Source organism: Schistocerca piceifrons, chromosome 3 (genome assembly GCF_021461385.2).
Source record: "Schistocerca piceifrons isolate TAMUIC-IGC-003096 chromosome 3, iqSchPice1.1, whole genome shotgun sequence".
Lineage (NCBI taxonomy): Eukaryota > Metazoa > Arthropoda > Insecta > Orthoptera > Acrididae > Schistocerca > Schistocerca piceifrons.
In genome coordinates, this window is record NC_060140.1 from 367607672 (window position 1) to 367679760 (window position 72089).

Sequence of the window (72089 nt, forward strand, 5' to 3'; positions counted from 1 at the left end):
GGCACATTTTGCTAGTGACGTCTAACCCGCCAATATGGTCGAAGGTGGATAGGTCGAGCATGGCCTGTAATTGACCTTATAATGAATCATCCTCCTCTAAAATTACCTTTTTTTTTAAGAGTGAACCGCTACTATGTATAATAATATGTCAAAAATCTGCCTCCGTTCAACTAGAGTAATCTAACCTTCTTCATAAGCATAAAATAAACTAATACATGCCGGAATAAGGTAAGATCAAACATAAAAAACTAATGTACCGAGGTACCACGTCAAGATACGTTACTTAGCTGAGGAACAGCCCCGGTCCCACTTCGTGGATAGCGGTCGGTTAGCCGCGGACGCTACGTTCCAACGTGCCACCAACGTGCCACCAACGTGCCACCGACATGCCACCAACGTGCCACCTACAGCCAACTGAGCGAGTTTAAAAGGGGTCAAATTGTGGCCTTCCGATGGGCGGAATGGTCCATTCGGAGAATTGCCACACAAGTTGGATTTGCAGAATCAGTTGTGGAATGATGCAATATCAGTGATCATGCGAACGTTCTCAAACCTGTCGATGAGGTTCTGGACGTCTACGCGACACAGACTCCCGCCAGGATCGTCGTATTGTAAGGGCCAGACGTGTCAACACGAACTGTTGTGAACCCGTTATTAGCAGTGGGACTCTCTCCCGTTTTCCACTCATGCCACAGCATCGACGTGCACGGCTGGACCGGTGCTGTCAGAGAATCATTGGAAGATGGAAATTCGCGCCGTGGTCTTCAGCGATGAAAGCAGATTCTGCCTGCATGCAAGTGATAGTCGTTTGCGCGTACGACGTAGACCTGGTGGACGCTGTCTAGTAGAATTCATACGTCCAAGACGCACTGACTCTGCCTCATGCCTTATGGTCTGGGGTGCGATTAGCTACAGCTCTTGTTCACCTTTGGTGTTTCTGGAGGGGGCGCTAACCGGCACTCGGTTCATGCATAATGTCGTTATATACGTTCTTTTGCCTTTATTGCAACAGGAAGGTGATGTATTGCTCCAACAGGATAACGCTCGTCCACACACTGCCTGTGAAACTCAGCGTGCTCTGCAAAAGGTGGAGCAACTCCCTTGGCCAGCACAATCTCCGTACTTGTTTCCAATCGAGCACGTGTGGTATAAAATGGGACGAGAAGTGGCTCGTGCGACTCGTCTACGAATAACGCTTACAGAACTACGTGAAATGGTCGAGCTGGCGTGGAATAACATATCCCAGAACAGTATTCGGCGACTGCACGATCGACTGGACGCCAGAGTCAGAGCCTGCATTGCCGTCAGTGGAGGATACAACACTTACTAATAAGGGTGCCTCACCATGGGTCAATACCTTGTACCTCAGAGCAGCTTGTGCCATTGATCTGTAAATGTACTCAACATGCCCTCTTGCAGCAATATATCTGGAGTGATTTGGAAACCTCTAAAAGGATGTACTAATATTTTCCGGCAGTGTATACATAAGCAAACATATTTCTTCATCTACACTCATGCTTATAAATTAAGTATAATGCTGATACATGGTGAAACAACGCTCTGGTGGATGGTTTGCCGGTTTAAATCACCTCGGGGTATGACCATGCGGTGCATTTGACCTGCGGTCGTCCCACGGAGGCCCTGGCAGCAGTCAACATACGCAGAGGTGTGTTGGTGCATGTCAGAGTACGGTGCACCGAGTAAGTGTGCAGACGTTTTCAGACGTTCTAATGGTGACTGTGTGTTGAAAATGGCTCAAGGAACACATATAGATGACGTTATGAGGGGTAGAATACTAGGGCGACTGGAGGCTGGTCAAACACAGCAGGTCGTAGCACGGACCCTCCGTGTGCTACAAAGTGTGGTCTCAAGACTATGGCAACGATTCCAGCAGACAGGAAACGTGTCCAAGCGCTACAGGACGGGGCGTCCACAGTGTACAAAACCACAAGAATACCGATATCTCACCATCAGTGCCCACAGACGGCCACGGAGTACTGCAGGTAGCCCTGCTCGGGACCTTACCGCAGCCACTGGAACAGTTGTCTCCAGACACACAGTCTTCAGACGACTGTACAGAAATGGTTTGCCCGGAGACCTGCAAGTTGCATTCCACTGACCCCTGGTCACAGGAGAGCCCGTAAAGCCTGGTGTCAAGAACACAGTACATGGTCACTGGAACAGTGGTCCCAGGTTATGTTCACGGACGAGTCCAGGTATAGTCTGAACAGTGATTCTCACCTGATTTTCATCCGGCGTGAACCAGGAACCAGATACCAACCCCATAATGTCCTTGAAAGGGACCTGTATGAAGGTCGTGGTTTGATGGTGTGGGGTGGGATTATGATTGGTGCACGTACACCCCTGCATGTCTTTGACAGAGGAATTGTAACAGGTCAGGTGTATCGGGACGCCATTTTGCACCAGTATGTCCGCCTTTTCAGGGGTGCAGTGGGTCCCACCTTCCTCCTGATGGATGACGCGCGGCCCCACCGAGCTGCCATCGTGGAGAAGTACCTTGAAACAGAAGACATCAGGCGAATGGAGTGGCCTGCCTGTTCTCCAGATCTAAACCCCATCGAACACGTCTGGGATGCTCTCGGTCGACGTATCGCTGCACGTCTTCAAACCCTTAGGACACTTCAGCAGCTCCGACAGGCACAGGTGCAAGAATGGGAGGCTGTACCCCAGCAGCTGCTCGACCACCTGATCCAGAGTATGCCAACCCGTTGTGCGGCCTGTGTACTTGTGCATGGTGATCATATCCCATATTGATGTTGGGGTACATGTGCAGGAAACAGTGGCGTCTTGTAGCACATGTGTTTCGGGACGGTTTTCTCAACTTATCACCAAAGCCCGCGGACTTGCAGATCTGTGTCGTGTGTGTTCCCTATGTGCTTATGCTATTAGCGCCAGTTTTGTGTAGTGCCACGTTGTGTGGTACCACATTCTGCAATTATCCTTAATTTATGAACATGAGTGTATGAAGTATGGGGTTTCAAATGAGGCTAGAAGTGTGCCTCCAAGATGTTTGAGTATTGTGTAACTATTCTTTTTATTTGGTAGAAAATCGCCAGTTCATCTAAGCAACCAAGAGGAGAGAAAGCAGTGTTGAATGTGTTAAAGGAAATGAAATAAAAAAATTCAGGTTTGCTCAAGATGTTGTAATTCTGTCAGAAACCCCAAAGAACTTGGAAAAGCAATCTAACGCAGATAGTGTCGTGGGAAAAGGTTACAAAATGAATATCAACAAAAATACAACTGTAATGGAAGTTAGTTGAATTAAATTACATGATGCTGAGGAAATTAAATTAGAAAGACGCAAAGTAGTAGACGAATTCTGCTTTTTTGGATAGAAAAACAACGTGACTATTGCTTTTGAAAAACAAAAATATTTTAACGCTGAATACGAGTTTAAGTGTTTCTGAATATATTTTTTGGGAGTGTAGCATTGCATGGAAATGAAATTTAAGGTCAAAAAGTTGAAACAAGAGAGGAATAGAAGTTTTTAATCTGGAATGCCGTACATTACATGGATAGATCGGATAATCAATGAAGAGGTGCAGAATCGAACTGCTGAGAAACGAAAGTTAAGCCACAACTTGACTAAAAGAGGAGATAATTTACGGAACACGGACATCGTGACTCGTTGCTGCATATACGTATGTTCTTCGTTCACAAGCCTGTATAGTTTTTACTGTACTTTCAGCTGAATACCGGTTATTCTGGAAGGGCCTTACAAAATCTTACCTTAAAACATTACACAAAACCATTAACTTGTGGTAAAAATGACACTTGATATTACGAACTACAGAAATCACAAGAATTTTACATGCGCAGTAAGACAACGCATCATAATCTCCACGCATGTTTCAAGCAATTAACTTCATGATGAACAAGAGTATCAGTAGAAAAGTTGTAGTTCACTGAAGAAGGTGAGAAAGAAAAATTAATAGCATCCTGTAGGCATTCAAAGACAACGAAGGTGAAAAGCTTATAACACTGGCACTTCTACGACTGGTAGACAAGAAGAAGATTTTGAAGTAACTCATGGCTGTTTTTAACACATTCAGTAGTTCAAATGAATCTGAAACATTTAACACAAGTCATCGTATACACCCACCAAGAATAAAAGAGGGTCTGCGGCGTCAATCTCAGCACCAATGCCTTTTGTCTCTAGTGTTTACATCCTGCCTGTTTATAGTGAAAAAGCTTCCTTGCCAATGACTCAACAGACAGCTCAGTTGCCTTTACTAGCAGGAAAGCTGCTTCTTGCGTTGCAAGAAAGTCATCGTAATTCATTTTGATGAAGTGTTTAATTCCCCCGACCAGCAAAGGAGCCAAGTTTCCCTGCTTTGTCTGTGTAGTCATTATTTGCATTACTGGATGATTGCGCATGAGTGGATGAGTTGAAACATCAGCTTTCTCGAAATTCTCTTGTACGGGAGTCACGTTTCCCTTTCCATTCTTTTTCTCGCCAACATGCTCAGTGTTAGCGTCAGTCGGTGTATCATTAGGTTCTAAGTATATCACTTTTATTACGTAAGTACTATTGACACACAAAGGTACTTGGATAGTTTCCATGTCTCACACAGTAATTCTCTTTTGGCCAAATTGAGCAACTAATTGTGCAACTAAAAACGTGTGAAGCCTCTTCCACTCAGCCTATTTAGTGAACTCGTGACTTATTAAGTTCCTTTTACACGATCGACTTTCCTGTCTCAGTTGACTACTCGGGAGAAATGAGTCTGCTGCAGTGCCCCTAGCGTTTTCTTCCCGTGCCGAGTCTCGTCTGTTTCTAGTAGTCATTTTCGGCTATACGTACGTCACTGCCGAAATTGCGTGTCTTTTAAGAACTGTCTATTATGCAGTTTTGCACCTTAACGGTGAAATTGAGGTTATGAGGGACAATGATTTTTTCCAAAGAAAAAAAATATAGTTGCAAAGTATTGGAAGAAGCACTGATAAGTACTTGTCAGAGGTAGTGTGGTAAATTCTCTACACTTCTGAGAACTGAAAGAATAGAAAAAATGTCATACAAACATTTAGGAACATATCGGTATACATTTATTTGCTCGAGAAAATATATACTTGCGAACACATTAAACAATACCTAGAACGCAGTAAAAAGCGTCTTTTTGATTTATTCTTTGGATCTTGTTTTCTTGCTAAGTACCAAATAAAGTCGAAAAGTATTTTATTCGTGAAAGCCGGCCGGGGTGGCCGTGCGGTTCTAGGCGCTACAGTCTGGAACCGCATGACCGCTACGGCCGCAGGTTCGAATCCTGCCTCGGGCATGGATGTGTGTGATGTCCTTAGGTTAGTTAGGTTTCAGTAGTTCTAAGTTCTAGCGGACTGATGACCTCAGAAGTTAAGTCCCATAGCGCCCAGAGCCATTTGAACCATTTTTTTATTCGTGAAATAACTCTGACCTTTTCATGGTTGTAATAATTTTCATTAAAACACTTTATTTATTTACGTCCTTATTTCTGCATTGTGTAGGCTTTTCCTTCGTAATACGTAAATACGTAATACGTAAATACGTAATACGTAAATATCCTTTTGGCTAAATAGGTCAGGTGTCCACTCCACACAGGAATCGTCTACACGGGTAGCAAGGGTTGTGTGGCGTGTACTGGACGGTTTTTTAGGTTAGACAGTCTTGGGAAAGATCAAAAAGGGCTCCAGTCTCAGAGGGTACAGGGCAAAGAAACGACGAGAATCGACCAAGCAACAGTCGGTATTGTAGTTGTAAATTGTCGTAGCTGTGTTGGAAAAGTACCCGAGCTTCAAGCGCTGATAGAAAGCACTAAAGCCGAAATGGTGACAGGGTCAGAAAGCTGGCTAAAGCCGGAGATAAATTCTGCTGAAATTTTTACAGAGGCGCAAACCGTGTTCAGAAAGGATAGATTAAGTAAAGCAGGTGGTGCTGTGTTTGTGTCTGTTTGTAGTAGTTTATCTTGTAGTGAAGTTGAAATAGATAGTTCCTGCAAATTACTATGGGTAGAGGTTATACTCAACAGCCATACCAAAATAATAATTGGCTCCTTCTACCGACCCCCCGACTCAGATGATATAATAGCTGAACGCTTCAAAGAAAACTTGAATCTCATTACAAATAAGTACCCCACTCATACAGTTATAATTGGTGGAGACTTCAATCTACCATCGATTTGTTGGCGAAAATACATGTCTAAAGCCGGTAGTAGACAGAAAACATCTTCCGAAATTGTACTAAATGCTTTCTCTGAGAATTACTTTGAACAATTAGTTCAGGAGCTCACACGAATTGTAAATGGTTGCGAAAATACACTTGACCTCTTAGCCACAAATAATCCTGATCTAATAGAGAGCGTCATGACGGATACAGGGATTAGTAAACACAAGGTCATTGTAGCAAGGCTCAAAACCATATCAACCAAAACCACTAAAAATAAAAGCAAAATATATATATATATTTAAAACAGCAGATAAAAATTCGCTTGATGCCTTCCTTCGAGAGAGTCTCCACTCCTTCCAAGCTAATTATGTAAGATATGACTCAAATTCAGTGATACAATATCGACAGCAATAGACAGATTCATACCGCATAACCTAATAAGAGACGGGACTGATACACCATGGTACACAAAACACGTCAGACACTGTTGCAGAAGCAACGAAAAAAGCATGCCAAATTCAGAAGAACGCAAAATCCCCAAGACTGGCTGAGTAACGTAGAAGCTCGAAATTTAGTGCAGATGCCAATACGAGATGCTTTCAATAGTTTCCACAATGAAATATTGTCTCAAAATGTGGTAGAAAACCCGAAGAGATTCTGGTCGTATGTAAAGTACACCAGTGGCAAAAGACAGTCAATACCGTTACTGCGCGATATCGATGGAAATGTTACTGATGATGGTGCCACTAAAGCGGAGTTACTAAATACAGTTTTCAGTAATTCCTTCACGAAAGAAGACGAAGTAAATACTCCAGACTTCGAAACCAGAACAGCTGTTAGCATGAGTGACATAAAAGTAGATATCTTAGGTGTTGCGAAACAAATCAGATCACTTAAGAAAGGAAAGTCTTCCGGTCCAGATGATATACCAATCAGGTTGCTTTCAGAGTATGCAGACACAATAGCGGCTTTCTTAGCAATCATATACAACCGCTCACTTGACGAAAGGTCTGTTCCCAAAGACTGGAAAGTAGCACAGGTCACACCAATATTCAAGAAAGGAAATAGGAGTAACCCATTGAATTACAGACCCATATCACTGACCTCAATTTGCAGTAGGATTTTGGAGCACATACTCTACTCGAACATTATGAATCTCCTTGAATAAAATGACTTATTGATACATAACCGACATTGATTCAGAAAATACCGTAATGAGTGCTGTCGACAAGGGATCTCAGAGCGATTCCAAATTCCTAGATTTCCAGAAGGCTTTTGATACCGTTCCTCACAAACGACTATTAATCAAATTGCGTGCATATGGAGTATCGTCTCAGTTGTGTGACTGGATTAGTGATTTCCTCTCAGAGAGGTCACAGTTCGTAGTGATAAACGGTAAATCATCGAGTAGAACAGAAGTGATATCTGGCATTCCGCAAGGTAGTGTCATAGGCCCTCTGCTGTTCCTGAGTTACATAAACGATCTAGGTGATAATCTGACCAGCCCCATTAGATTGTTTGCAGATGACGCCGTAATTTACCGTCTATTAAAATCATCAGACAATCAATTCCAATCTCAAAATGATCTAGAGAGAATTTCTGTATGGTGCGAAAAGTGGAAATTAGCACTAAACAAAGAAAAGTGCGAGGTCATCCACATAGGTACTAAAAGAAATCCGTTAAATTTTGGGTATACGATAAATCGCACAAATCTAAGGGCTGTCAGTTCAACTAAATACCTAGGAATTATAATTACGAGCAACTTAAATTGGAAACACCACATAGACAATATTTTTTTGGGGAAGGCGACACAAAGACTGCGCTTTGTTGGCAGAACACATAGAAGATGCGACAAACCCACTAAAGAGACAGCCTACATCACACTTGTACGTCCTCTGTTGGAATATTGTTGCGCGGTATGGGATTCTTACCAGGTGGGATTGACGGAGGACATCGAAAAAGTGCAAAGAAGGGCAGCTTGTTTCGTGTTATCGCGCAATAGGCGTGAGAGTGTCACTGACATGATACGCGAGTTGGGGTGTCACTGAAACAAAGGCGGTTTACTTTGCGGCGAGATCTATTTACGAAACTTCGCTCACCAACTTTCTCTTCCGAATGCGAAAATATTTTGTTGACACCCACCTACATAGGGAGAAATGATCATCATAATAAAATAAGAGAAATCGCAGCTCGAACGGAAAGATTTAGGTGTTCCTTTTTCTCATGCGCTATTCGAGAGTGGAATGGTAGAGAAGTAGTATGAAAATGGTTCGATGAACCCTCTGCCGGCACTTAAGTGTGAATTGCAGAGTAACCATGTGAATGTAAATGTAGATATATTTTGTCTATCTTGTAAGACAACACTCCTAGAAAAAAATGAGGGCCTTGTGTCACTTTTTAAAGCAAACGACACACTAAAGATGAAGGAGACACGAGAGCACGTCTCTATACAGGGTGTTACAAAATGGTACGGCCAAACTTTCAGGAAACATTCCTCACACACAAAGGAAGAAAAGATGTTATGTGGACATGTGTCCGGAAACGCTTACTTTCCGTGTTAGAGCTCATTTTATTACTTCTCTTCAAATCACATTAATCATGGAATGGAAACACACAGCAACAGAACGTACCAGCGTGACTTCAAACACTTTGTTACAGGAAATGTTCAAAATGTCCTCCGTTAGCGAGGATACATGCATCCACCCTCCGTCGCATGGAATCCCTGATGCGCTGATGCAGCCCTGGAGAATGGCGTATTGTATCACAGCCGTCCACAGTACGAGCACGAAAAGTCTCTACATTTGGTACCGGGGTTGCGTAGACAAGAGCTTTCAAAAGCCCCCATAAATCAAAGTCAAGAGGGTTGAGGTCAGGAGAGCGCGGAGGCCATGGAATTGGTCCGCCTCTACCAATCCATCGGTCACCGGATCTGTTGTTGAGAAGCGTACGAACACTTCGACTGAAATGTGCGGGAGCTCCATCGTGCAAGAACCACATGTTGTGTCGTACTTGTAAAGGCACATGTTCTAGCAGCACAGGTAGAGTATTCCGTATGAAATCATGATAACAAGCTCCATTGAGCGTAGGTGGAAGAACATACTGACGAAACTAAAATGAGCTCTAACATGGAAATTAAGCGTTTCCGGACACATGTCCACATAACATCTTTTCTTTATTTGTGTGTGAGGAATGTTTCCTGAAAGTTTGGCCGTACCTTTTTGTAACACCCTGTATAGGAGTGAGCTCAGCCAGAATAGATTAACTTTTGATTTTAGCAGACGCCGACAAAGAAACTTGTTTCTGCGCATGCGCAATGTGCAGCAATGTGCACTTGTAGAACTCCACAATCGGCTCAATCTGTAGATCACTAACGTCACTGACACACTCACGTCGTGGTTGGTTGTTTATTTCCACTCAATTTGAGTAGTCAATTTTGACCAGAAAATCGCTCGTGTGAAACGGGCTTTACTGCCCTCAGCTCCGCCGAAAGACGCTTGTCCACCCGCTGCGTATAACGTAAATGGTGGGCGGAGCCTGGGCAGGAGGACGAGGGGCTACCGTGTCAGAAGGCTAATCGGTTCCCACGCTGCGCAGCCCGCGGGGCGCCTTACGGCAGCGGCGGCTCTTGCCAGGGTGGCGGAGCGCCTTTGGCGGACGCTTTCTCCTCATCACTCACGGCGTGGGCGGCCAGTCAGCCGGCAGGTGGGCGTGGTGGGCGTGGCCGCTCCGAGGTGACGGATAGCGCACCGCCCCGCTACCAACAGACGGCAGCCGACAGAGCTCCGCGGCACAGAGGGCGCCCGCTTGTCTACAACTGACGGCGGTCCTTGTGTGTCATCCAGAGAGCAACTGTGTCACTTAATTCACTACTTCCTAGCAAATACACTCACTGACAAAAAAAAAAAAAAAAAAAAGTATCAGCCAGGAGGGTAGGAAGAAACGAAAACGAAACGAGTATTCAGGGATTCCGGGGGTATTTCGGCAGTTGGAAAGCGAGTGAAATTTCCAAAGAACTTGGTAGTACGAGTGCACCTATCAGTATGATATTTACAGCCCATAATCTGGATACGTGCACCGATTCAACATCTACATCTACATTTATACTCCGCAAGTCACCCAACGGTGTGTGGCGGAGGGCACTTAACGTGCCACTGTCATTACCTCTGTTTCCTGTTCAGTCGCGTATGGTTCGCGGGAAGAACGACTGCCGGAAAGCCTCCGTGCGCGCTCGAATCTCTCTAATTTTACATACGTCATCTCCTCGGGAGGTATAAGTAGGGGCAAGCAATATATTCGATACCTCATCCAGAAACGCAACCGCTCGAAACCTGGACAGCAAGCTGCACCGCGATGCAGAGCGCCTCTCTTGCAGAGTCTACCACTTGAGCTTGCTAAACATCTCCGTAACGCTATCGCGCTTACCAAATAGCCCTGTGACGAAACGCGCCGCTCTTCTTTGGATCTTCTCTATCTCCTCTATCAACCCGACCTGGTACGGATCCCACACTGAGGAGCAATACTCAAGTATAGGTCGAACGAATGTTTTGTAAGCCACCTCCTCTGTTGATGGACTACATTTTCTAAGGAGTCTCCTAATGAATCTCAACCTGGCACCCGCCTTACCGACAATTAATTTTATATGTTCATTCCACTTCAAATCGTTCCGTACGCATACTCCCAGATACGGAAGTAACTGCTACCAGTGTTTGTTCCGCTATCATATAATCATACAATAAAGGATCCTTCTTTCTATGTATTCGCAATACATTACATTTGTCTATGTTAAGGGTCAGTTGCCACTCCCTGCACCAAGTGCCTATCCGCTGCAGATCTTCCTGCATTTCGCTGCAATTTTCTAATGCGCAACGTCTCTGTATATTACAGCATCATCCGCGAAAAGCCGCAAGGAACTTCCGACACTATCTACTAGGCCATTTATATATATTGTGAAAAGCAATGGTCCCATAACACTCCCCTGTGGCACGCCAGAGGTTACTTTAACGTCTGTAGACGTCTCTCCATTGAGAACAACATGCTGTGTTCTGTTTACTAAAAATTCTTCAATTCAGCCACACAGCTGGTCTGATATTCCGTAGGCTCTTACTTTGTTTATCAGGCGACAGTTCGGAACTGTATCGAACGCCTTCCGGAAATCAAGGAAAATGGCATCTACCTGGGAGCCTGTATCTAATATTTTCTGGGTCTCATGAACAAACAAAGCGAGTTGGGTCTCACACGATCGCTGTTTCCGGAATCCATGTTGATTCCTACAAGAGTAGATTCTGGGTTTCCAGAAATGACATGATACGTGAGCAAAAAACATGTTCTAAAATGTAACCAATTAATTCTATTGGGAAGGGTGTCATAAAGCCGCTGTGTTCTCTCCTTAGGCAAGCTGGTCCACTTCTGTTGCACCTACTCCCTGACAAACAGGATACTGACACTGGTTCGGAGTTGACGTCCTAAATGATCAAGTACAACTCTATCGGGAACGGATCTGGGAACCTTCCCGGCCACGGGAGTACCTCAATATCACGCAGACAAGTCTATAAAATGACCTTTGCGATGTGTGGATGAGTAGTCTCCCGTTGAAAAATGGCACTACGATGCTTTAGCATGAGGCGCAACACGTGACGACGCAGCATGTCCGTGACGTACAGTTCTGCCGTCAGAGTTGCCCCAGTGAGTGTCAGCCGTGACCTGAGGTCATACCTAACGGCTCTCCACACCAAGGCGCCAGGAATAACACCGCTGCGTCTCTCCAAAGCGTTCGAAAAACGGGGCCTGTTGCCAAGTTGCCGCCATACTGGCCAACGATGGTCATCCGGCGAGTTGCAGAATCACGATTCATCGCTGAGCACAATGCAACGGCATTCACCAGTAGTCCATGCTTTCCGGTCACGGTACCACAACAAACGCAACCGTCTGTACCGTGGTGTTAACGAAAACCTACGCATGAGACGGCAGCTCCTTAGTTCGACCAATTCCGTAGAATTACACAGAATGCTGCACGCAGCTCATTACTTGTTCTCGGATGGCAGGGCACATTTGTAGCTGCTGTGCTGTGGTTGGTGCACGATGCAGTGATCCTTCTTTTCGTTGTTTAGACGTAGTCGATTGAAGCCTCGATAACGAATATCACGGTCACATCGGGCCACCGTCACAAACGAATTCCCCACCAACCTGGATACTGCACTATTCGACCAGCGTGCCACATGGAGGCCCACAATAAGGTTCCAATCAAACTCTATTATGTGCTGGTAACACGGTCTCCGTGTCCTCTACAGTGATCACTCAACTTCTGACGCTATTCACGGCCCTTATACGTCTAGTAACAACAATAAACAGAGATCTAATCTTTTACGTACCCGACGATGGTGTGTACGAAGCGCGTTGACGTCCGACCATATCTTCTTGTAAGGTGTCAGGCAAATCCAACACCTTCCAGCCGGCCGCTGGTGGCCGAGCGTTTCTGGCGCTTCAGTCTGGAACCGCGCGACCGCTGCGGTCGCAGGTTCGAATCCTACCTCGGGCATGGATGTGTGTGTTGTCCTTAGGTTAGTTAGGTTTAAGTAGTTCTAAGTTCTAGGGGACTTATGACCTCAGCAGTTGAGTCCCATAGTGCTCAGACCCATTTGAACCATTTGAACCAACACCTTCCATGAAAACCCTGACATGATAAGCAGATCCAGTAGTATGTCACATAGCTCCGAATAAATCGTGACATTAAATTAACCAAAGTAATACGAGTAACGAGTGAGAAAATGGAATACCACAGTCTAACACAAGAATGCCTAAATGCATGTCATACCTTCCCACCGTGAGACAGACGCAGTTCCGAGGGGAGAAACGAGAACAGAAGCCGAGAGCAGAACCGTGTTAAGCTAGAAGGCCCTACGATAAGGGACGGACACCCACGTCGCCAGCTAACCGCTAGGACCACCCCCCAGCCCATGTTAAAAGCTAGAGCCCTCCAGAAGAACAGTATAGATCTTACGATAACACTAAAAGGGCCACCCCAGCCGCAAGTTTTAGCGTGAGACTTTTTCGCGTCTCTGTTACATTGCAAACTTTAAAAACATTGCCCCACCACGAAAAGTATAACGTTTCTCATTGGATACACAGAATTTTTGTAGGCGGAGCTTAGGGTTAACATTGAGACCCTGATTGGTCAGATGAAAACACAGCCAGATAGTTTTTTTAAACCAACTTCGGTAAATTGTAGTAAGGAGAAGTTAGGAGAGAGTTGCTTCCGAGACGGCGAGGTGAGCAGAGCTGTGCTGCCCGCCGCCCCATGACGAACACCGACAAGGTAATGAACGCACGCGATGCCGCATAACAGCACATAAAGCTTCACTCAGAACTGCAGAAGTCTCATCTGTTACACCCCCTTTTTGCGTAATACTAGTGTTGATCGTCAATTATAGCTCATGGTGTTCACATTTGCCACTTGAAGTAAAAATCTGAAACGCGATGACTTTCCTGTTATATAGTTATTGAGAAGCCACATCAGCCACTGTAATTTACGACAAGTTAGATAAGTAATTAAAGATAATTGAGGGTCACTGTAGACCATTTTGATAGTTTTCTCTTTTGTGAAACTTAATTTAAACCTAGATTATAGATGTGATATGGCATAGGTCATACTTCGATTCATTGTAGAACTTGGAAACCCATTCAGGGAATATTCGTTCACATTTTTGTTGAACGCAGTTGGTTTTTATCATCCTGTATTAAAACATTTCCTTTTATCAATAGTGCAATTTATAAATAATGTTTGTGAGTAGAATAAAATTTCCAGTGGTAAACTTAACTGCTTTTTCGACGTTATTTTACCAGCTAACTAAAAATAGGAAAGCCTTGAACCCCTTCCACTAAATTTAGTTAGTATTAAGACGCTTTTGCAGGGAGTGCAGTGGAGCTGACGCTGAAATCATTAAGTATTTGGTTATATCATCGCTAGTCTCACTGAACTCTACATGTCATGTGTGGTCTGGCGTCTCCTTACCAGCAACAGGTCCCAGGTTCAAACTAGTCAATTCCCTAAAAAACACGCTGAGAGCGTCGTTGCGCGAAAGTGGTAGGGAGACGCGAAATAGAACAAACAGACACCACGCAGAATGTTAGATTCTGAGTCTTCACTTTTTTTGTCAGGTAATGTAAAGCTCATCATGATGTTCATAACGGAGCGCCCGAAGAGTGGTGTAAGGCCATTCTGTTTACTAAATCGTAGTGATCTAGTGGATAACGCGATTAATTCAGTGAAACATTCCGCAGACGATGCTATTCTCGACGAAGCAGTTGTAATACCACAAGAAATGCAGGAAGATCTTCGGAAGATCGGTGGTTCATACAGGGACGGGCAGACTTCTAAGTTAAGCAAACGAAACGTATTCCGCATGAATAGGTGGAATGAATCATGACTTTTCAATTACGCTATTATCGAAAACTCACTTTAAACAGTAGCTACAGTAATATACTTGGCAGAAACCATTCGGAGAAACCTTAAGCCGAACGACCACGTAAAAGTAACTCCAGGGAAAACACATCCCAGGCTGAGGTTATTTGGAAGAAAATTAAGGAAATGTAATTCATCCACGAAAGAAGTGGCTTAAGCAACACTTGTAAGACCGATTCTTGAGTACTGCTCTTCAGTCTGGGACTGTTACCACATTGAAATTAATAGAATAAAGAGTGTGATACAACGGAGATTGGCAAGTTTCTTCACGGGATCGTATAGTGAGCCTGTGAGAGATTTAGAGGTACTCAACAAACTCCCGTGACAACGGTGCAATAGAGGCTTTTTGTTAAAATGATGAATCGGCAAACATACTTCCTCCTCCAGCATACGTCACACAAAAAGCCCACAACGAAAAAATCAGACAAATGAGAGTTAACGCGCACTATTCACGAATGGCACAGAGAAGGTGAGGAAAAGATTGTGGTACAAAAGTACCTTCACCGCACACCATAAGGTGTTTGTGGAGGTAGGGTGCAGGTGGAACGAAATACGCTATCTGATCCAAAATATTCGGACAGCCGTATGTAATGCGGAACTGACTACTAGAGGCCACGAAAGGAGTACCCGCCAGTATATCAGGAAGCAGGGACAGGACAGGGACCTTCAGGCCCTGCGGAGGGACTTTCTTTTTTTTTAAAAAAAAAAACGCATGAAATCAGCAGAAGGATTTAGTCGTGATTTCCAAAGCGCCACTAGCAGTTCACCTACCATAATGACTGTGGATGAGGAGCTAAAAACACGTGGTACAGTGGTCGAGCAGCTCGTTGTAAGCGACACATATCTGTAGATAATACTAATCAACGCTTTAGGTAGTGTAAATAGTGATGCCACTGGAAAATGGATGACTGGAAACGTGTGATTTGGAGTGCTCAATCACGCTATACGCTGTATAAATCCGAAGTAAGGATTTTGGTTTGGCGAATGCCAGCAGAAATTTACCTACCATCACGAGTACTACCAACAATGAAGCACGGAGGAGGTTGAGTTACGGTTGTTGTTGTTGTGGTCTTCAGTCCAGAGACTGGTTTGATGCAGCTCTCCATGCTACTCTATCCTGTGCAAGATTCTTCATCTCCCAGTACGTACTGCAGCCTACATCCTTCTGAATCTGCTTAGTGTATTCATCTCTTGGTCTCCCTCTACGATTTTTACCCTCCACGTTGCCCTCAAATACTAAATTGGTAATCCCTCGATGCCTCAGAACATGTCCTACCAACCGATCCCTTCTTCTAGTCAAGTTTTGCCACAAATTTCTCTTCTCCCTAATTCTATTCAATACCTCCTCATTAGTTACGTGATCTACCCATCTAATCTTGAGCATTCTTCTGTAACACCACATTTTGAAAGCTTCTATTCTCTTCCTGTCTAAGCTATTTATCGTCCACGTTTTACTTCCATTTATGGCTACACTGCATACAAATACTTTCAGAAACGACTTCCTGACAGTTAAATCTATACCGGATGTTAACAAATTTCTCTTCTTCAAAAACGCTTTCTTTGCGATTGCCAGTCTACATTTTATATCCTCTCTACTTCGACGATCATAAGTTATTTTGCTCCCCAAATAGCAAAACTCCTTTACTACTTTAAGTGTCTCATTTCCTAATCTATTTCCCTCAGCATCACCCGACTTAATTCGACTACATTCCATTACCCTCGTTTTGGTTTTGTTGATGTTCATCGGTATGAGGATGTTTCTCGCGGTTAGGATATGGTTCCCTTATTACACTTAAGAAAATGCTAAATGCGGAACGATATGGGATCATTTTACAACATTGCGTATGGTGTGCAGTAGAGGAGTGATTCGGAGACGGTGATTGTCTGTATCAGAGTGAGGACGCAACCTGTCATAAAGTAGCATCTGTGAGGCAATGGGTAGTGGGCAATAATAACACTTCAGAAATGAATCGCTGGCCGGAGTGGCTGTGCGGCTCTAGGCGCTACAGTCTGGAATCGAGCGACCGCTACGGTCGCAGGGTCGAATCCTGCCTCGGGCATGGATGTGTCTAATGTCCTTAGGTTAGTTAGGTTTAATTAGTTCTAAGTTCTAGGCGACTGATGACCTCGGAAGTTAAGTCGCATAGTGCTCAGAGCCATTTGAACCATTTGAACCAGAAATGAATCTACCCAGAGCCGCGACCTGAAGCCAATAGAACACGTTTCGGATTTGTTAGAACGTTGACTTCGCTCCATACCTCATGACCCAACATCACTATCTTCTCTCGTTTCGGTTTATGAGGAAGAATGAGTTGGCATTTCTCCACGAACATTCAGACACCTCACTGAATGTCTCCGTAGCAGACCTCAATCCGTCATAAATGAGTACGAGGGACATACCGCATATTGATATCCACCAATAAGTGTCCGCATGTTTCGATCAGATAGTGTAAATAAGACGCAGAAAAACTGTTGAAAGAAATGGACCTCATGCCCCACACAGAACGCGACTCAAGGACAAACAAAACAAAGAAGGTGATGAAAATTAGAAGAAAGGAGAGTAACGATTTGCTTAACATCAAATCTGAGAACGAATGAAACCCAGCGAGGTAGTGCAGTCGTTGGCGCTATCGACTCGCATTCTGAAGGACGGTGGTTAAAACCTGGCGTCCGACCATCCAGATTTAGGTTTTCTGTGATTTCGATAAATCGCTTCAGGCAAATGTCAACATGATTCCTTTAAAAATGGTACAGCTGATTTCCTTTCCCATCAGTGAATCAATCCGCGTTTGTGCTCGGTCTTTAATGACTTCGAAGCCGACGGAACTTAATCGCTGATCTTCGTTCCTCTTTGGAAGAAGTGAAAGTATTGTTCAGTCTAAGAAGTAATAAAATGGTTCAAATGGTTCTGAGCACTATGGGACTTAACATCTGATGTCATCAGTCCCCTAGAACTTAGAACTACTTAAACCTAACTAACCTAAGAACATCACACAGATCCATGCCCGAGGCAGGACTCGAACCTGCGACCGCAGCGGTCGCGCGGTTCCAGACTGAAGCGCCTAGAACCGCTCGGCCACTCCAGCCGGCTAGGATGTAATAATACACAGGATGGCTGAAGCAAGAAAGGTCTCATCAAGCAGATTGGAACAGCCGAGGAAAGCTTTCTTCTGTAATACAAATTGTTATCGCACACGGTTGTGGGTTGTGGAAATCAGGAACAAGTTTTTGGAGGTGTATGTCTGGAGCAAAAGCGTTCTATGGAAGTGAGAAGTGGATCGCTAGGAAAATGGAGAAGAAGAAATTGGAAGGATCTGAAAAATGGTCCTGTCGAAGAGTGTTAAGAAAATAACTGTACTGATGAAGTAACAAGTAAAAAAGTACGAGAAAGAGAAAAGAAGTCTTTGAAACACCGCTACCAGGAGAAGGGAGAAAGTACTGAAACATGCCCTTCGGTATTTGAGAATAGTTCACCTGGTCCTCTGGGGGTCGTAGAGGGTAAATTCAGGCGATGGCACTGGCCACGACTAATTCACGAAAGTCTTTATGGAGGCTCTTGGGTGTTGTAGGTACATAGAGACGAAATGATTAGTACAACATAAGAGAAGATACAAGGCAATGCCAAACTATTCGAAAAAGTGAATACTTAAAAGAACTGCTGATTTTATTCTCAAGTAGCCCTAGCTGTGGTGGTGCCATAATGGTGGCACAGCCTTAATCGAATACAGGTATTGTAAATTTATCCAACAAAGTTTCGCGGGAACTACGTGGTATTTTCTCCTTTTAAGTTGCCTACGTATTTCTGTTAGACTTTCGTATTGACTGTTCCTACCTATTACGATCCTAGCACGGGTTCTCTCATTTCGTTCGATATGCTTTGTTGACTCCAAACACTGGAACAATGTTAAACGTATAACTGGTCGCGCTACAGTCTTGCATGCGAATACCTTTAGAGATACACCACTCTTTCGTAGAAGCCTTCCATTCCCCTTCCCTATGCTACATTTCACATTGCTTTATCCCCAAATACTTGTACCATGTGACGTACTGTAGATGTTCGCCACTAGCCTTGTAATTGGATACTGCTGGTAATGCAGGAGGACGACGTAGGCTACCTTCAATCAGATAGATTCCGAACAATTAGCAATAAAATGACGTTTATTGAAATTGAAGAAATACTCAAATGATGCTTCTTTTTGTGAAACGGCCAACACAATTGGACTTTTTAAGTTACTACAAGTTCTTTGAAATATTCAGATCCTGTCACTGTGCCTCTGAGTGATACCTAGGCAGAGTCGAGAGAGCTGGTGTACGGTGCCTACGGACCCTAACGACGGCAAAACACCGCAGCTTGTAGACTCGGCAGTAACTGGAGATTGTACGCGACTCGACGCACTGTAGAGAACTGTCTGCCGTAGCTCAGTGCTCCGGTATTTAACGAGACATCGACCAACCGCTATTCAGACACGTGATGCCCATGGGTTGGCAGCTGCCGCCACTGGCGGACCTCGGTATAGTTCGTACTGCCAACCAACACAGCGGCTGCGCTACGAGTATTACGAGTGCGGCTTAACAAATTGTGGTGCGGTACTCTCTGGTGTCGTGAGTAACGTCACCACAGATACACCAGTTTCTTTCTCTTTGTAGAAGGCAATATCTTACATTCATCCACTCATTACAGTAGTATAAAATTTTTCTCAAGTGTCTGCAATAACTTACAATCTTTAAACGACGATACGTCACTGTAGACAATAGCATCGCCAGTGAACAATCTCAAAAATGTTCAAATGTGTGTGAAATCTTATGGGACTTAACTGCTAAGGTCATCAGTCCCTAAGCTTACACACTACTTAACCTAAATTATCCTAAGGACAAACACACACACCTATGCCCTAGGGAGGACTCGAACATCCGCCGGGACCAGCCTCAAGGTCCATGACTGCAGCGCCCGAGACCGCTCGGCTAATCCCGCGCGGCGAACAATCTCATAGTGCTACCGATCTATAAGATAAATCGTTGATGTAACGTTGATGCTCCTTGGAGCACACCCAAGTCACTGCAGTAGCAACTGTAAAGCAAAGGGGTAATATTCTATCGTTCGTGATACCTATCCGTTTCCTACACTGTCTCGGCTATCCTACTTGGGTCATCGTAGGTTAAGCAAACGAAACCCTAGCCTTCGACCCGGTCCTCGGCATTGATCACTCTGTGTGTCTACCCAGTCAGGACCAGCTCCAGTTAATGGATTCCTGCCTCTGACGCCCTTCAGTATCTTCTAGTTTTCACCATCTGGCATCCACGAGTAGCTAGGAACTGGAGGTACACTGCAGCTCTTTGAACCCAACCACAGCTGCAGTGAAGCGCCAGAGAAACTGGTATAGGCATTCGTATTCAAAAAGAGATATATGTAAATAGGCAGAACACGGCGCTGCGGTCGGCAACGCCTACGTAAGACGACAAGTGTCTGGCGCAGTTGTTAGATCGATTACTGCTGCTACAATGGCAGGTTATCAAGATTTAAGTGAGTTACGGTCGCGCACGAGTGATGGGAGACAGCATCTCCGAGATAACGATGAAGTGGCGATTTTCCTGTACGACCATTTCACGAATGTACCATCAATATCAGGAATCCAGTAAAACATCAAATCTCCGACATCACTGTGGCCGGAAAAAGATCCTGCAAGAACGGAACCAACGACGACTAAAGAGAGTCGTTCAGCGTGACAGAAGTGCAACCCTTCCGCAAATTTCTGCAGATTTCAATGCTGTCAACGTGCGAACGATTCAACGAACATCATCGATATGGGCTTTCGGATCCGAATGCCCACTCTTGTATCCTTGATGACGGCACGACACAAAGCTTTACATCTCTCCTGGGCCCGTCAACACCGACATTGGACTGTTAAGGACTGGAAACATGGTACTTGGTCGGAAGAGTCTCCTTTCAAATTGTATCGAAAGGATGGAAGTATGGCCGGCCGCGGTGGTCTCGCGGTTCTAGGCGCGCAGTCCGGAACCGTGCGACTGCTACGGTCGCAGGTTCGAATCCTGCCTCGGGCATGGGTGTTTGTGATGTCCTTAGGTTAGTTAGGTTTAAGTAGTTCTAAGTTCTAGGGGACTAATGGCCACAGCAGTTGAGTCCCATAGTGCTCAGAGCCATTTGAACCATTTTTTTTGATGGAAGTATACGGGTATGGAGACAACATCACGAATGCATGGACCCTTCATGTCAACAGGGGACTGTTCAACATGGTTGAGGCTCTGTAATGGTGTGGGAAGTGTGCAGCTGGAGTCATATGGGACCGCTGATACGTCTAGATACGACTGGGACAGGTGGCACGTACGTAAGCATCCTGTATGATCACCTCCATGCATTCATACCCATTGTGCATTCTGACGGACTTGGGCAATTCCAGCAGGACAATGCTACACCCCACATGTCTAGAATTGCTACAGAGTGGCTGCAGGAACACTCTTATGAGTTTAAACACTTCCGCTGGCCACCAAACTCCCCAGACATGAACATCATTGAGCATATCTAGAATGCCTTGCAATGGGCTGTTCAGAAGAGATCTCCATCCCCTTGTACTCCTACGGATTTATGGACACCCCTGTAGGATTCACGGTGTCAGTTCCCTGTAGCACTACTTCAGACGTTAGTCGAGTCCATGCCACGTCGTGTTGCAGCACTTCTGCGTGCTGGTGGGGGCCCTACACACTATTATGCCGGTGTACCAACATGGGCGAACCCAGCGAGGGTATATTCGAACTCATTCGCGCAGATCCGGGAGTAATTTTTTCGTCTTCGGCGCGTTCCTGTTGGAAAATCCTAGAAGATTGTTACTGAATTAAAAAGTTGTATTTTTAAACAAGTGCATTCTTATATTTAAAATGTTTATTGAAAGCAGTTTTTCACTAGTTTACTGTTTTATTTAATAAGAAGTGCTGTATGTTGTCTCGAGTCCTTGTTTTCTGAGACTAGTTTGACCTGCCCCCCCCCCCCCTAGTTCAGATCCTGCGTACGCCCTTGTGTACCAATATGTTTGGCTCTTCAGTGTAGAAAGATAAGCATAATCGTCGCAAAGTAAGCTTTTCTGTGAGTACATAGCACGAAACTTGATTTCAGTCCAACAAGCGTTCACATGTACAGTTGAACAAAACGCTGGACGGCTAAAATTACGACTAGAGTGCATGAGAGTAGCAGATTTCACGTGGGGTACCGAGCGAAGTGGCGCAGTGGTTAGCACATTCGACTCACATTCGGGAGGATTCAGACACGCGTCCTGCCATCCTGATTTAGGTTTTCAATGATTTCCTAAATCGCTTCATGCAGATGCCGGGATGGTTTCTTTGTAAGGACAAGGCCGACTTCCTTTCCCCATTCTTTCCTAATCCAATGGGACCGATGAGCAACTCCCAAATCAACCATCAAACCAACCATGTGGGATATTCTGGGAAGATTAACGGGTCAGTGTTCCAGCTGCCCAGAGAGTTGGCCTCTGGAGGTGTGAGGGCGACGACATGGGAGCAGTCTGGGCTGGACCACCTCTGCGGTGGTGCAGACTTGAAAGAGCTCCGCCGCGCAGCGCCGCGACAATTAACCGGCCAGCAAGGCCAGGCCTCACCCAAGGACGGCAGCCCGGACGGCGCTCGGCGGCTGTGGCTGACGATCCCACTGTGTCACGCCCGCTCTGCACTCACCAAGGCATCAAACATGCAGCCTGGCACAATATGCAGTTCTGCGTTCCGCTTCATATATTTTTCGCGTGTAATCCAGAGCTCCGCACACAACACACGTTCAAAATGAAGTGGGAACTTAATCTGCATCAATCTCTAGATTGTCGCACAGATGACAAAATGGTAGATATCGCAATAGACGACAGAGGGATAGAGAAACATTTAAAATCACTCAAAAGAGGAAAGGCCGCTGGACCTGATGGGACACCAGTTCGATTTTACACAGAGTACGCGAGGGAACTTGCCCCCTTCTTGCAGCGGTGTACCGTAGGTCTCTAGAAGAGCGTAGCGTTACAAAGGATTGGAAAAGGGCACAGGTCATCCCAGTTTTCAAGAAGGGACGTCGAACATATGTGCAGAACCTATATCTCTAACGTCGATCAGTTGTAGAATTTTGGAACACGTATTATGTTCGAGTATAATGACTTTTCTGGAGACTAGAAATCTACTCTGTAGGAATCAGCATCGGTTTCGAAAAAGACGATCGTGTGAAACCCAGCTCGCGCTATTCGTCCACGAGACTCAGAGGGTCACTGAAACGGGTTCCCAGGCAGATGCCGTGTTTCTTGACTTCCGCAAGGCGTTCGATACAGTTCCCCACAGTCGTTTAATGAACTAAGTAAGGGCATATGGACTATCAGACCAATTGTGTGATTGGATTGAAGAGTTCCTAGACAACAGAACGCAGCATGTCATTCTCAATGGAGAGAAGTCTTCCGAAGTAAGAGTGATTTCAGGTGTGCCGCAGGGGAGTGTCGTAGGACCGCTGCTATTCACAATATACGTAAATGACCTTGTGGACAACATTGGAAGTTCACTGAGGCTTTTTGCGGATGATGCTGTGGTATATCGAGTGGTTGTAACAATGGGAAATTGTACTGAAATGCAGGAGGATCTACAGCGAATTGACGCATGGTGCAGAGAATGGCAATTGAATCTCAGTGTAGACAAATGTAATGTGCTGCGAATACATAGAAAGATAGATCTCTTATCATTTAGTTACAATATAGCAGGTCAGCAACTGGAAGCATTTAATTCCATAAATTATCTGGGAGTACGCATTGGGAGTGATTTAAAATGGAATGATCATATAAAGTTGATCGTCGGTAAAGCAGATGCCAGACTGAGATTCATTGGAAGAATCCTAAGGAAATGCAATCCGAAAACAAAGGAAGTAGGTTACAGTACACTTGTTCGCCCAGTGCTTGAATACTGCTCACCAGTGTGGGATCCGTACCAGGATCATTTACTAGTCGCGAAAACGTTACCGAGATGATAGATAAACTACAGTGGAGGACTCTGCAGGAGAGACGATCAGTAGCTCTGTACGGGCTTTTGTTGAAGTTTCGAGAACATACCTTCACCGAGGAGTCAAGCAGTATATTGCTCCCTCTTACGTATATCTCACGAAGAGACCATGAGGAGAAAATCAGAGAGATTAGAACCCACACAGAGGCATACCGACAATCCTCCATTCCACGAACAATACGAGACTGGAATAGAAGGGAGAACCGATAGAGGTACTCACGGTACCCTCCGCCACACACCGGCAGGTGGCTTGGGGAGTATGGATGTAGATGTAGAATACACCGCAAGTATGCATCAGCTGTAGGCTGAAAATTTATTCTGGAAACAGTCTCTCGGCTGTGGCTAAGCCATGTCTCCCCAATATCCTTTGTACCAAGAATGGCAGTCCCACAAGGTATACAGGAGAACTTCTGCCAAGTTTTAAGGTAGCAGATCAGGTATTGGTGTATGCGAAGATTTTGAGCCCTGGTCCAGCACACGGATTTAATCTGCCAGAAAATTTTACATATGTAGATGTTAGCACAATAGTATAATTGAATGGATCCCAAAATTTAGTTGAATATCTAACTGAGACGAGGAACCTGTGATATCAAATGAACTATTAACTAATTTAATAAAGCTTCAGTTTCGTGATCTGCACACAAAGAATTAATAAAATAATAGACTGGGAAGCTTTATTTGGTTCCCGTTTTATAATCAATAAAGTGAAAGTGTAATTCATAGTAACATTTATACGCAGCCTTTTTCAACAAGTGAAAGCATGAATGTCATGGAGCGGGGCACCATACTATGGTTATTACAGTTTTCAGTAAATGCATTTGTATGACATATTTAGTTAGTTCCACAATAGAATAAATAAAAGCTTTTTTCATTCAAGGCTTAAATAAAAAAACAAAAAGTAAACCACAACATAATGCAAATACACGACAATGATCAAAAAGTTATGTGCTGCATAATCCTTGAACTTATTCTCAGTTCCAATACAATAAATTTTCCTGAGGCCGAGAAGCTTGTGTCCACAAATCAGGACTGTTTTAGAATGCACCGCTCGTCCGAAACTCGGTTTCCCCTTTTCTCACATGACATACTGCGAATTAAGGATGAAGGCAACAGGCAGATTCCGTATTTATAGATTTCCGAAAGGCATTTGACACGGTGCCCAAGACTGTTAACGAAGAGATGACCAAATAGAATAGGTTTCCACATATGTGCCTGGCTCGAAGTCTACTTAAGTGCTAGAACCCAGTATATTGTCCTCGACGGCGAGTGTTCATCAGAGACAAGGGCATCGTCAGATCTGTCACAGGAAAGTTTTATATGAATCACTATTATTTTCTATACACGTAAATGATCTGGTGGACAGGGTGGGCAGCTGTCTGGCTTGTTTTCTGATGATGCTGTGGTATACTGGAAGTTGTCGAAGTTCAATGACTGTAGAAAGATACAAGATGACTTACACAAAATTTCTAGTTGGTGTGATGGATGGCAGCCAGCTCTAAGATGCAGATGAGTAGGATAAATAAACCCTTAATGTCCGGATACGGCAATGGTAGTGTGTTGCTTGACACAGTCACGTCGTTTAAATATCTGGGCGTAATGCTGCAGAGCGATGTGAAATGGAATGAGTGTGTAAGGAGTGTAGTAGGGAAGGCAAATGGTCGACTTTGTTGCATTGAAAGAATTTTAGGAAAGTGTGGTTCATCTGTAAAGGTAACTGCATATAGGACGCTAGTCCAAAGTATTCTCGAGTACTGCTCGAAAGTTTGGGTTCCGTAAAAGATCGGATTAAAGGAAGAAATCGAAGCGACTCAGAGGCAGGTAGTCACAGTTGTTACCGGTAGGTTCGAAACACAAGTAGGTATTAAGGATATGCTTCGGGAACTCAAATGGGAATCCCTGGACCGAAGGAACTTCCTGTTCGAGGAAGACTATTAAGAAAATTTACAGAACCGGCATTTGGAGCCAACTGCAGAACGACTCTGTTACCGTCAACATACATTTGCCGTAAGGACCACGAAAATAGATATGAGAAATTAGGACTCATGGGGAGGCATGTCGACAGTCATTTTCCCTCGCTCTATTTGGGAGTCGAGCAGGAAAGAAAATGGTTAGTAGTGGTGCTGAGTGCCCTCCGCCAAGCACCGTACGGCGATTTGCGGAGTATGTATGTAGATATATATGTTAGATATTAGAAGCAGTACAATCTATTGAACTTGGTGTGGTATCTGATCTCACAGGAAATTAGTCTGACAGGAAAGTTTACTATGAATCGGTAAACAACGCTGTATAGTTATACAAAATTGTTTGTCAAACAGCAGAATTTATAAGAAAAAGAGAAGGTTTCCAGAATGAGATTTCAAAAAGAGAAGGTGATCATTTCTGGAGCATGCTTGCTGCGGACCAACCTTTTTCACACATGGAGTCTTCTCATCCATTAACGTCCCAACAGGGCTGACAGGAGCAGAACGGAAGCGTCTTCTTCCCATAACGCCGAACAGAGGCGGCTTTGTTTAACTGCTGCTCCACACAGCACGTCGAGTGGAAGAAACGCAAACAGTGATATACAGAGAAGCTTTACTAGAGGCGCCAGAGCGCTTTTAGAAGTCGATAATATGAGCAGAGCCTTTTCGACACCTCACACTATTGCCCCAGAACGTATTTTGCACTGTCGTCCAGGCCAAAGACGTGACATCTTATGCCGCTAATAGCAGCAGCCATATTAACTCTATCTAAATACGGGGCTATCTCATGGCTGAACTGAAAATAGATTCTTGCCAGCATGCAGTAAAACCTGAAGCCGGTATGTCTACGGTTTATGCATGCTCACTGTATACCTCACTATTTTTGTAGCTATAATGTCTCCCTTCAAAACTGTCTTGGCAGCCAGTAGACTACTTTTCTTTTGAAGGGTTACTATTATTTGAGTTGTGAAGTGCAATCTGCTGAAGTTCATTGTTTGTATGGAAGCTTACCTTAATGTTTGTGTTTTTAAAAAGATTGCGTTTCTGTAGTATTGTTGCTTAAAAAAGGAAGTGCAACGTATTTTCTGCTGCGTTCTACCCTACATCTCGTATACATGTTTGCCTGGTGTGAAGCATTGTTGTGTGATGGTTTTTGGATGTTTTTGATAGTTTACCGATCATGAGATGGCAACATCCATTATTTGAGGCTGTGATGGTTTTTGGATGTTTTTGATAGTTCATCCATCATGAGAGGGCAATATCCATTATTTGAAGCTATGGTTTTAATGCTATTAATTTATTTTTCAACCGGTACACGTGGAAATTTATGTCGGTAATTCAACACGAATCGAAGATATGTCACTTTATGGTGGTTTGGATGACAAGATGAGTTATTAATCCACGCATCAGTGACAGTTGGTTTTATAGATCTCAAAATGATGTATGTGGTTGTTATAGGAGATTTTTAGTATACGAAATTCATGCTGTTGTTGGTCTCATAAATAGTGAATTAAATGTTTTTGTGCATGCTATTCAGTTTTGTTGCTAATGTGTCAATTTCCTCGTTGGTGCCATCAGACAGAATGATTGTATCGTCAACACACCTTTTGTAGCAGATAATTTTGCCGTTGGTGTGGCTGTTAGCTCTGAAAAATCTTTGCTCTCAATGGTTTATGTAAATGTCTACTAACATCCCAGCTAGGCAGCTACCAATCTTTCTGCTTGTATAAACAATACAATAATCTACTAGAAAAGATGTGTTGATGATACAGTTATTCTTTTTGATGGCACAAATGACCAAATTGTTACAAATCTGAGCAGCATGCACAATTCACCATTGAGCATGAGACCAACAACATCATCAACTTTTTAGACGGAAAAATCGTCAATAACAACCGTAAACATCATTTCGAGATTTACAGAAAACCACCAGTTACTGATGTATGCATGAACAGTTCGTCTTGTTATCCTAACCAGCATATGATGGAATATCACGTACAGAAATTACATGTGAAGCAGTTGAAAAATAAAAAGTAATTAAAAACTTCCTGGCAGATTAAAACTGTGTGCCGCACCGAGACTCGAACTCGGGACCTTTGCCTTTCGCAGACAAGTGCTCTACCATCTGAGCTCTCCAAGCACGACTCACGCCTCGTCCTCACAGCTATACTTCTGCCAGTACCTCGTCTCTTACCTTCCAAACTTTACAGAAGCTCTCCTGCGAAACGTGCAGAACTAACACTCGTGAAAGAAAGGATATTGCGGAGATATGGCTTAGCCACAGCCTGGGGGATGTTTCCAGAATGAGATTTTCACTCTGCAGCGGAGTGTGCGCTGATATGAAAGCCATATCTCCGCAATATCCTTTCTTTCAGGAGTGCTAGTTCTGCAAGGTTTCGCAGGAGAGCTTCTGTAAAGTTTGGAAGGTAGGAGACGGGGTACTGGCAGAAGTAAAGTCGTGAGGAGTGGGCGTGAGTCGTGCCGGGATAGCTCAGTTGGTAGAGCACGTGCCCGCGAAAGGCAAAGGTCCCGAGTTCGAGTCACGGTCCGGCACACAATTTTAATCTGCCCGGAAATTTCATATCAGCGCACACTCCGCTGCAGAGTGAAAATCTCATTCTGAAAAAAGTAATTAGTATTAAAAACGTAGCCTCAAACAATGGATATAGTCCTCTTTGGATAGGTAAACTATCACAAAAAATCCAAAACCGATCACACAACAGACAGTCACGTGGTTAACACGAGATATGGTACACAAAAGCAGAACAATATGTTGCACATTTTTTCCTGAGGAGCATATCCAACAAAATAAGCAATCTGTTTAATAACACAAACAATTTCGAAATTAATTCGCTGACTGTAGATATCCTTGGCATCAGCTGTATCAGGTATAGATTCACTACCCAGTAGTGACAGATGAAAATTTGTGCCGGACCAGGGCTTGAACCCGGGTTTCCCGCTTATCGCAGGTGGTTGCACTGAGTACTTTGGACATCAGGACACCCTGTCTACCTCTCTATATCGTCGTCCACTAGATGCATCACCCAATTCTCTCAACATTTCTTGGATTCCCACGGCAGGGAGAATACGCGGAGGAGAGCGTGCACGGATAGCTGAAATGGTTAAAGCGACCGCTCGCAATAAGCGGGAAAACCATGTTCGAACCACAGTCTGGTATAAATTCTCATTGTATCACTATTGGGTGGTAGACTTATACCTAATGTAGCTGACGCCAAGGAAACTCGTAGTTAGTCAGTTAATGGCGAAAATTGTTTGCGCAGCTACGCATCGTCAACGGTGTCTGTTCCTTCAGATATGCATGTAAGCATTATAAGCGTAGGTATGCACATGACGATAACAACGTTGGTTTCGACTCCTCATATGTCTCTTTCTCCCTGTTGTGGGAATCCATCTTATGTTGCGAGCAGTAGATGGTGAATTTAGTCTACTAAAAAATGCGGATGTAGACAGCGTCACGTAAGGACGTTTGGGCCAGGCCGGGGATTGGTACACGGAAAGCTGAAGTGGCAGAAGCGAGAGCACACCATTAGCGGGAAATCCGGGTTTGAGTGCCAGTTCGGCACAAATTTTCGTGTGTCACTCTAACGGGTAGTAGAACTGTATCTAATCACAATTTATGAGAAGGAAATTTGCACTCAGTAAAAAAAAATCGAAGATATTTTGTACAGGCGTAGATAATTAACAGAGTCTGTTCTTTCAGACATGCATGTAAGATAAACGCTAATATTAAGATAAGCTTCCCACAAACAACAGTCTTCAGCAAACAGCAATTCACAACTCAAAGAATAATAATCTACCATATCAAAAATTAGACATATACACTGGTATCCAAAATTAAATCAGCAAACGGAAATCTTGCACGGTTTTATTTTGCCAGAAAACAGCAGAAATAGGTGATAGCAAAGTAGAAACAATGTAAGAATATATAATGCAAGCAACTGTAACACGCGTAACTGTAGATAAAAATGTTCTTCGTTTTTTTCCAAGCCGGCCGCTGTGGCCGAGCGGTTCTAGGCGCTTCAGTCCGGAACCGCAGTGCTGCTACGGTCGCAGGTTCGAATCCTGCCTCGGGCATGGATGTGTGTGATGTCCTTAGGTTAGTTAGGTTTAAGTAGTTCTAAGTCTAGGGGACTGATGACCTCAGATGTTAAGTCCCATAGTGCTTAGAGCCATTTCAACCATTTTTTCCAACTTACAACTTAACAGCTTTGCACACAAATTCCGACAACTCTGGCAGTAACATAGCCCTGACAACGCCGGGGCATGTGGTGAATGACATCATCAAACTCATGATGAGATTGTAACGCCCATTCTTCATGGAGTGCTTCTCGCTACACTTGGAGAGTGATTGATAAATGCTGACATGATGCAACTCGTCTCACTAGCGCAGCCCAGACATGCTCTGTGGGATTCAAAGCGGGAGAGCGAGCAGGCCACGCCATACGTACAATGTCTTCCGTGTCTAAGAACGCATCAGCCGCTCTAGCTCTATGAAGTCTGCACCGCACAACCTCGCAACAACCGCACATGAGGTCCCAAGATCTCGTCACGATACGTGACAGCAGTTAAACCTTGTCGATTCACCCATAAAATTTCAAGAAGAGATGTTCATGTGGTCTACATAATTCCTGGCCACAACATTACGGATCCTCCTCAATATCGGTATGTTTCCATAATGTTTGGGTCCCGATGCCGTGTTCCACGTTCCCTCCAGACGCGAATGTGTCGAGAATCCTCTCCAGTCTAACTCGGGATTCATCTGTGAAAAGAATATTGGCCCACTACTCGACCGCCAAGGTGGTATGTTGACGACTCCACTCTAGACGTTCCATTCTGTGGAGACGCATCAATGATGCACATACAGCAGGTCTCTAACAATAGAGGCCACTCTGACGAAGCCTTCTGGACAACGTTTGTCTCGATACAACACGTCCAGTGGATGCTGGGCGGTCAGATGCCAGCTTCCGTGCAGTACTAAGGCGGTACCATCGTGTCCTTACATCCAAATAACGGTCCTCTCTTTCTGATATCACACTTGTTCAGCTCTGCCCTGGTCTTTGGGATACTGTTTCGGTCTCTATAAATTATTGGTACATCTGAGAAACAACAGAACGATTCGCATTAAGCCATCGGGCCTTATCAGTTTGCGACTGTTATGCTTCCATTCTTCCTATGACCCTCCACCGCAGAGAGCCTGGTAGGCGTCTTCTTTGTGACATACTGCACCTCGGTGACTGTATGCACAGCGATTGTGGATGTGGAACAATCCGGCAAACACTACCCTGTTTTATAGGTGTCCGACGTCATAGTTGACGGGGTTGTCCGTTGACCGGAATGCCATTGTCCGTGCAGAAGACGATTGTACGGACATCTCGTGACCGTCCGCATGATTAGACGGTGAATTAGACGGTGAATTAGACACAAGACGGGGAAAGAGCGGTTCGTTGTTTTAATTTTGGACATCGGTGTATAAACTCAATTGTCAAACATCCCATCGTACTACATACGACAAACTGAGAGACGTTTGAATAAGGCATCGAAATTCACAATTGCAATGAATGCAGCTCTCAACAATCATGCAATAACATGCACTGAAGACCACGTCAAGATATTTCATCATGCTGAGAAAGGAAGCTTTATGAATGTACTTGAAGAGATTGAATATATGTACATAAAAGGAAATCACTACAAAATAACCTCTATGAACAGACTGGGTAAGGCAATGCAGCCTTTTTTCAAAAGTTCGTCCATCGGCGTTTTAATTTTAAGCATGAATAAACACTGCTCCCTTTAACAATGACAACATGCCGACAGTAACCCAACATGAAACAGTACACAAAATATAACGTATTTCATTATCATAATAGTGTAATTAACCTAAACCTCCAACTATCTATCACATTTTAATATAATGTCCACTGTCGTAATATTCATTCATGTACAAAGGTGTCTAGTCATTTACTTTGTTTCCTGTGTAGGCCAAAATATTTACATAATGTCATTCCAGCAACATTTCCGAACAGAGTAACGTCTTTAATTGTTTACCGATCTTGTAATCAGTTCTCACTGAATATAAATTGCATGTAGTGAAGCGTTTATACTTCGTAAATTTCCTTCTGACAAATCAGTGTACATATTGAAACATCTCTGAGACAGAAATTCTTTGATACTGTTTTAGTTGTGATATCACCATCTTTGTATGCAGGCTTCCAAGTGGTGTGTGTGTGTGTGTGTGTGTGTGTGTGTGTGTGTGTGTGTGTGTGTGTGTGTGTGTGTGTGGGGAGGGGGAGAGGGGTTTGGCCGGACGTTTTACACTATGTGCGGACATACCAAATAATTATCAAAAAACTCTTCATATAGTCTTCACTACTGCTTCAGTAAGAGCAAGCAGATTTGCAACCTAATGACGTGGTAATTTGGACGTAAAATAAAGGTAAAATGGCTACACTATAATGATTTGTTTCCATTCTTTTCGCCGGCCGCGGTGGTCTCGCGGTTCTAGACGCTCAGTCCGGAACCGCGCGACTGCTACGGTCGCGGGTTCGAATCCTGCCTCGGGCATGGATGTGTGTGATGTCCTTAGGTTAGTTAGGTTTAAGTAGTTCTAAGTTCTAGGGGACTGATGACCACAGATGTTAAGTCCCATAGTGCTCAGAGCCATTTGAACCATTTTTTGAACCATTCTTTTCAATCCTTATTAGTTACATTTATAACTGAATACGCCCTTTCTCATACCGTAGGGCACCACCATCCCAAGCAGTTTTCATCACAAGGGGAAATAAAAAGTGACATCTTATGTAACAACAGATCTGTATCTTAGCGTGAACACCGTCTGATGATGAATACGTCGGTTCGAAACCGATAACGGAGCGATTTAAGAGAATAAATAGTGTTATTAAAAGTGACTGGCTAATGTTTCCTTTTGTGTAAGAATCTCCTAGTACAAGTGTATGCTCTCTTGGTGTTCGGCAGAAAGTTCCCTACCCGAGGACTGGAGTCCGTCGCAGTGTACACGGTTTCTTTGTTACGTCCTCCTGCTCCGGAACAGTTTCTGACTTCTTCTTTGCTGATCTTGTCTGGAAAATTCTGTTGGAATTATTCATCTATGAGCTGAGTCTCTGATGGAACGGACAGCCCGTCGTATATTACGATAAGTGTACGCCTCTTCCATAGGAACACACATTTGAGGACCTCTGGTAATTTTTTATTTGACATGATTTTAGCTATACCTTCGGGAGTCTCAGCCTCTGTGTAGAGACAGTTTCAAACTACCGGGATATTTCAAAACAATACACGCCCACTGCAGAGTCAAAAGATTCATTCTGAATCCTTGCTATCTGTTGATTCAAACACAGCCTTTTAAGAATACAGGAATATCATTCCTCTAAGGATTTAAAGTGCACTAATCTTGGACAAATCATTCAGTTGTTTAGGACAAAATGTTATGCTGAAGTAAATATCATCATGAAAAGTTTCTTTGGTTGTGAAAAACTAAACGATGCTTATCGACGTAAACGTCTCATCCACACTGAAAATTATACGTTGACTACGTGGAAGAAAATTGTTGGGAGTGAAAAGTGGGCATCATCAAGAAGTGAATATCGGTTCTTCTGTGTCTATAGCAAGGAACGAATAACCCTAATTTGTATATTTTTATCATTATATGTTCATTCTGTCGGCTAGTTTTGTTAACGCACTAGTTTTCTTTAGCTCTCTTCTTGATTACAAGTGACAAAGGATTTTTTTTAAGTTGAAGTTTTATAAGACTAGTTTGTTGCGACCTGCCGCGGCTTCTTCTCATGTGCCAAATTTTGATCTCAGTCTTTGTCCTCTTCGGCACCTTCATTATCGTGGAAGGCATTTCCTGATATCTTTAAGCTTGTCCCATCTATCTGTCCCTTCTTCTAGCCAATGTTTTCCTCGAATAACTTTGAAACGTCCCCTTACAAAAATTTATGAATTACTGTGCTGATAAGATTTTCAAACAGTTGAGCAGAACTGAACGTACTCAGACATTTCTCTCTTTACTTATTCTGATCAACACTAAACTGACACACAATATTTTTAGCGCAACGCAATCTGACTTTCAATAATCTCTACAAAATAATGGCCCTGACTAACAATAACCTATACCTTTCATGAATTACTTACCTCCTAAAAATCTTCGTTGCTCGAACTGCTGTAATACAGCGAGCGCCAATACTGCCAGCTAAAAAAAGATTCTAGCTACTGAAGGTACTAATTACTGATAGGCATACTTAGCAAATGAAAGATTTTGATAGAGAATAAGCAATGTATTTACCTTAATAGTGTTCAAAAGTCATTATATATATAATCATGACATACAGTCTTACAAATTTACTGTCTCTGATGGACACACGTCCAGATCATCCGCTCTCAAAACTCCACCATCTCTCTCCCCACATCCACCACTGCTGGCGGCTCGCCTCCAACTGCGCAACGCTATGCGCTGTTAACAGCCAACTGCCCACTACAATAGAAGAATTTTTCAACAATGCAAACCAGCCACAGACTGCACACAGCACAGCCAGTGATTTTCATACAGAGCGCTACGTGGAGTTACCAATATAAAAACCTAAACAGCCTACTTACAACTTCCTCACCGATTCTGCGGAGTACTTACATATTTGTTACTACTTCACTTCTTTTTCAACATTCTTCTGTAGCGCAGCTTCTCAAACGATTCTCTTCTTTTCTGGCTTTCGCACAATCCCTGGCTCACTTCCATAGAATGCTGTGCTCCAGACGTATATTCCCAGAAATATATTCCTGGAGTGAAGGTGAAGGTGTACGTTCGATACTAGTAAAATTCTTTCCGAGGAATCTACTCCTCGTCTACATTAGTCTTATAATCCCTCCTTGCTTCGTCCGTCATAAACTATTTTTCTTCCAAGGTAGCAGAATACCTTCACTTCTTCTACTACTTGATCCCTAGTTTTGATGTTAAGTTTATCGTTTATCTCACTTCTGATACTGCTCATCTTTTTCGCCTGTCTTTGGTTTATTCTTAGTCCATATTCCGTGTTCATTACACTGTTCATTCGATTCAACACGTCCTTAAATTCTTCCTCACTCCCAGTGAGGATAGCAATAATATTAGTAAACTTTTCGTTGTCATTATTAATTAAATTTATACTTCGCGAAAACTTTTTTTGCAGGAAGAGTGCAAATAAATATTCATATCCCATAGAAATTGGCCAGAAAAACGAAACGTAGATCAAATGAGTCTGAAACTATTTTGCTAAACGTATTTACCTTCCCCTCTTTACGAAGAAAGGAGCTCTGTTAATGAAATTTGTTCAGCCTGACTTAAGTGAGACACTCTGTTGCTGAGTATGAGTATCCAAGCAGAGAAGATTCAGTTTGTAACAGCATTAGGTGGGACCGTGACGCTGGCCTTGTTAGCTGAGCCTTTGTGTAATGTGTGCCTTCTCTCACAGTCAGAAGAACCATTACGAGGCAGTCTGCCTGTTCGTAATGACTGTAACGCCGCTTCATGCACCGTCACAACCGTAGAAGGCTCTGTGGTCTGAGAAGCAATCAATTTGTCCTTCTAGAGGCACCTGTCGCCTGCTCAAACACTTTTACCGGCGCCACTGAATGTTATTTCGTCACTGAGGCTAATCGCCGTAACGCCTTGTTTGCTATAGCAAAATTTCTCCATTAGCTGTATAAACACAGACCTCAAGAGAATGCAAATTCTATAGTTCAGAAGCAAATGAAAAAGTCTGAGACTTACAATTGGAAAAAGTCTTTTCTCAGAGGAAAAGCGTTTACTGTCTACGTTATTAACATTGAAAGCCAGTAGTTACGCCTAGAAAACATGTATGATGTGTGTAAACGCAATAGAAACTTCTACGAGGGAAAGGCTCATAAAAATCCTTACCTATTAGCAGAATAATGCGATGGCAAGAATTATCGTTAATACGAGGGGTGTTCAATAAGTAATGCAACACTTTTCTTCTGAAAGCAGATTGGTTATATTCAGAATTCCAATACACCATATTATTCCCCATTCTTTTGCCTACACAAACTTGTTTTGCAACATAATCCCCGTTTAATGCGACGGCCATGTTACTGAGACGACCTGTATGGTCGATAGATACCACTCCTCTGGTCGACGTTGGAGCAAAGTCTTGCTGCATCAATAACCTCCAAATTATCGACGTACTGCTTTCTGCGGAGTGCAGCCTTCATTGGGTCGAACAGATGGAAGTCGGAAGGTACGAGGTCCAGGCTGTAGAGTGGATGAGGAAGAACAGTCCAATGACGTTTCGTGAGCTCCTCTTGGGTGCAGGGACTTGTATCAGCACTGCGAACAGAAGCGTCCAGTTGTGCAGCGAGGGGCTTTGTTGTGATCCATCGATCACCTTGAATGAGAGTGTCCGCACGTTCCAACATTGGAGGAGTTACAGTTGCGTGCGGCCGGTCGACACGGGGGAGATCTGACACGTTTACGCGACCTTGTTGCGATGATGACGGCCGCCTTGCCCAACGGCTTACCGTGCTTTTGTTCACTTTCACGTCTCCGTAGCTGCAAGCGCCTATGAATATCTTCGATGCTCTGGCTTTCCTCCAAAAGAATCTCAGTGACAGTTCTCTGCTTGGAAAGCACGTCCGTTGCACAAGCCATTTTGAAGGCTATGTATGGCGCCATCGCAACTTCATTAAACTCTAGTGGCTGAAGCGGGAGTGTTCCACGGTGTCTCAACCGAAATTGGCCGATAAAGAAACTCTGTTGCATTACTTACTGAACGCCCCTTGCACAGATAAGACGAACAGATGTGGTCAACCTGGTTGTATTTGGGATACTCTGCAGGAGGCGTCTCAGATCGTACAGTGCACTGTTTCTCCAGTAAATTCTCTTTCCAGGTAATGAAGAGTCAGTGGCATTGGAAACTCTCTGCAAAAGATTTGCAGATAGGATTCGTTACACGGACGCCGGTATATAGCTCTGACAAACACGCAGACCACTCCATTTGCGATAGTCTCAATTACTAAAGCCTGAGGACGGGGGTACTACTGTGAATATGGGCGTTATCATCCATGAGAGTAAAATACAAACAGATGTTTTTACGTAAAACTCTAACATACCCCCATGTTATACATATGCAGTATTCTCTGTCGTGACATTCGAAGACAGCCTGCTCTTGTCTCTCTCATCATATTAAAGCATTATTGAACTGATTGTATAAACTGTACTACCGTCTACTTTGGCAAAAATTCTCTATACAGGATATCCAATCGCCACGGTGCTCCCGACCTCCTGATGGTCGACTTGTTAATTACCTAGCGGGCTCGGGCGAATCACTAACAGGAAGGATCGTTCTTGAGCAAGATGAGAAATTACGAATGGTTCGTAGCAGGTGAACAAAGTCATTATTTAAACAGTCACGTCTTGATTTATCTGTATTCGATAATAACAAAATTTGATATGCTTCGTAAGGGCCACATTCTTAAATGACATTGCCCTACCCTACACGTTAATTACTACAAATTAACTTTTCCATGTCAGCTTGAGCCAAAAACTCGTCAGACTGATCGAAGTGGCGCAAATGACAAGGAACTAGTATTATGCCTGAGGGACCACCGCAGAAGAATAGCCACTTTTGCCCTATTAATCTGGAAGTGTGTTACGGAACACATTCAGGTCTAGTGAGGCAGTCTCGCATCTTTCTAGAACAAACACTATGTGATCAAAAGTATCCGGACACCTGGCTGAAACTGACTTACAAGTTTGTGGCGCCCTCTATCGGTAATGCTGGAATTCAATATGGTGTTGGCCCACCCTTAGCCTTGATGACAGCTTCCACTCTCTCAAGCAGACGTTCAATCAGGTGCTGAATGGTTTCTTGGGCAATAGCAGCTCATTCTTCACGGAGTGCTGCGCTGAGGAGAGTCTCAGCCTGGCACGAAGTCGACATTCCAAAACATCCCAAAGGTGTTCTATAGGATTCAGGTCAGAACTCTGTGCAGGCCAGTCCATTACCGGGATGTTATTGTCGTGTAACCACTCCACTATAGGCCGTGCATTATGAACAGGCGCTCGATCGTGTTGAAAGACGCAAGCGCCATCCCCGAATTGCTCTTCAACATTGGGAAGCAAGAAGGTGTTTGCATCATCAGTGTAGGCCTGTGCTGTGACAGTGCCACGCAAAGCAACAAGGGGTGCAAACCCCCTCCATGAAAAACACAACCACACCACAACAACACCGCCTCCTAATTTTACTGTTGGCACTACACACCCTGGCAGATGACGTTCACCAGATATTCGTCATACCCACACCCTTACATCGGATCTCCACATTGTGTACTGTGATTTGTCAATCCACATAACGTTTTTCCGCTGTTCAGTCGTCCAATGTGTACGCTCCTTACACCAAGCGAGGCAAGTGTAATATATGTTCGTAGAGACCAAATCCCGTGACAGAAAGTGCGTGACATGTTTCCTCTAACTATTTCTTAAGGTATATGGGTTTGCATGTTTCTAAACTGCTCTTTGAAGTCTAGGATCGACATACGAGTATATAATTATAGATGGTGATATTAACGCCGGCTGGTGTGGCCGAGCGGTTCTAGGCGCTTCAGTCCGGAACCACGTTGCTGCTACGGTCGCAGGTTCGAATCCTGCCTCGGGCATGGATGTGTGTGATGTCCTTAGGTTAGTTAGGCTTAAGTAGTTCCAAGCCTAGCGGAATGATGACCTCTGATGTTTAAGTCCCATAGTGGTTAGAGCCATTTGAACCATTTGGTGATATTGACGTAAATTTTCTATACGATAGTACTTCCAGCGTGAAATTTACGCGGGTGCTTTCTTCTTCAAATGTGTAACTCCTTCAGCTAGCTCCTACCCGTCATTCGAACGGTACCCACACCCTCGTAGATGTATTTGCAATGAAACAGAGTGATTTGTACCTACCAAATATCTGAATCTGGCGCTTCAGTGTATGTGTGACATGAGGAAAGTTTCCACCCGATTTCTCACACACAAACAGCAGTTGACCGGCGTTGCCTAGTGAAACGTTGCTGTGATGCCTTGTGTAAGGAGGAGAAATGCGTACCATCACGTTTCCGACTCTGATAAAGGTCGGATTGCAGCCTATCGCGATTGCGGTTTATCGTATCGCGACATTGCTGCTCGCGTTGGTCGAGATCCAATGACTGTTAGCAGAATATGGAATCGCTGGGTTCAGGAGGGTAATACGGAACGCCGTGCTGGTTCCCAACGGCCTCGTATCACCAACAGTCGAGATGACAGACATCTTTCCGCATGGCTGTAACGGATCGTGCACCCACGTCTCGATCCCTGAGACAAAAGGTGGGGACGTTTGCAAGGCAACAACCATCTGCACGAACAGTTCGACGACGTTTGCAGCAGCATGGACTATCAGCTCGGAGATCATGGCTGCGGTTACACTTGACGCTGCATCACAGACAGGAGCGCCTCAGTGACGAACCTGGGTGCACGAATGGCAAAACGTCATTTTTGCGGATGAATCCAGGTTATGTTTACAGCATCATGATGGTCGCATCAGTGTTTGGCGACATCGCGGTGAACGCACATTGGAAGCGTGTATTCGTCATCACCATACCGGCGTATCACCCGGCGTGATGGTATGGGGTGCCATTGGTTACACGTCTCGGTCACCTCTTGTTCGCGCTGTCGACAGATTGAACAGTGGACGTTACATTTCAGATGTGTTAGGACCCGTGGCTCTACCCTTCATTCGATCCATGCGAAACCCTACATTTCAGCAGGATAGTGCACTCACGACCGCATGTTGCAGGTCCTGTACGGGCCTTTCTGCATACAGAAAATGTTCGACTGCTGCCCTTGCCAGCACATTCTCCAGAACTCTCACCAATTGAAAACGTCTGTTCAATGGTGGCCGAGCAACTGGATGGTCACAATACGCCAGTCACTACTCTCGATGAACTGTGGTATCGTGTTGAAGCTGCATCGGCAGCTGTACCCGTACACGCCATCCAAGCTCTGTTTGACTCAATTCCCAGGCGTATCAAGGCCGGTATTACGGCAAGAGGTGGTTGTTCTGGGTACTGAATTCTCAGGATCTATGCAGCCAAATTGCGTGAAAATGTAATCACATGTCAGTTCTAGTATAATATATTTGTCCAATGAATACCCGATTATCATCTGCATTTCTTCTTGGTGTAGCAATTTTAATGGCCAGTAGTGTATTTTGTACACCTGTAGATTCTTTTTATATCTACCACTACCCATCTTGTTATTATTGTCATTGTTATTATTATTAACATCATTGCTGTTATCACTATTCGTGGCAGCAGATGCAGTAGCACAAGTACTGCAAGTACGAACTTTAATAGTTCATAGTCAGTATTATTTAATCACACTGCCACTGCAAATACTCAGATCATTTTCATACTATTTGTCATATTAAAGCTGTTATTTCTTAGGTAATAACGAAGTAAAAAATTTACTGTATTAGGAAACCCTGGTCCGGCGTAGGAGAGTGCCAGATGGCCATAATCAGATCAGGTTAAATAAATAAATAAAGTATTATACAACTGCCAGTTCTGATTTTTGACAGCTTTTGTATACTATACGTAAACGATAATGAATATTTGTGGTATTTAAATGTGGCATGGGACATATCTCTCTCACAAACTTCCAACCATAGCGTGTTTCGCCTTACTTTATAATTCGATGAAAATTACCAAATACATCCGTTCTAGCATATGTGGACACCCTAGTACTACCACTTAGAAGACGTGAAATGTTTCTTATCAGACCAGATTGATAGACTAATACGAATCATTCATCTGCGTAAGTACCTCATCCACCAGATTGGATGCTTGTTGGGATGAGAATTCTTATTAGCACCAGTTTAGCAGAATTGTCGGACTTGGCACTGGCTCTATTTTCATGAGAAATTGCCGTGTGAAGGAGCGTAAGTAGACTGGAGCAACTACAGCACCTTCCTGGATCACCAATGATAAGAGATTACTTTAGTCAGACAGAAAGCCCAGGAAAAATTGAAATAAAACGAATATATGGAAAATTTAGCAAAATTTTTTCAGTCAAGTAAAGTGGTTCGCTACGTTAAAAAGCCAGTCATCGTTTCGGAAATCATTCTGAGGTAAAGATAAATTAATGATTTACCTCCTTTACCCAGATCAGATCAATGTGTAGATGGAGTCGAACACGTACTAATTAGCTCAGTAGATCAAAAGGGACTAGACGCGAGCAATGTCGTGGTCAACGCTCTGACGACTCCCCGTGTTCGGGAAGTGACGACTTAAAACTCCCGGCTATCCAGCCTGGTCCACAGAGTGGAAATATCTGACCAACACATTTGGCGTCAGTGAAAAATATAATGTATTAGCTTACAGACACGACATTTCCGTGGTATTCATTCTGCCAATTTTCAACTAGAAATGAAAGCTCACATTTACTCTTGCAGTAGACTCGGTGTGAGACAATCCCGAACAGTTTCTGTACACTGGGCGCAGCTGCTCCGAATGTCTACTATGCGATTTTGTTGGCGACTCTATGACAACCCCTCTCCCTAGCTCCATAGGCGGCTATTGTTTTCGACTACAACCGTTTGCGCATCGCAGTTGAAAGCTCTCAAAAGTGCTGCCACGTATCTGGGATTTCCTTAAATTGACTCGACTGTCGGAGTGTCTTAGTAGTAAACAATAAATGTATTAAAACTTCATGAATGATGCAGCAGTTTTTCACGTATCTCGGTGTTTAAGACATCATATCTCTTGAACTACGGTAGGTACATGGTTATTACCCCAGCAGCGATAGTTGCCTGACAGTACGGGATATGCGTGTCAAATGTCGCTGACAGCTGTCCTGCCGTTTAGGTAATGTGGAACATACGTGCACTCGCACATACATCCATTTTTTGTAATATGGTGGGCTCTGTAGCACAGAAATACACTGAACAGCCAAAGAAATTGGCACACCTGCCCAAAATCGTGTAGGGCCTCCGCGAGCACGCAGAAGAGCCGCAACACGACATGGCATGGAATCGATTAATGTCTCAAGTAGCGCTGGAGGGAACTGACACCATGAAGAGTACGCATGGGTGGAGACCTCTCCTCAACAGCACGTTGTAAGGCATCCCACATATGCTCAATAATGTTCGTGTCTGGGGAGTTTGGTGGGCAGAGGAAGTGTTTAAAGTCAAAAGAGTGTTCCTAGAGCCACTCTGTAGCAAATCTGGACGTGTGGGGTAAGGCAGTGTCCTGTTGGAATTGCCCAAGTTAGCAATGCCAATGGACATGAATGGATGCAAGTGATCAAATAGGATGCTTACACACGTGTCATCTGTCAGAGTCGTATCGAGACGTATCAGAGGTCCCATATCCAACTGCACACGCCCCACACCATTAGAGAGCCTCCACCAGCTTGAACAGTCTCCTGCTGACATGCTGGGTCAATGCGTTCATGAGGTTGTCTCCATACCCGAATACGTCCATCCGCTCGATACAATTTGAAACGAGACTCGTCGGACCAGGCAACTTGTTTCTAATCATCAACAGTCGAATGTCGATGTTGACGGGCCCACGCGAGGCGTAAAGCTTAGAGTCGTGTAGTCACGAAGGGCACAAGAGTGGACCTTCGGCTCCGAAAGCCCATGTCGATGATGTTTCGTTGAATGGTTCGCACGCTGACACTTGTTGATGGCCCAGCATTGAAATCTGCAGCAATTTTTTGAAGGGTTGCACTTCTGTCACGTTGGACGATCCTCTTCAGTCGTTGTTTGTCCCCTTCTTGGAGGATCTTTTTCGATATTTACAGTACATTCGTGAAATGGTCGTACGGGAAAATCCCCATGTCAATGCTACCTCGGAGATGCTGTGTCCCAGTTATCTTACACAGGCGTTGACGATCGCAGCGCCGAGTTCTGCCTGTTTACATATCTCTGTATTTGAATACGCGTGCCTGTACCAGTTTCTTTGGCGCTTCAGTGTAGGTGCTTCTTTGAAAATAGCTATCCTGTTAACTTGACCTGTACATGTAGATTAACTGTTCTTGGCTCGAGTGCTATAAACAGAAACAGAATATCGTGTTAAAAATTATCTGTAGATCTGGTTGATTACAGCGTTCAATCACATTAGAAACTTAATTGTAAAATTCTAAATAAAGGTTATATAGAATTACAGCGTACGCATTTTTTCAAAAAAGGGCGGAATATAAGGTTTTGAAGACCCTTAAAATATTGATGGACCACAGCGTCGGATTGGAGAAGGAATGGGAAGGAAAGCGGCTGACATTCCAAAGAAACAATTCCGGTATTTGCCTTAAGAGATTTAGAGAAATCACGAGAAACCTACGTCTGGGTGGTCTGATTTAGATTCGAATCGCCCTTCTCTCTTAAAGTATGTTTCAATAAAAAAACCTTATTCAGCGAGGACATAAAAACAATTTGGAAAAGTACATAGTAAAGCGGGGAAAAGGTATCAGGAAAACGAAATTTTGTAAGGTTAATAATGAACTGATCAAAGATAGTCGCAAAATTGTTGCCATCAATAATTTTTTTTTACGTAAGTAGCACATTATTTAAGTCTTGATCGTTAGACTGCATTACCACTTCCAATAAACTAAAAAAAAAGAAATCCAAAATAAGTTGAGTAATGTAGCAGATAAATTTTCTAAGTGTGCTAGGAGAGAAATTAACAGATCAACAACTCGAATACCTATACCGATTCAATACTGGGAGACGAGAACCCAAGAAAGTGTGGAGGCATTGTACTGGGATTGAGGGGACAAACAGCGCTGGCGCAGACAATAAAGCTATTCCACATTATTCATACACATTAACATAAACAAAACTCTAAATTCGCATTTCATTCGATGAATATGATTTGAAAGGGAAATTTATTTTCGGATAAGGGGGAAATTCTGATACCAGCCGTCGGCTTTCAGCAGTGATGCGACATACGACAACATGTCGATTATCACATCATACGATTGATAAAATCTTGAAATATAAATAGCACAGAAAATTATAGTTATATCGAAAAAATTGTCGGAATAATAGCTATTATTATCAATCGCATATTGATACGGCAAATATTTTTGCAAAGAAATCGAATGGAGTATCGTAAAGTGGTATACAGCTGTAGCGCAGACCAAGATAAACACTGCGAAGGTGACCGTGCGGTTCTAGGCGCTACAGTCTGGAACCGAGCGACCGCTGCGGTCGCAGGTTCGAATCCTGCCTCGGGCATGGATGTGTGTGATGTCCTTAGGTTAGTTGGTTTAATTAGTTCTAAGTTCTAGGCGACTGATGACCTGAGAAGTTAAGTCGCATAGTGCTCAGAGCCATTTGAACCAAACACTGCGAACTAAGAAAAATGTTTACCTCACATGAATCGAAGCTGACATAGTACATAGCTCAGGTGGAGTTGGCGATAGGCATCTACGACTGTATGCACCAAGATAATAGAAAGAGTTATGACAATAAGAACTTTAATTATTTGTCGGAAAGAAAACGGATTGAGTACCGTAAAAACAGTTCTACAGCTATCGCCTACACAACAATGAACAGTATGAACTAGTAATTACAAGCAAATAAAAGCTACTTTTGGTATACAGCTTACGTGGAGACTGTTACATCAAATTTCAGCTACGACGTGATCTACAATGTATTTCACACAAATTACATAATCCATTGTCATACGCCCGAAAGGCAGGTTGGACAGGGTTGAGATAGCGTATCACAGACGTATCACCGTTTAACTAAAAAAAAAACACTATTACGCAAATAGTAATTGCTGTTATAAGATATTCAGTAGTACCTACCAACAGCAGCTGAGTATTTCCACATAGCGACACAATGAACAAGTTATGAGTGACAAAAAAATCCTCAATACTACAAAACGGAACAGCAAAGTATGATCCCTGGGCTCCTCAGCTAATTTTAGCATGGGAGGAATCAACTTTCAACACTCCCGTTCTCTTAAAAAATATCTTCTAAATCTGTCGCAATGCTACGGCCCGCGATGTCCTCCATATTTTACAGTTGAAAGGGCTATTAAATGACGAAATGTTAGAAGTCCCGCAGATACAAAACAGACAGTATTTTGTTTATTTCACAGCAGAGATTGAAAAAAAAAATATTTGACTCTAAACCAACGAGAACATGACAGACCGTAAGTTCTACAGAAATCTAATTCAAAACACGAGCCAAGCAGTGACGTCAGAGCATACATTAACATCACGTCAGTGATCAAAGCTGTCTATTAATATCGCAAACTCTCTCTGACGCTTGTTTGCTTGTCAGAAAAGACTTGATGCATGAAATAGGCCTATAATCACTTAGGAATTATTATAAAAACGTACTGTTTGTCATGATATGTAGATGAAAATAATGTATTTTAAGGCATTATAGAAATACACTCGACTTTTCGAACATTATCTGTATGAGTGAATACAGCGAGAACTTGCACGGTAACTTCGTGGGAGAACGTTAACTTTGTGCTATCCCTGGTTTCAAGATTCATAAAATTCCTGTTTTTCCAAGACAAACTGCCTCCGACTGACCTTGATAAATAGTCTGGATGAGTTCTGTACAAAATCAAATTACCCTGAATGTAACGGAATGATCGGTGGTCTCCATTGAATATACGCGCCCGTGATAAAAATTTATTCTAAGCGTCTGCAGAAAGGTGCAATCGATTTGAGGTCTGTGTTTCAGGTGCCACGTATTGGCCGAACTGAGATGTTTGCTCATGGCTTACCTTCTGACTGCTATCGTTGCTTTGTGTTCTTACGGCATGTCACGGTTTTCTTACGTTGTCGATGAAAACGAGGAAAACACTCACGTTGTTTGCTACGCGATTCGTCTCGAACTGTTTCTAAGCAACGGCGCAGACCGCTGCAGGGATTCGTGTATTGTTGATCACTGTGTCACATCGTAATCCGTTTTTTACTCTTAGACGAAAAGTGGAGAAGAACCGCCGCACCATGAAACACTCTATACAGCGATAATACATAGGATGGGCGTAGTAACTAGGCTGGGGCGAGAAGCAAAGCTCCCGAAGGTAACGTGATCCTGGCGCCCGAAGAAAAGAAAAGAAAACATTAGAATAAAATGAAAACGGAAAAGAAAGGAAGAAACATTAGCAAATTCAGTTAAAATAATCAAAAAGTTCTTTGAAAATCACTCTAAGTTAAAGATAAGCGAATCTTTTACTTCCTTTACGCAGGTCAAAGGTCAGTTTGCGTTAGGACTCGAAAGCGCCCACAAGAGAGAAAGTGTTTAGGCTAAGGCTATGTCGAAGCATCTGTGGTGAATGGTGTATACAATGGTGTCCAGAAACGAATCGAGCACCAATTTAAACTTAGTCTTTGAAGACACAGCAGAGGCCTATCCAGAAATTGAAACAGTTGAGAAATGCGCAAAAGTTTTTAGTAATAGGATGCTACAATGGTATAATTTAAAAACGAGTTCCCAAAGTATTCCCAAGGCAGCACAATAGGTACTAAATAAAGCACAATGGGCTGGCAATCCTTCCTAATGCAAATCTGGTCACTTACCATTGTGACACCTCCCTCGCTTGATGTCCTAAAATCCAAGGATCATTCTACACACTACTTGACGCAGGTTTCAACATTTGTGATGGTTGTGAATTTAACAGACGAATGACGGTGTTAAAATAGCTCTTCGACGAGTTGTGCGTGATCGTAAGACTCAACAGCCCGTAACTAGATATAATGAACTTTTCTTTTTATTTCATCATCGTACTCACAACTAAATACCTGGTTTTAAGGAATGAAGTGCAGGGACGGACAAAAATATCGAAACCCCAGAAATACAACATATTATCATACGGTATGAGAAAACCGTTGACATTCAAAACAGTTTCCAGTCGTCTCTGAATGGATAATTACAGGTCCTTTATGGTTTTCAAGGAAATCTTATACCATTCTTCCTGCACATTAGTGGTACCTTCAAGTAACTACGTATGCTGATCCATTTTCCAAGCTTCATGGATATGTTCTTCTGTATAATGAAAAGTTTATCGGTCCTACAGTCGCGCCAAAATTGTCCGGTCAAGCTTCCGACAGAATACTTCATGGTCGTGGTGACAGCAAAGTGATCTATGTCACGCACCCTTCTCTCCAAAGTGGACCACAAAGGCTCAATAACATTTAGGTCTGGCGTCTGTGGTGGCCAGGGAGATACAACAGTTAATCCTCGTCCTCACAAAACCAGTCGAGGTGAGGTGCTTGAACAGCACCACTTGCGGAACAAACATTGTATCATGGAATGGACCGGATTAGCCAAAATGTTCAAATAGTTCTTGGCAGTAATGCAGCCTTGCAGAGAAATCATGAGACTCCAAGATGTCGTTGTCCAAATTATCAACGAACGACAGCTGTTTTTCACTCTTGGTATGTAAACTCGACCAGAAATTGGAAACAGTGTACACCAAGACTCATCCAACGAAATGGTTTTCTTCCATTGCTCCGTAGCCCAGGTTTTATGGCTTCGGCATCACGTTTTCATGTTACGGGCATTTGCATCATTGGTGTATGGTTTTGGAATTCCAGCTCGCCTTGCAGTTCGTTGCTTACGGAGCTCCCAACATGTTTTCCGGTTCTGACAATCATCGCGAGTGCGATATTCAGTTCTGCACTGACATTTGCGCTGTCGTCCTCTTATTTCTCGTCACAGTATTCTTCAGTGACAGTCTCTCACGATCACTAAACACTTAGGCCTACTTTCGTCCGCTTGTGACTTGGCGGATGATGCTTCTCTGTTTTTCATGCGTGTGGAATAAATCTTCGATGTGATTCTCTTTGAAGCACCAAACTCTTCGGCTCCCTTGGTGATGCAAGCACCCACCATATGACCACCATCAATTTGTCCACGTTTGAATTCATTTCGCTCCGGGACAATGTACCCAGAACTAAACAAAACACTGTTCTGGCCACGGCCAACCCTTGCAATTTCTTGAAGCTTCTGCAGCAGTGCTGTTCGTATTCAGATACAATAGTGCACCCTGTAGGCTTGACTAGTACCTGCATTTATGTTGAAGCATACATTTCTCGCGGTGTTCCCAGACTTTGGTCAACACTTCACGTTAAAAACGCATACGTAGCAATAAGATCATTTTTTTCTTTTCTTCTTCATACCAGCCAACTGTGACGAAGATCTTGAAACTGAAGCACTCAAGTTTTTCAATGAAATTTCCTCACAACATGTATCTCGATCGCATAGAGGAGTAGAAACAGTCACTCATTCCACGCTACACCCACCAAAGGAAGAGGAACACACTTTAAGGTATGGTTTAATAATAAGTATCATCTCCCACACAAATCAGAGTGATTCGCAGGGTATAGATGCAGACGCTGATGTACAAGTGGAAACTGAGAGAGCAGGAAATATTATTTTTTCTAAAATAATGGACCATTCCAGTTTTGTCTTGTAATACAGTATTAGTTATTACTTCACTTTTTGTCACATTAATTAATTAATTTTTGATATTTTATTCTGAATGATAGAAAACTGTCCTACCCCCCCACATATAAATTCGCATTAGAAGCATTTTGGAATGATGCGGAGACGAATAACTGTTTCACATATACATAAATCAGGGAAAGTTGTCAAGATTATATTTCGCTTCATCGAAGCGTTTGAAATAAAATAGACGTTTTAACGTTTCCCGTACTTGTCTCACCTTTTGACTGTAGTGAGCAATGAGCGGTTTACTTGTTTCACGTTTTTGACTGTAGTGAGAAATGAGTGATGTAGAGAACGGTAGGATATCGATTGCGGACGATGTTTCACGTGGAATTTCTGTGTTTTGTATTTAAATGCTGATACGTTTTGCAAAATACTCCGGCCGGGCTTCTGACGGAATACTTCACGGTCGTGGTCAAGGCAAAGTGTCGATGTCATAGTTTTACATCCGTGTAGCTGCGCTTGTCGTCGCTGGCGTCTGTACCATGGCAGTAATGTATTTATTTCGCATTTTCTTCAATCTTGAAGTGACTAGATCACAACCTATACTCCGCTGTTCCATTTTCCCGTTTGATTTATTCTATTACTGGAACTTGTGATTTATTTTGCTCATAGGCAGAATTATTTGGTAGGCAGTTTCTTGTCTAGTAAACATGGGCCTTAATATGCATACCTTAAGAGCTATGAGTACTTGTTCATCTTGGATACTGTGAAACAAATCTCTTCTATTGCAAGCTCTGTGCTTTCCATAGTTTTGGAGGAGGTAGTATGGGCCAAATCAAGAAAAAAGTCCAGCAAACAGGGTCTCTTAAGTGCACACCTTAAGAACTATGAGCACTTGTTCAGTAAAAAGGCCTGTTTCAAAGTAGCGAAGGTGAACAAGTGCTCGTAGCTTCTAAGTCATGCACTTCATAGACCGTGTTTACTGGTCATTTTTCTTGTTTAGGCCCATACTATCTCCTCCCTAAACATGAAAAGCAAATAGCTTGCAGTAGAAGACATTACTTTCAAATATGTCTCATATGCCGCATGCAAACCAGCGTTCTTCAACCAATTATTAGAAGGCTACAAATCGACGCGACAGATAATTCTTTGTGCAGGTCACGCACCCCTTCTAACCACTGTCTCAAATCATTCTCAGAAAATATTTTAATGGACTGTCCAATTATAATTCATTGTTCCCTGCTTAAAAGTAATGTCTCCTTAACGCAGAGTGATGTATCCCTGCACTGCTGTCAATAAATCCGCCCCAAATGTTCTCGCTGAGTATAACCAATCGGGAAGGTGTGGGAAGAATCGTGTGGTGACTGCTGACAGTCACCTACTGACGAGTGGACGACGGAAAGAAAGATTAATAGCGTAAAAAGACTGCATAGTAGAGGTTTACACGTAATAGGCGGAGATAATCTTTTTCAAAGGTCATCTGCCAAAGATAAAATTTATCTATCGTTTCTGTGGAGCTGCTGGCAATATATCCCGAAGTATCATAGCTCCTTCCTTTCTGTTGAAATTGTCCCCATGTTTATACATTTCGATGGATTCTCTTTACAGTCGTGGATAACAATTAGTTATTGTAGACTGATTTTTCTGCAAAAATTCTGAAGGAGCGCAAAAGTCTTTTACGTCTAGCGAAAGCAGAAAATTGGTTGGTAAGACTCAGTAGAACCAGAAGTCCATCTGTCATGGATACATGCACTAAGACAGGTTAGTGTGATACACAACGAGACTATGTAATCAGATGGGCAGGCAACAAAAGGATAACGCTATTTGCTTAAGAACGGGGAAGTTATCAGGGGACTAGTCACAAGAAAAGATAAAACTGCCGCATCCGGAGCTGGGGAGATACATTGAAGAGCCAAAGAAACCGGTACATCTGCCTAATAGAGTGTAGGGGCTCTGGGCGCTCGTAGAAGTACCGCAACACGACATGGCATGGACTCGACTAATGTCTGAAGTAGTGCTAGAAGGAACTCACATTGTGAATCCTGCAGGGTTGTCCATAATTCCGTAAGAGTTCGATTGGGTGGAGATTTTTCCTGAACAACACGCTGCAGAGCGTCCCAGATATGATCAATAATGTTCATGTCTGGAGAGTTTCGTGGCCATCTGAAATGTTTAAACTCACAAGAGTGTTCCTGGAGCCACTCTGTAGCAATTCTAGTCGTGTGGAATGTCGCATTGTTCTGCTGGAATTGCTCAAGTTCGTCGGAATGCACGAAGGACACGAATGGATGCAGGTGATCAGACAGGATTCTTTTGTACATGTCACGTGTCAGAGGCGTATCTAGACTTGTCAGGGGTCCCATATCACTGCAACTGCTCACTCCTCACACCATAATAGCTCCACCAGCTTGAACAGTCCCCTGCTGACATGCTGGGTCCATGGAGTCATGAGGTTGCCTCAGTACCTGTACATGTCCATTCGCTGAACACAATTTGAAACGAGACTCGTCCGTCCAGGCAACATGTTTCCGGTCATGAACAGTTCAATGTCGGTGTTGACGGGCCTAGGCGAACGTAAAGCTCTGCGCCGTGCAATCATCAAGGGTAAACGTGTGGAACTTCAGATCCATTGAATGGTTCGCACCCTGACACTTGTTGATGGTCCAGCATTGAAATCTGCAGCAATTTGCTGAAGGGTTGCACTTCTGTCACTTTGAACGATTATCTTCAGTCGTCGTTGGTCCCGTTGTTGCAGGATCTTTTTCTGACCGCAGTGATGTTGGAGATTTGATGCTTCACCGGATTCTTGATATTCGCGGTACACTCGTGTAATGGTTGTAAGGGGAAATCCCCACTTCATCGCTACCTCGGAGATACTGTGTCCCATTGCTCGTGCACCGACTATAACACCACGTTCGAACTCACTTAAATCTTGATAATCTACCATTGCAGCAGCAGTAACCGATCTAACAACTGCGCCAGAGACTCGTCTTATACAGGCTTTGCCAACCGCAACGCCGTCTTCTGCCTGAGTACATATCTCTATATTTGAATACGCGTCCCCACATCAGTTGCTTTGGCGCTTCAGTGTATATCTTTATTTTTAAAATGATCCACAGCCTCATGAGCCACAATGGAAAGATTTCCGCCCAAGATACACGACGCCCACAATCACAAGGGAAGTAGGAAGAGTTCATGAAGAAAGGGGCGATATAAAAGCCAGACGCACCAGAGAGTCAGTAGATATGTCAAGTATCAGCAGTGAGCAGTCATTCTGTAAGCCGCCGTCGCAGAAAATGACAAATGAAATGCAATGACGATGTGGCATTATTGGTTGGGTGACTCCGTTTGAAGGAAGGACTGATAGTGTTTAAGGTCTGGCCTTGATAAGAGACGGAGCACAAGCTCGGAATATGAAAGGATAGGAAAGGAAATCTGCCGTACGCTTCCAAAGAAACCATCTCGGCATTTGCCCTAAGCGATTTATAGAAATTACGGAAGCCCTAAATATGAATGGCCGAACGGTAGTTTGAACAGTCGTCTTCCCAAACCCCGTCTGGGGCTGTTTGGCAGCCTGGTCCAAATCTTTCTATTTGACGCCATTCGGCGACCTGCGTCTTTTTGTGATGAAGATGAGAGGAAATGACTAGGACAGCACAGACACCCTGTATCCGAGAGAAGAAAATCTCCGGCAATCGAAACCGGGCCTACGCTACGTAAAGGCAGCGATGTTAAACGTTAGAACACAAGCTGCGAAAGAAAATGACGTCCAGGGTGCTACGAAATGACAGTACTCGAGTCACAGTAGCGAAGTTAAGTAAGAGTGGCTTTAAGTAGAAGCAGACTACAAGAAACCAGTAACATACCGTCAAGGGTCCTGTGATCTGAACGGGTAAGTATTCAGGAAAGTAACTGTGTATCGTCTAACGTTGACAGAGGTCAAAGTGTGTATGTTAAAAAGGGGCGTCAGTGCTTCTCGTCTCTAAGGCAAGAAGCAGAGACTTGATAAACGTAGAACAAATGTAAGTATCCATTGTCTCTGCTGCATAATTACATAACGCGCCAGGCATTTGTAAGATATCTCCTCCGATAAGGAAAAACATTTCAAGAACTAAATCTCATTCAGACTCTTATCAATAAATGACTAAATCCAAGAAACTTCCTACTATTGTAACATATACGTTGTGTCTGACAATCGACTACATTCCATCAACCACTCCTCAAGCAATCGAGGAGTTTGAGCCCCTGCCGGCCGGGGTGGCCGAGCGGTTCTAGGCGCTACAGTCTGGAACCGCGTGACCGCTACGGTCGCAGGTTCGAATCCTACCTCGGGCATGGATGTGTGTGATGTCCTTATTAGGTTAGTTAGGTTTAAGTAGTTCTAAGTTCTAGGGGACTGATGACCTCAGAAGTTAAGTCCCATAGTGCTCAGAGCCATTTGAATCAAGTTTGAGCCCTCTCACTCTGATGACATTGAAAAGGAGCTCCCGAAACCCCCTCATTGTCGCTGAAGTCCTGTCAACAACTGACGCGGACGCGACATCGCTGAAGATCTCCACTGCAGCTCTGGACTAAACATAAGGAACGGAAGAGTTTCATGGACCACTATCCTACAACGCGAAAGATTCATTAGATTCTAAAGCAACCGGTCAGTTAAGCCTGCGTTGTATGAACACTGGATTAAATTGAACTGTGGTATTTTAATTAGCAAATGAGTTAGTAATTAATTAAAAGTGATAAAATTTCCATAATTTTTTGTGCGTTCATGAGATTAGACATGGAAATTATATTATGTTATTTTAAAGGCGAGGAACTATTTTTGGATGATTTTAACGTTTTTGTCGCTCCCCTCACTTCATAACTCTTAGTTTTCGCAAAGATAGTTGTGACGGTTCGACAGATTCCATGCAATGAAAGAGCACGCCATGAGCGAAAGGATACCTCTGCTGGAACGCAGTTGACGCTTCGGAGCAACCAGACAATGGTAAGCTAACATAGATTTCTCAAACTCGTTTGTGAAAGTGGCATAGTTTTTTTCTAGGAACGCCCACTTGTAGTGTCAATAGAAGTGCGTGTGAACCAAGACAGTATGTTGTTTTCGTGCAAGGACTGAGTCCTTAAATAAGACCTAACACGGTCACCAGAACGTACTATTCTCGGTCCACTGTACAAGTCAACAAGCTGATGTCCTCATCATGTATTTATGTACTCAGTTCATCAAGTGGACGTCGTACTAGTCGCCATGTTGGCGAAAAACTTGTGCTAGGAGTTTACATACTTGGAGAAGTAGTAAGGGCTTCTAATACAGAGCGTGACGATTGTCACCTTTCAGACGTAAATTACCTTCATAATGTATGTGACTGGAAGCTGAACGGTCAGGTGCACTCTACAGCTACGGGTCGAGTAGCTTGCTAATCCTACAGCCTAGTAGGTAACGCGCCGCCAATTTCCACTGTCGCTTCTCACTGCCCTCATTCATATCCCTTGGCCGTCTAAATCCTATAATATCTTCCTAAACATCAGAAGATAATTTCCCAAGATTAAAAAAAAATGGAAAATGATGTTTTTTGTAACCATCGATTTCCTCTGATTTCATTGGAATTTTTTGCGCATGTATGTGCAAAACTTCGATTTACAATACATTCACTTTATCGTATCAGTTATAGTATTCCCAGCATAATGTCTGAAATATGGCATTTCGAGTTCATCTATATCCAAATAATTAACTTTTTCTTGGTGTTTCAATACCTCATTGGTCAGGGCAATGGTAGTCTGGCAGCGGTAAATAGCTGCTCTTCAACAGCGAACATTTATAAAATATACAAACATAGTTTTAAAATATTAATAATATTATATATGTACACGTTTTTAAAACTACTAAAGTAAGTAACTGTACAGTGAAGATTTTTAAGTAAAGTATACTTGCAATTTTTTTCAAAGTTCAGTGCGCTGGCAATAGTCTTTATAAAAACGGAGCACTTCCACTTTACTGAAAATCCAGGAAAAGAGCGAAAGGTGAGGAAGGTTGTTGGATGGAGAGCGTTTTGGTAAGGATGTGGGATAGAAGAATGGTAAGGATACGTGAAATTATGAGTCCACGTCTGCTGTTTAGTGCTCCTATAATATTCTGTCAAGCGCGACTGTGAATATGTGTGTGATGCCCGAAGTGTATTGTGCTTGACGGAATATTAAAGGAGTACTAAGCAGACGACTTGGAGACACTATTTCATGTAATATCGACACGGATCTCCCGTTGCAAAATTGAACCTAAAGTGGGAAGTGACAGTGTTACACAAACGACCCTCCGCCACACACCGCAAGGTGGCTTATGGAGTATAGATGAGTAGTGCAGTAGTGAGAGTTCGGATCAAGATAACTGTCTCATCTCATTCAATGTCAGGTTACACATCCGGAGTCAGATTATTCACTTATACAATTATTCGGGGTCATTCCCCACTCCCACCCCCTCTACCCAGGGAAACACCAGCAACTGATCAGGGTCACCTAGGGGAATGCCCCGACATCTTAGACAAATCTGCGATAGTCGTCACGATATATAAAATTTGTGGAAAACCCCTTCCCAACTCTCTTAACAAATGGGAGCACAATAAAATGGTGGAAGACCCAGTTTATAACTCAGACATTTGAGTGGGAGGGATTAATCCTGGAGCTGGGCGCCATAGGGAGAGCATCAGGCTGTTTCTATGTGCTAATAACAAATTACTTTAGGACACATCGCTTGAGTTCTGTTTGTTAATAACAAATTAATATTATGTTATTCGTGGCACCAGCAGAGCCTCATATAGACAGATACGTAAATACTCTCATCGTTCACAAATTTTACATATTCTCACCCACTTTCGTATTTTTCCGTATTTTCCACATTTTTCATTTTTTATCCAATTACACAAGATCCACCACCATGTCTCAGCGTCATGTCGATGTTACAATGCTCTCAGCCAATCAAAATGCATCATAGGCCCTATTTATTTATGACTGCTAAGCCACTACTTCATTACTACTGTAAGTGTTAGAATCCAACACGTAGGTAGAAATAATGGTGAAAGAGACTGTATGTATAAGAAATACTACACTGCAATGGATAAAAACCCTGCTAAGCCACCACCACATTACTAGATTGTGCGACATTATAGTAAAGTTCTGAGTGTTAACAATTCTCAACCAAAGCTGTTGTACGTGTAAGAAGTACCACACATAAATAGAGTAACTTGCCACTAAACCTCCACCATCTTGCTAGACTGTGTGACATCATGATAAAATTCTGATGCCTCCAATCAAAGATACTTTGTGTGCATATAGCACAGTGCTACAAAAGGCACACTTAGAGATAGAGCTGACCAGTCACTGCAACAACAACAGTGAAAAGAATGTCGATTGCAGGATAGCCCACCAGCTGAACTCCAACATGTAGGGTATAGCCGCAAAACTGCACTAGCAATGGCTGAGAAGACACATAATTATAGGTGTTGTCTTCTCTGGCCTATTGGCTGGCACAAAAGGCTTAGTTGCTGTATCCGTTCTGGTTGACAAACCTCTCACCCACAGTAATAATCACAAACGGATCCCAACATGTTGGTGGAACTGTTAGAGATTGTTACAAATGCAAACCTATTTTACAAGGACTTCCCCCCCCCCCCCCAACATTTGCAGGATGATTCAGGTCGAATGAGCCAAGTGAGATGCTGATGGGTATGGAACTCCTTGAGTGGCTGCATCTGCTTGCACCAAAGAATCCCTGGCCTAAACGAGAGAGCTCCACATGTCTGCCAACACTATGTCAGACCATCACCCCCTGCTGTTAGGGAAAGTTACATAATTAAAGGTGTAATCATTTCCAACCTGGTGGCTGGCGAAAAGACGCTCAGGCATACAGGGAGGGGACCTCCTACCACAGCAAACCAGTCGCAACTCACTGATACCTTTGCCGATAAACGTTGCTAACAGTTTAAGAGCCAATCACTCCCCTATTCTCCTGCTATATCTTTGGACCAACAAGAAACAATATTTCCCTCCTACTCCCAACCATCACGCTCTTAAAAAGACTGCCAGGTGGAAGAAGAATTGTAGTTGCAATTATGATCATCATCATCATTTAAGACTGATTATGCCTTTCAGCGTTCAGTCTGGAGCATAGCCCCCCTTATACAGTTCTTCCATGATCCCCTATTCAGTGCTAACATTGGTGCCTCTTCTGATGTTAAACCTATTACTTCAAAATCATTCTTAACCGAATCCAGGTCTGCCCCGACTCCTCTTACCCTCTACTGCTGAATCCATGAGTCTCTTGGGCAACCTTGCTTCTCCCATGCGTGTAACATGACCCCACCATCTAAGCCTGTTCGCCCTGACTGCTACATCTATAGAGTTCATTCCCAGTTTTTCTTTGATTTCCTCATTGTGGACACCCTCCTGCCATTGTTCCCATCTACTAGTACCTGCAATCCTCCTAGCTACTTTCATATCCGTAACCTCAACCTTGTTGATAAGGTAACCTGAATCCACCCAGCTTTCGCTCCCATATAACAAAGTTGGTCGAAAGATTGAACGGTGCACAGATAACTTAGTCTTGGTACTGACTTCCTTCTTGCAGAAGAGAGTAGATCGTAGCTGAGCGCTCACTCCATTAGCTTTGCTACACCTCGCTTCCAGTTCCTTCACTATGTTGCCATCCAGTGAGAATATGCATCCTAAGTACTTGAAACCGTCCACCTGTTCTAACTTTGTTCCTCCTATTTGGCACTCAATCCGTTTATATTTCTTTCCCACTGACATTACTTTCGTTTTGGAGATGCTAATCTTCTAACCATAGTCCTTACATTTCTGATCTAGCTCTGAAATATTACTTTGCAAACTTTCAATCGAATCTGCTATCACAACTAAGTCATCCGCATATGCAAAACTGCTTATTTTGTGTTCACATATCTTAATCTCACCCAGCCAGTCTGTTGTTTTCTGGCTGGGTGAGATTAAGATATGAGATTAAGATATGATGCAATTATGATATTTAAACAAATTAAAACCTGCAGTATTATTAGTGTATGCGACATTACTCTAAGTCAGAAACATTAATTACAAGAAATCTGAGTATGGCCATTGCTATTAACATAATTTCGAAAGATCTGTAGAATTCCTAAGATATTTGCTCGAATTCTAGCACATTGCATTAATTAAAAAATAATTGCTGCGAAAATTTATGTGGGTATCAGTAACAAGTGACATCACATGTACGTGTACTCTCTGACAGTGGAAATCAAAGCCTTCCTTCTAATCTGCTATAACATGATATTTATATCAATAAACCCTGCAAGAAAATGAGTTTATGCCGATACTACAAGACTCATAAATATAATCCGACGAACACATTGGCTGTGGCAGAGGTTCAGAAGCGCTCCCAGGCAGAATAAAAAGACATGTAATTCTTGCAGTTTTACTGTGTGACATCACCATGAGAATCGTATATAGATGTGAAAATAATCCATAGTATATACATCCGCACCACATACAAATGAGACTGAGCAATGGTCGCTAGGCAGCAAAAAATAAACTTCTCCTACATATAATGTCAATGACTGAAAGAAGTCGAACTCCATCTTGCACAAATCAGTTATATGGCTCTGAAATAATCTTTTTTCGAAAAAGTATGAAATGCCATGGAAAGTTTATTTTCCTCAATGAGATGTATCTATCCGTTGTTCCCAAATAAGGCACTAAAATAATTTTTGTTCACGACCATTGATCATAGCATAACGGAAACGCCAACAAATGTATTTATCTTTAGATGTAAACCTTGATTATTTCAATGTTTGGTAATCTGTGTTGTTACGTCTCTCTGTACATTTCTACAGGGTAACACCGAGACATTTTGCATTTTCTTCACGGACTCAGATTTTCAGTGTGATTCTTAATTAATTACTTTTTTGCATTGTAGGGAAAATATCACAGTACAGAGCCCTTAAAATTAAGTTTTTAAAATTTCATTTCACATTGAAGAAATATGGGTGAATATTTTGTGTCCCACTGTAGTCACTCTTCCTCTACTGCTTGAGTCATATGTGTGTGTGGGGTCGAAGACATAAGAAACCAAGTTTTATGCCAACATCCTGGGTGAACCGAAGTTCGCGATACCACCTTTTTCGGTAATGTTTATTCCGATTTTCAGCTACAGAAAATGAGATTCATGTTTCTTACACAATTACGCAATACATTGGCATAGTTACGAAATATTATATTTTTCCAAATTTGTCCATAATGTAATGATATTTTTGCACTTTTGTGTCACAATGACATGCTTCATTCATTGTCTACTAAAAAACAGTACGATTTATACTTTAACCATCTTAGCACCGGCTGCTTCAGCCGCGTAGACTGTAATGGACTGCATAGATATTCTTTTGTATTGTTTTTATTTAATCGAATTTTTATGTTGTTCACAAACTGCAACACCTTCTAAGCTTTTCATACTAATTGAGACCTTATAAGCATGCTCTTTTCCAAATGTACTTCCTACCAAAAAGCGATTCTGGTAGCTGCAGACAGAAGTTTTTGTTAATCACGGCAGCTGCACTCTTGTGGGGATATTTCCATAGTAACTTTCATCCCCTAGCAAACACTTCTTTATATCTAACCCAGAAGTGAAATACTTTAGCTTTAAATTTTTTTAATGTAACGAAATAGTTTCTTAAAAATTTTCGGCCCATATTTCACTCCCTTGGGTGCTGAATTTCCAAAAACATTGAAAAAGGTTTTTTTTCTATTTCTAACTTAGAAGTCAAATTCCAGTTTTCAAATATACAACTTCAAAAATGCTTTAGGAGTTCTTCAATAATGATTTATTTTCAAAAACCTTTTACCCACTCTTTTACTTCCTTACTGGTTGAATTTCCAAAAATGCTGAAACACGTATTTTTTTTAATTTTTGACTGAGAAATGAAATACCAGTGTATTAGTTGGATCTTCAGAACTGCTTTAACAGCGACATCCTTTCAATAAGTCTGTCATCCCCAATTTGACCCCCTTAGACGAGGAGTTTCGGAGAATCCCTTCTCAAACAATGTCTGCCGGCGGGGTGGCCGAGCGGTTCTAGGCGCTACAGTCTGGAACCGCGCTACCGCTACGGTCGCAGGTTCGAATCCTGTCTCGGGCATGGATATGTGACACGTCCTTAGGTTAGTTAGGTTTAAGTAGTTCTAAGTTCTAGGGGACTGATGACCTCAGCAGTTAAGTCCCATAGTGCTCAGGGCCATTTGAACCATTTGATATATTTTCCAAAAAAAATCATCCATTATTTCATCTCGATAGGAGTTAAATTTCCAAGAACGCTTAAACACGTATATCATTATTTCTGGTCGAGAATCCAAATACTAACTTTCGTAGGAAAGCGATAAGTTCCTATAGGACCAAACTGCTGAGGTCATCGGTCTTACACACTACTTAGTCTAACTTAAACTAACTTACGCTAAGGACAACACAAACATCCATGCCCGAGGGAGGACTCGAACCTCAGTGGGGGGGAAGCCACGCCAACCCTTTCAAGGGGCCTAGACCACGCTGCTACCGGGCCCGGCAATTTTCGTAGGCTTGGCCCACAATTGGCTTAACAGCGATATATTATCGAAAAAACCCTTCATCCCCTATTGCACCCCCTTAGGTGTAGAATTTCGAAAAATCCCATCTTAAAGGACGCCTGCAGTATAAGGTCAACACACGGTGCTAATTTCAAGTTTCTATCCTTAGTGGTTTGGGCTGGGTGATGATGAGTCAGTGAGTGAGTCGTCAGTCATGACTCTGCCTTTCATATGTAGAGATAAGGATTTTAAATGGACACCAACACCTAGACGTTGACCCAATGCTCAAGATAAGTTAACATCCTCTGTTCATACATTGAAATATGCATTGAAATGCACGAATGAAATATTAGTAACAAAACTAAGTACTACGTCATCTGGGCTAATCCCTGACAACGGCCGGCTGTACTGCACCAAAACCCCGAACATATTGTCCACGGACGCATCTGAGAGTCTGGAAGGACTTTCTCAAATCTCACAGTCTGTCTCTGCGCCTCGAGTGCCAGTTGGCGCCTGCAGCTGTACAGCAGAGCGGCCGCCGTGATGGTTGAGGAGGCGCGCCCCCCGCCGCCTGCTGTTCCGCTTTCCCAGTGACGCGCCGCTGCGCTCCGGAACAGACGCCGCCGCTTCCTCAATTTCCAGCCGTCTCCAGCAGCCGGAAAAGCGGACGCCGCCACTGGTGCGTCTCTGTAACTGCCCAGACCCCTGTCGCTGACGGCACTTCCGCGTGGCAGTTTCTCAATCCTCGCACTTTGTAAGTTACACGCTTAATCTGCATCTACATCCACACTCTATAAACGACTCTAAAAGAGCACGTAAAAGGATACTTTCCGTTACACCAGTTGCTACGGCTTCTTCCCACACCATTTTCATATGGAAAGTGGAAAGTATGATTGCTTAAATTTCTCTGTGAACGCTGCAATTAGCCTAACCTTATCTTCACTGTCCCTTCGCAAGTGGTATTTAAGGGGTTGTAGTATAATCTTAGATACCTCACTTAATACCGTTTCTTGAAACATTTTAAGTAGAACTTATAACTTACGACACACAAGGATGACGAAGGAGTGAGGTTTGCGCTGTTCCTTTCACTGCTTTATTATTTATTCTCATAGACCCCAATGGCAAATCAGTGCTCTTGTTCAATGTGAAAACAGAGTATGGTATATTACTGCATCACTGCCTATGCTGGAAAGTTTTAGAGAGATGTCATAGTGTACAAGACCTTTCACATTTTTGAGTTCGCTAACACGGATTATGGGGAATCTACCTGTGTCATAATTTGTACCAGTAATAGGAAACATGGTCCAGCTGAATCAGCGTCTTTCTGGATGAAGATAACATGGAACCAGCGAATAGTTTCGATAATTATATATGTAAGACTGTACTATCGTTGTTAATAAAGATTCAGTTTTAAGAAAAAACAGTCATTGTAAGTCAGTGTGCTGCACTGTGGCAGTCACTGGGACGTTGGGATGTCAGTAGCTCTGTGCAGCGCAGTGTGCACGCGCAACTTAGAGAAGCAGTCATGTGACCTTGACCCCACGTAGCACTGTGCGAAAGAGAGTGGTGCAGAATGGTCTGCGCTGCAGAATGTCATACGCGGTGGGGGCCGGGAGGAGGGCCCAGGTTCGATTGCCAGCTGGGGCGGAGATTGTTTTCCGCTCCGGGACTGAGTACTGTGTTGCTTTCATCATCACATCAAATGGTTCAAATGGCTCTGAGCACTATGGGACTTAACATCTGAGGTCATCAGTCCCCTAGAACTTAGAACTACTTAAACCTAACTAACCTAAGGACATCACACACACCCATGCCCGAGGCAGGATTCGAACCTGCGACACTAGCGGCCACGCGGTTCCAGACTGAAGCGCCTAGAGCCGCACGGCCACATCGGCCGGGATCATCATATCAATCTCATCGACACGCAAGTCGCCGAAGTGGCGTCAACCTAACAGACTTGCACTAGGCGACCAGTCTATCCGACGGGAGGTTCTAGCCACATGAACGTTCATTTCTTTTCGTGCTGCTCTTCTTTGTATACGTTCAGTATCGTAGATTTGTTAATGAACCGACATACTTCAGCAATATGCTTCAGTGTCTCACCATTGATTCGGAATCACCGCGTGCATTACCTCCTACTGAACCAATGTGGTCATTCCTTTTCGTGTTTGTACAAATTGTTATACCGAGGCATTTTCATCAGATTGGTCTACTGAATGTAGTTGTAACTCATTCATGCTGCACTTATCGGTTGCTTTGTTTTTCTTTGTGTAATGGGCACAATTTTACATTTCTGAATATTTAAAAAGAGTTGCCGATATTTACACCAGTTTGAAATCTTATCAAGTTAGACTGAATATTTTATCAGCTTTTTCATTAAAAGCAACTGGATCATCTTCAAAAAGCCTGAGGTAACAACTAGGGCTATTTTTTCCGATCTGTCGCAGAACGGAATCCACAGAACTTCTCAGAACTTGTCAGCACTTATCTGGATCTTGCAGCTACTTCTCTACATAGTCGCCGCTCCGACTTAGATATTTGTCGTAGAGTGGTACCAACATTCCAATACCCTCGTTATAGATGGTAGCCGCATTTGATTCCCGCCAATTGGACAGGATTTGGCACGGTATCCCTCAGGAGAACGTCCAGTAACTCTCTCAATCAATGCCAAGCAGAATAACTGCTTGCATAAGGGCCAGAGATAGAGCAACGTGTTACTGACTTGCTGAATTTCTGAAGCTCTTTCTCTTGAATCAGTCTTCCAGTTTTTCTGAAATGGTAATCATGTGTTTGTCTGTACATGTATTGTACATCACATCCACTGATTCCCATCTCATTCAGATAATTACTTCGTGGTGTGCCGTTTTTTTCTTTCTTTGAGCTTACTACACTAAGAAGTGACAGGGATTGTTTTCCGAGCACATAAATTCTACTAGAGTCAGAAAGCAGAAACAGCGGCCCGCTGTGGAGTTCGCCCAAGCGTTTCCAATTACCACATTAGGCGACGGCTGGGAAGTCAGCCGTGGGACAGATAGAGTGACCTGGTGACAGCAATGTGTTCCCCTTCACGCTCTGCGCAGAACGTTATCACCTTGCCATCTTCTTGCGGACATGCCACTGTAGTTTGCGTAGTTGTGCAGATACGTTACTGATAACCATATCCAACTATGAAGTAAACGTCTTGCTAATTTGACGTTTATCGCATGTTGCTCTCATGGTATTTTGGTTATGATGGACAGCAGTGCATTTTTGTACGTGTGTTACCCACACTTGATCACGCACCTGTGAACCCCTTTACATTCTCGTCGCTGATGAGCGTAAAATGATAGCGCGTGACGCCCGGGAGCAGATGTACCGTTTTTGACCGCTCAGACAATCGACTTGCGGTCGTGGAGGCAACCGCAGGCTGCAAACACCATTCAATTAACGCGCGCCGGGGCCGGCTGCACGCGGTGCTGCGGTTCTTGCCACTGAGCGGCGCGCAGCAGAACGGGCAGGCGCAGAATTCGCTGCGAAGAAACCGACGTGCGCGGCTCGGCGCCGGCAGCATTTTCTTTCGGCTCGCAGCTTGCGGCGTGAAATCAGCACACACCGCGCGCCGTTGCAGCTGCGAGATTCCGCCGTGCAGCGCCCCACGTGCGGCCGTATCACGTACACTCTATGAGCAGAAGTGTCCGGACACCTTGGCATTAATATGGGGCGTGACCAGTCGCAGCTGTTGTGCAAGAACACAATATCACATGAACACCTTAACTTTTGAAACTTCCAGATTTATTGGTTGTTTTTCATTGAATGCTGCTAAACGAAATGCAGATGCGGTAATCTGAAATACACTGTACTAAATCTACCGCGCTGTGTTACATTGCTTCTCCTACAGACTAGGTGAAACTTGGCATCAGGGACGCGAGTAAACCTCCAGTCGTGCACGTTTTAAGGAGCTTCCGCGCATGCACAACTGACGTGACGTAAATGCCTTACGGGCCAAATACACACGGATCTGGTGAACAACACGCACGGTTCAAGGCGTGCACGGTTCAAGGCGTGCACAGCTCAGCTACAAGTTTACGTTAGTGCCACCAGGTAGCAGCACGCTACGACTGACTTTTATCCTTCGACCTTAAATATAATAGACTGGCCCTGAACACCGCCGCAAGCCGGTCCCAAGCCCGGGCCCATCTAAAAACAAGAGGATGGGGAAGTGTGGAGGGGGAGGAGTAACAACCTCGTAAAAAAACCAGGGTCCGTCCGGCTCCAGATGGTAGCACCCTGTCATAGGGCCCCTGCCTAGGGTTACTAGGTGAAACCCAGCCAACGGTCTCAATGGCGGAAGAGGAACAATTTCCCAACGGCAGAGAGAGCGGAAGAGCTAACTCCAGGGCTTACTACCTTGGTTTTAATTTCGGATTCGGGGCAACCCGATCCCCCAATTTATTATCCAACAATTACTGCAAAGCATGATGGGAACGTCGTCAAAGATAGACACTACTCCAAGAGGTAGACCGAATGGCAAATCCTCCGTTGTTCGTAGAAACAATGCAAAGGGGTCAAAGGATTTTGGAGGACCCCAACCAACATGTATGCAGCCCTCAACACTGAAATTTAAGAAAGCAACTATGTTTGCAACCCTAAATGTAAACTCTCTAATTAAAGTAGGAAAATTGAAATTATTGATTGAAAAGCTGAACCAGAAAGAAATTTTAATATGTGCATTACAAGAAACAAGGTTTTTAGATGAAACTGCTTTAGATTTTGAAAACTATCGTTTATTTAAAGGAAAACCAGGTAAAATCTTAATGAAACAAATGCCATACCTGGGAACAGCATTTCTGGTACATCACTCAATTTTAGATTCAGTTACTAACTTCTACTCGAGTTCTGAGAGACTATCCATTCTTGAGATTAAATGTAAAAACAAAGGATACTCTATAATCAACTGCCACGCACCCATAAACCAGGACAACAAAAATAACCTGGAGAAAGTTGAAGAATTTTGGGAGATACTTGAAATGGAACTGGATAGATGCTCAAAGAAGAACATAAAAATGTTAGTAGGCGATTTTAACGCACAAATAGGAAGGGAGAAAAAATACCATGGAACAGTAGGCCTCTTCCCAGGTCACAAAAGAACTTCAAAAAATGGAGAAAGGCTTATTGAGGTATGTAGGCATTTCAACTTGAAAATAATGACAACACATTTCAAAAAGCTGAGCCGAAAAACTAAAACATGGAGATCACCAAATCCACTTCTCGGAGAATTCCAAATTGACCATGTGGCTATCTCACTTCATTGTCAAGAAGAAATTCAAAACACTAAAGTGCTGAAAAGCCTTGATGTTGATTCAGACCACTATTTGACTACGATTAAATTCAGACCACTCCCATTTCGAAAAGAGAAGAAAACTTTTTACAAAATTCCAAAATATAACACAGAAACGTTAAAAAATGAAGAAATTAAACAACGGTTTCAAAGAGCATTGCACAAAGATAGCGATGGCATATCCACAATAAATAAGGAAGCGGGATGGGAGGAGATCAAAAACGAAATAGTTGAAATAGCAAAAGAAAATTGTCTCGTGAAAAGAGTAAGAAGACATCCATGGTGGGACAATGAATGTGATGAGAACCTGGAGAAGAGACAGAAATTGTGGCAGAAATGGAACTCCACAAAAGATCCTCAAGATCTTGACAATTTTAAAATCCAGAGAAGAGAAACAGCTAAGCTTTTCCGTAATAAAAAAAGAAGACAATTTCAGGATAACCTAGAACAGATTGAGGAAGACTTTAAAAGAAATAATTCTAGAGATTTCTACAAAACTTTTAGAAAACAGCTAACCAAATACCAATCCCCAAATTTATGTTTTAAAGATGAAGAGAACAAGCTAGGTTTGACAAACAAGACTAATTGTGAAATATTAGCAAAATATTTCGAGAATCTACTAAATTGTGAACCACCCAAAGATAAAATGAGTTTTGAAAACCACCGAAATACTAATACCAAGTCAAAACCTCCAGACGCTGAAGAAATAAAACACATAATACACAGTCTAAAAAACAATAAAGCCCCAGGTGAAGACTCCATAGTACCAGAAATCCTAAAAATAATGGATACCAACCTCCCACAAGTTTTGGAACATATGTTTAAGAAGATCTGGGACGAAGAAAGAATTCCTGAAGACTGGCAGTGTGCCCTGATACACCCACTACACAAAAAGGGGGATAAGATGAATGTTAATAATTATAGAGGGATCTCGCTACTACCAGTAGGATACAAAATTTTGTCAAGGAAATTACTTCAAATCGTGGAGCCAGTTCTGGATAAAAAAATAGGTGAATATCAAGCAGGTTTTAGACAAGGTAGATCCTGTGTTGAACAAATATTTAACCTGAAAACACTAATTCGTTACAGAATCTCAAGAGGCCAGAGATTTGCAATAGTATTTGTAGATTTCAAAAAAGCATACGACTCGGTAGATAGAGAAACATTACTGAAAGTATTGGAAGAATTTGGGGTCGATACGAAAACAATTCAAATTATCAAACAGACGCTAACAAACAGTAAGGCCAAAGTTAAATTTATGGGTGAAATTTCAAGGAAGTTCGAAATTAAAACAGGTGTTAGACAAGGTGATGGTTTATCCCCAATCCTCTTCAACTGCGTACTGGAAAAGATATTGAGAATATGGAAAGAAGAACTCAAAGGCACCAAGAATGACATCAGAATTGGAACAAAAAAAGAAAAAATAGAAGTGGACTGTTTAGCTTTTGCAGACGATCTGGCAATAATTACAGAAAACGAAGAAATAGCTCAGAACTACCTGGAGAAACTACAAGAAGTTTCGGCCAGAGCTGGACTGCAGATTTCATTTGAAAAAACCGTGTATATGTCTAATCATAGAAATAACAAGAAAAATCTTATTACTAAATACGGCAATATTAAGAGAGTAGAAAAATTTAAGTATTTAGGTGAAATAATTCAAGTGAATGGTTTAGACAAGAGTGCAAACCAGGCGAGAGCAAGGAAAATGGAATTTGCTTTTCAAAAAACCAAAGACATATATAACAAAAAAAACATTTCGATTCAAGCTAAATTAAGACATTATAAAACTGTCATTAGACCAGAATGCCTGTATGCATCGGAGTGCCTAACTCTTAACAAAAAGGGGGAAATAGAAAACATGGAAAAGAAAGAAAGGAAAATTTTGAGAAAAATATTAGGACCGAGAAAGATTGGAGAAGAGTACAAGCTAAAGAGTAATAAGGAAATATACAAAACTATTGAGAAAGTGAGTGAGGCAATGCGTAAACGCAGACTAACGTTTTATGGTCACCTGTCGAGGATGGATGGAAACAGACTAACAAGAAAAGTGTTTGAACATAGTAACAGGAACGAAAAAACCAACAATAAATGGATACAGATGGTGAAAAAGGATTTGGCCTATTTTAATGTCACCCGTGAGTCAATCAGGGACAGGGAAAAGTTTAGACAAATAGTGAACGAAATTAAGTGTTTTCCAGAAGAAACGAAACTAAAGAATAATAACAGGAAATGGTCGGAAGAGCGGAGGAGGAACCACTCGAAAATGATGAAGAAATATTGGGAAGAGAGAAAAAAAGATCAAAAAGCCGGGCAAGTGAATTGTTGAACGTGGTCCAAAGATGGCCGAAATCGAAAGAAGAAGAAGAAGACTGGCCCTGACGTCATTTTCGTGGCTCCAACATCTCTGGGCTAAAATCACGTGAATGTTGGCAAAACATGGTTGTTTCGTGTTGCGCTTATGGCTGTACTCAGCGTTTTGTCGGGGGAAATGGCATTACATTTCACGTGTAAGTATTTCTATGATAGTGGAGATGCGTTTATTGAAATTTGCTGACATGACTTTTATATGTTTTTTACACTTGAAATAGAGTATCACGTAAATTAAAGTGTTGAAAGTGATGCCTGTAAAGTCAGACTCATATTACATTTTGGAAAGTATCTGTGATAATTCGGTTACAGAAGTAAGTATAACTGTTTCTCATTCCTACTCATACGTTCCCTAAGGATGAAAACCGAAGGCAGCTTTGGATACAGGCCCTGAAACGGAAAAACTTTAAGTCATCTGCACATACGCGCCTTTTTGTATGTACAAGTCAAATTCTAATAAGGTAAGAGCACCTATAGTCGACACATGAAGAGAATTTTTTTCTACCTTCTAATACTATTAAATAAATGTAGGCTCCAAAATTATTTTCTGAAACTTCAAAATGTCACCTTTCATCTAAAATGTCATTTTTTTTTTTAACTGACAGTCAAAAGTTTTGTAAAAATAGTAGAACTCAACCTTTGAAGTGCACCTAAAATTGATACTCTAAAATGGACCTGCTCCTAAAGTCGACAATTTTGGCACCTATAGTTGACGTAATTTCCATATCCCATTTTCTTTAATAAGTGACTAGAGCTCAAAACGCGGCGAATCCAATGTTTAAAGTTTTGACACGAGCGCACTCTTACTGTTTAAAAGAATTTTAACGACATTTTACTTTAATTGATAGTTTATAGTAATTTCGTCCCGCTGCCCACGAGATGCGATGTATTGTTAGATGTATTTGTTAGATTTTATAAATGCTACTGTGAACAAATCCAGGACAAATGTAGTTCTGACATAATTTTTCGTAAATAAAAAAGTAATTTTTGTTGGAAGCGTTTGGCAGTCAACTGAGAAATGTGGGTAAAATACGATACAAACATAGATGGCAGACCGCTGAGTTGAAATCCCGCCACGTTTTGCCAACAGTCACGTGGTTTACGTTGGAGCCACACCAGCCCTATAGCTTCTGCACAGCAAGGCCAGTCTACTAGTATCTAAGGTCGAAGCTTTTATCCGCATTCACTTGGCATAAATCCTGCTAGATGGCTCACTCTCTATATAGCAAAATTAGATCAGACATCAGTATATGTTATAGTTACACCGATAGAAAAACCTATTTTGTGGGATTCTGAATGAGATACAGTACACTAAGTATTGGATATTATCACACAGTAATTAATTTGAGGCTCTGAGAACCATAAAGTGCATCGTTGTCGATTGTGAGACTGTACCATTTATGCATGCTTCTGACATCTGTTGATCTTATGATAGATCAAGTTTATATGTTCTGTAGGCCCACGTCGTACGTGTATATGAACATTCACGAAAAGTTGTCTCACAGGTTTCTCTGAGATTCACTTAAATATGGGGGTCGAAGACAGTGTGCTTTTGGGCCTTATGGCTTTCAGAGCCTCATTTGCATTCTAGCCAGATGACCATGTTGATAGACAGTACTACTTGAATTAATAATTTCCGCAAACGGCAGTTTGTGTTTGAAGCTGGTTGTCTACTGTGCAGGAATAGGCTTTCCTGTGCAGTGTCACATGAACTGCTAAGAGAAAAGAAAATTACCAGGGAAAGTTAACCGCAAAGGAACTAGGGCCTAGAGAGCAAATCCGTTTTCTGAGAAGTGACGAAATCAAATAAGAATGACTACAACCGAACATTTAACAAAGAAGTGAATAAAAAGTCTAAGTTGTAGCGTGGGTGCAACGTAAGAACGTCTGATTTTCAGCCCGGGAGTTAATTCGTTCTTCTTCCTCTGCTTCGTTAGGACCCTTCAGGATCACATGTGACTTGTTTTGCACGTCTTCTTTCTTACCAATACCTCTTCACTCTCTCGCTTCTTCTGTTTCTTTCTTCTTCTGTTACGATAACTTTGGTTCTCTTGTCGGGCCACCTGTGACCATCCGCCAACCATTTATAATTCTCCCTGTCCTGTACTACTGCCTGCAGATTCCTTTCTTTTATACCTACAGCCTTCCAGTTATCTCTGACTTCCTTCACCCAGTTGTTTCCCCTATGACATGTTGCATTCCATATCTTCTTAGTAAATGTCTTCTCGTCCATCCTCGAGGGGTTCTAGGCGCTACAGTCTGGAACCGCGAGACTGCAACGGTCGCAGGTTCGAATCCTGCCTCGGGCATGGATGTGTGTGATGTCCTTAGGTTAGTTAGGTTTAAGTAGTTCTAAGTTCTAAGGGACTGATGACCTCAGATGTTAAGTCCCATAGTGCTCAGAGCCGTCGTCCATCCTCATGATGTGCCCAACAAAACTTAACCTCCTCTTCCGTATCTCGCTCGATATGGGTTCAATATTTTCATACAGTTCCTGTCGTGTTCTGTGTATCCAGATATGCCAATGTTTTTTGGTGCCTTCTATGTCTCACAAAATTTTTCGCTCCTCCACCTCCAACTGTACAAAAGCTCTCTTGCTGAGTGTGAACGTTTCTGATGCATAAAGAACAGCATTTCTTACAATTGCTGTGTAAAGTCTCAATTTGGCATTCCGTGACAGATTTTTCTTGTCATATGTTGTTTTCGTCGCATACCGAAGCTTCTGCAAAAGCTGTGCCCTGTCTACTGCGATATTGTTGCTCTGTATGCCACCAGTTATCTTCTCCCCCAAATAACAAAAACTGTTGACTTTCTCAAGCACTTGGCCTATATCTTCCAGTCAGACTCAGTGGTCAATGTCTTGGTCTTCTTATATGCAATATACAGTCTGCTGTATCAGTTAGAGTTTTAGTGCTGTCTTTGCCTCTTCATCTGTCTCATTTAAGAGTGTCATGTCATCTGCGAATGCCAGGCAGTCCACTGTTGCATTTTGTTTGACCTTGTACCCCATTTGCACTCCTTTGATCTTCATGTTACTATTTACTTGTCTCCACTGTCTCGCTAATTCGTCCAAAACCAGGGTAAAGAAAATTGGTGACAGTTCATCCCCTTGCCGAACCCCTCTTATTATTTCGAAGCTGTCTGACTGCATAATACGATTAGGAATCTTGAATATTTGTCCGAAAAATTTAAAAAGCACAAAAAATTCCTAGTTACACAAAAATGCGGAACGCAGAGAAGTGAAAGGTTAAACATTATTTCGCTCTTTCCATAAACTGTACTAAATGATGTACAAAACAACAAAATTTCACAAAAGAATTCTTTCCTTTTTCAGGCAGGTGATGCATATTATTATTATTATTATTATTATTATCTTATTACTATTATTATTATTATTGTTATTATTGACCACCGCTGAAGTTGTATAGATATCTTGATAAGCATAACCGTTGTGCAAAAGACGCTATTTATTTAACACTCTCATATCCATATGAATTTAAAACTTTGTGAAAGCCCCGAATGTATAGTTACGAACCGCCACTGGGTGTGGCCATTCTCCGTCTTAATGACAGCTTGAATCCTACTGGGAACACTTCAAATGAGGTGTGTGAATGTCTGTGAGGGGGACGGCAGCCCATTCTTCCTCAACAGCGGAAATCGGGGAAGGTAATGATGTTGAACGCTGTTGTCTGGAGTGAAGTCGACCTTTTAACTCATTCTGAAGGTGTTCCAGTGGGTTCAGATCCGTTCATTGAGCAGGCAAGTCCATTCACCCACAAACCATTGCCTCAAAATGCCTGCTTTATGACTGGGCACATTATCATGCTGATACCAACAGTCATCGTCTCCAAACTGTTCCCCTACTGTAGACAGTACATAATGCTGTAAAGTGTGTTCATATCCTTCCATACATAGCGTTTTCATAAGCGCATTAAGGAAACCACACACAAACCACGAGAACACTCCCATTGTGTAACACTGTCTCCTCTGTACTTCAGTTCGTGGTATCGTCCAAAGATCGCGGCGCAACGCCAAAGTCGGCAACACACTTCGATACCAAAGACATTGTCGATGTTTCGTTGCAATCCGCAACAACGAATGAGTCAACAATATTGAGTACGACTAAACAGTTATTCACATCTCAGATGAAAAAGTAGTTTTGTAAGGGTTGAACACTTTACTTCAAGAGAACAACTTCTTAATTAGTACAACAAGTGAAACGTGAGTAGTCAATGACAGTTGTTAATTATGGAGCACTCCTGTGGCAAAGGTTCGTATGACGTTAAGTAAATGTTTTTATGATTCATGTAAAAAAAGTGAACTAACGTTTGATATGTTGTAGTTCAGATGAGCCATCCTCCTAGAGAAATCAAAGAGCCGACAGTTATATGTGGACGCTTGTAGTTTCGTCTGTTCATAACCCACTGTTGGCACAACGCATGATGCGAGTTAACGCTCTCCATGCATTTGCCAGACCCAAATCCTTCCATCGCATTTCCACAGGCTATAGCCGGCCGTTTTGGCCGAGCGGTTCTAGGCGCCTCAGTCCGGAACTGAGCTGCTGCTACGGTCGCAGGTTCGAATCCTGCCTCGGGCATGGATGTGTATGATGTCCTTAGGTTAGTTAGGTTTAAGTAGTTCTAAGTCTAGGGAACTGATGACCTCAGATGTTAAGTCCCATAGTGCTCAGAGCCATTTCAACCATTTTTTCCACAGGCTATACCGTGATTCGTTACTCCAAA